Here is a 70,169-nt window from a genome sequence, read left to right on the forward strand (position 1 = left end):
CACTGGCCAGGCCTGGCTGTGTTCCTGCCTCCAGGTCAGCTTGGAAGCCAGGAACTGCCCCACTGCCTGTTTGAGCCGAGGCACCTGTGTGGTGGCAGAGCATGGGAAAGGAATAGGCACCTGCTGTTGGAGCAGCTCTCTGCCATCAGCACTTCCACTGTGCTCACTGCCACCTGTAGACAACCAGGTCCTAGAGCAGGCAGAAGGCAGTAGACAGGCTACTGAGGAGCCAGAGTCCCTCTCAGCTCAGACAGCAGGGTCCCTGGCGTGCCCAGATGACACCTGCTATCACTCCGGCTCTTTCCCGAAACCGGGAGACAAGTAAGTTTTCTAGCTTTTCTGACATTTAGCTTCCTCATCTGTGAATTGGGTATAATGTGAATTCCAATCTCATTTTGGATAAAGCCCTTTCCCATCAACGGTCTCATTTCATTCATTTCATTGTTGAGCATATATGAATATTCATTCAGTGCCAGCCCTCTGCCAGGCACCAAGCAGGCATGGCAGATACAGTCGCCAGAGAGGTAAGGTATTGGCCTTCACTGAGCTTGATTTGTTTTGGGAAAGACCCTAAACAAATGGTTCCCTAACAAATGTTAACTGCAGTAGTGATGAGTGCTACCAGTCCAGGGAGGAAGAGCACTCGTGACAAAGGGATCTGCTAACTGAGACAGTTGATCTGAAAGTTTCTTTGGAGAGTGGACGCTTGAGCTGACAGCTGAAGAAGCAGAGACATTAACTGAAGAGAGGAAGAAAAATATTCTAGAGAAAGGGATCAGAACCCTGGATCAGCAGAAGCCCATGAGGGCCTGGGAAGATATCCAGCCTTCTTTAAGTGGCTGTGTCTCCCACCCTCCTCTTGGGGTCACCCAATGTGGGCAGGACCATAGCCAATCAGCCACATGCACCCATGCACATTCCATGAATGAAGGGGCAGGAGCTAGTTCCACCTTTACAGGGCAACAGTGACCAAGTCTCAGGCATGGAGCATGGCTTTGGGGCGGCGTGAGGCACTGCCGCCACCATGCGTGCTGTGTCCTCCACCACATGGGCAATCAGAAATGGAATGCAGAGGGTCGGGAGGTGGGCTCCTGGGGATTCTTTTGCCAGGAGTGAGCCTCATAGCACTGCACTCCCTCTGGAGTGTGACTCTGATCCCCTCTGTGCCCCACAGCCACGCTAGCTGAGGTGCAAGCCCTCTAGGGGACCTGGGTCTTACTCTCACTCCCATGGTGCTGACCACACTGCCCAAGGCTGGCCACCCTCTGTGTGGGCAGAAACAGCGGCAGACAGAGGGGTAGGAAGGGAAAGAGGAGCACGTTCGGGGGCGAGAGGGACCCCCACATTCCCCTGCCCTCACTGCGTGCCTTCTCACTGCCCACACGCTTCAGCTCATCCACCTTGGTTTCTCTGCCTGTAGAATGAACGAGATGATGTCCTCCCGAGGGCAACCCTGGGGGAAGGAAGCAGAACTGGCCTAGACCTTGGCTGGCCTGAGTGAGTGACCCGAGACGAGTCACCCCCTCTTTCTGGGACTCAATAAAGCAGCGTCATTGATCCAGGGAGTAGCTCACTTTATGAAAAGATTGATTTATTTATTTGAAAGACAGAGGAAGCAGGCAGAGACATAGAGAGAGCTTCCATCCACTGGTTCACTTCCCAAATGGCTGCAACGCCCAGGGCTGTGCCAGGCCAAAACCAGGAACCCAGAACTCCATACAAGTCTCCCAAGTGAGTGGCAGAGCCCAAGTACTTAGACCATCCTCCACTGCTTTCCCAGGCACTTTAGCAGGAGGGTGGATGGGAAGTGGAGAGCCAGGAGTTAGCTGTGGGAGAGTAGCATTGCTAATGGAAGTTTTTCCTCCAGGCCACAGAGCTGGCCTCACATTGACTAATGAACACTAATAGGTTATTTACCAAGTGTATGACTAACTTAAGGACTTAGTGAGTATTCATTCACTAAGTGTCCTACAAATGTTTGAGGTCAACATGGAGGACAGATTGAGGCACAGAGAGGCTAGAAAAACGGCTAGGGAATGACAACCCTGCAGGTAGCCTCAGAGCTCACACTGTGCTATTAGCTGACACTACTACTTGTTCTCCTGTCCTCTCAGAGTTGTTAAAGTCCAGTAACCTGGCCTGGTAGAGTTGTGCCAGTTCTACCTCTTTCTTCATTTCCTCTGAATAATTTCTAAGAGTTGCAAAGAAAAAGAAAAAGAAAAATAGGGGCACCATGACACAGCAAGTTAAACCTCTGCCTGCTGCGCACGCAGGCATTCCATATAGGCACTAGTTCAAGATCTGGCTTCTCAACTTCCAACTCATCTCCTTGCTAGTGTGCCTGGAACAGCAGCGAAAGATGGCACAAGTCCTTGGACCCCTGCCCCCGTGTGGGAGACCTGGAAGAAGCTCCAGGTTCCTGGCCTTTGATCAGCTCAGCTCCGCCATTGAGGCCATTTGGAGAATGAGCCAACGGATGGAAAATTCTTTCTGTTTCTCCTATTCTAAAGATCTGCCTTTCAAATAAATCTTTAAAAAAAAAAAATAAGAGTTGGATTGTACCTTCCCCAAAGGTATGCTTGAGTCCTAATACCCAGTACCTGTGCATGTCACCTGCTTGGAACAGGGGCCTTTGTTGATGTCCTCGAGCTCACAGGAAGTAGGCAAGATCAGGGTGGGTCCTACTCCGGAGTCTTTGCAAGAGAAATGAAAGGGAGATGGAGACAAACACACACAGACCTCACGAGGCAGGCGGTAGCACACATGTGAAACAGGAACAACGCGGCGACAGGACAGGCAGGGCCCGAGGATGCCTTAAGCCCACCCTCACAGCCCCCTGGGATTCACACTCCCAACCTTTGGAATTTGGAAAAGCCACACCCCAGCTGTTCTGAGCCCTCATTAGGGGTGGCCTGTTAGGGCAGGTGCAGCTGGCAAATCCAGTGAAGAAAGGAAGTCCTGAAGCCCTTGAAGTGGCCCAGAGAGAGAGAGAGAGAGAGAGAGAGCTTTGAAAGATCCCTGCAGGTTTTGCAGCCCCTTCCTAGGCTGACGTTATTCTGAAAGAAGTCTTCATCCTGAAACGTAAGCCCGGTACCGTGCAGCAGAGGAGCAGGGCTGACCTGTGGGTCTGGAGCCTGAATGGAGGGTCTCACTGGAAGAGGGAGATAGCACACAGATCATGAACCCCAGTCAGGTTTTGGGAGCCTCGGGACAGAGGCTGTGTCTCCAGTCCTAATCCCCTACCTACAGGAATTCAGGCCCTTCAGAGCTAAAAAGTGGCTCTCAGCCCCTCTGGGTAGCAAGGTGCCAAGGGCATTGGACTTGGCAGTCTGAGGCCACTGGGTCTGAACCCTAGCTCTGCCATTTCTTGTCCTTTCAGCCCCAGTGCCCCCCCAACTCAGGGGGTGGGTAGCATGTACCCACCGTGCTGGTCAAACTTGAGGATTCAACAAGCACACGTATGCCAAAGGGATGAAGGGATACAAGAGTCGACTGCTTCCTGGGAACCTGATCCTCTCTCCTCACTGGCTGCTTGAGGGCAGTGTCCACATGGAACTGAACTGAACTTGACCTGATAACTTCAGTAGCCCACACAGTCGCCAAACTATAACCTGCATCAATGATGGTGAGTTTGCTTCTCACTGAGGCTGGTTTTACACACCCCCCAGCAGGTGTTTAGAGGTGAAGGAGCTGAATAGGAGGACATTACACAGACCCCCATCCGATCCCCTTCCTGGGAATGCCCCTACTCACTCTGCTTTGCTCCCCTACTTCTTGGCTGGACCTTCTCTTGTGACCAGCCTCAGGCCCCCGTTTATAGAAGGTGGGTGGATTTAATACTCCTCTGGCACCCCATGATGTGATTGCCTGGCGTGCCAGTCCCTGGAGTGTGGGCTTCTGCGTAGGATCACATCATCTGTCTCCACAGCAGGAAGTCCTCAGACCCCACCCAAAAAGCTCTGTTCCTGGAGACCACTGCATCCACCTCCTGTCCTTACTGCAACCCCAGACTCCAGGCAGAGAGCCCAGAAAGCGGAGAGCTTATCTTCCGTGAGTGCAAACTAGTGGGAGGTAAAGGAGGCAGGGAAGGAACACGGGGTTAGACATACCTAGGTTTTCAGATCTTCTTGCTGTGTGTCCTTGAGCATGTCACATCACCCCACGGAGCTCCTTTGTGGAATGGGACTGCGTCCACCCCCAGTGTCTGATGCAGGGTTGTGTAACGTGCGGGGCACACAGCGACAGCTCTGGCACTAAGAGAAAGGAGATCCCCAGCGTTGGCCTGCTCTGTCGCTCCTGGCCATGTGCCATGGACATGGCACTCCACCTCTGTGAAGTTCAGCTTCTCTGTAAAACTAGAGAGAAGTCCCCTCCTGTGGGTATGCTGTCCCTCCCCCAGCCTATAGCTCCAGAGATCCATCTTCCCAACCTTCGGCTCACCTTGGGCTCAAGTCCTCCCATTTCAGGGTTGCCCTCACCTTTGTCTTTCAGATCCACAAGCCCCTGACCAAGAGAAACCTCTTGCTCTCTGGGCTACTCAGACTCCACGAACTGCACCCCACAAACCTAGAAACATGCCTTAACCATGGTCAGGGGCAACAGGTGATGGCTTGGGACTCCAAACCTAGACAGACTCAGGAGCCAACAGCCTTGGCCAGTCACCTACCTGCCCAGTCCCACAGCAAACGAAGCCACTGGGTTGGCTTTATCATGGCCTCTTGCAGGGACATAGATTGACAGTGTGTATCACTTGGTTTATAAATGGTCTTGCTGGGAACAGGGAGAACACGGGTGGGTCAGCTCCCAGGCCCTGCCCAGGACTGGAGCTCCTGGAGGCAACCCCACTCCTTTCCCAGAGAGCAGCTGTCCGCAGGTCCAGCCCTTTCCATTCGTCCAGGCTGACATCAGCAGAGGCTGCTAAGTGGCCTCCTGCCTTCTTCGTGCTCCGGGGGGAGGGTAGGGAAGGACGAGAGGTGGGGAAGGCAGCACCAGCAGTGTGTGCGCACCCGGGGTGATTGTCATGGTTACGCTCTGACAAAACAAATGGCTCTGCTTCCTGCAGGCCACCTAAACAGCCATTGCAATGTGGGCATTGGTCAAGCCGGCTGTCAGGACAGCGGCTGCTGGGCAAGGGCACCGGAGCCCTGCTCTAAGCGCAGGAGGCAACCAGTGGGCTGCAGAGAGAGGGCATGCTTGCCGGAACACCTGTTGCTCCTGGGGTAAGCGCTGGGCCAGCTGGGGGAGGGGAGGGGCTGGCTGCTGCTGGGCCGTGCTGGGGTTGGGGGGCAGGGGAGCCATGTATGCCTCTGCCGAAGTGGGGGTCACAGGGTGTGAGGTGAGCACTTATTCTGATGAGGGGCGCAGGTTGCTCTGGCATTAGACGTGAAACCAGACCACATGTTGCTGCTCCAATCATCATTCTCTCTCTCTCTCTCTCTCTCTCTCTCTCTCTCTCTCTCTCTCTCTCTCTCTCCTCCCTCCCTCCCCAAGCTGGCTTCTCACCCTCGCTCCCTCCTCCTCCCGCTCCCTTGCTCTTCTCTCGGTGTGTCCATTTGTCTGTCTGTATCCATCTCTGTGTGTGGCTCTCTCTGCATCTCCTTGCCTCCACCTCTGTCTCCCTTCCTCTCTCTCTCTCTCCCTCCCTCCCTACCCATCCCCCAGCTTCCCATCCTGGCCACCTGTGTGCACGGTCTCCCAACCCCCACCCTAGTCCTCCAGCTCCCTGGGGCAGCAGGAGTTGCAGGCTGTGCCCACTCCTGGCTGCTGGACTGCCATCCAGGTGCGGCTGCACTGGCTGCTGCCAGCTACGTGGGACTGTCCCCAAAGCCGTGAGCTGAGCACCCATCCCTGGGTTCTGCAAGGTAAGGGAGGGGGTCCTAGGCAAGGTGGGGGAGGGTGCTGGCAGCGGAACAGTGCAGTGTCTGCCAACACATCAGCTCCCACTGCAAGTCCCGTCATAACATCTCCTGCGGCAGCCCCGACACTTCCACTCTGCCATTCGCTGCTTCTGCTCATTGCTTGATGCAGAAGGAGGCCGGAGGAGTGTCTCTCCCCCTTCTCTCTCTCCCCTCCCCTCTCTGCTCTAAAGAGCAACAGGCACCTGCCTGCCTCTTTTCCCATCTCTCTCTCTCTCTCTCTCTCTCTCCCTGCCTTTCCTTCCTTCCTCTACCCCTCCCCAAGACTTCTCCTCTTCTTCGGGCTCAGCTCCACTGGCTGAACCCACCTGGCCACAGGTCCAGGCAGAGGCTCAAGAAGTCCTGGATGAAGCCCAGTCACCTTTGCTCCAGGTGGAGGGCACCAGACCCCTGTGGGCAGCTAGGGTGGGTATAAGTCCAGGCACATGCATTACGTGTGAGTGTGGTAGGGGCAGGGGGCATGTATGTAGGGACCTGTGCTGGACAGGTGCAAGGGGTACAAGCATGCCATGATGAGTTGGCAAGGACATGTGTGGCCTGTGTGTGGAAAAGGATTTCCAAGTTTCAGGGCTGTGTGAAGGCGTATAGGGTCATAGGGTATGCACACACATGTGTACATGTATATGTCTGTATGAGCACGTGCTGAGGACTAATGGTTGAACTGTGCAGAGACACTCTCCAAGGCCTGCCTCCCTCGTCACCCAGCCTTGACAAGTGTGTGTCTCCAGGAATGGCATTAGGCCATTTCCAATACAACCTTACCCCAGGGAGCATCCTATGTCCTAGTGGGTGGCCTGCAGTCGCCAGACTTGCTTGTCACTGGGCAAGTCAAGGCTCCTCACATGAGGGTGACTGTCGCTCTAAGCATCCCACCCAGCCCTAGCTTTAGGAGTTGGGAGGCTCTGGTGACAATCAGCTTCCTATATGGGGCAGACAACACTCCCAAGTACTGACTCCAGCCATTGGCCGCTGGACTGGTACAGAAGTAGTCCTAGCTGGCCAAAAAGCAACAGGAGATGGGGACCTACTGAGATGACAACGTAGGAACCCAGTTAAGAAGGACTGAGACACCCACTCAGAAATACCCGACCCCCACAGCTACCTGGCCATGCTGCCCCCAGACAGCATGTCCCTCCTCTTCCTACTCATAGCACCCCTTGCCTGCTGGCCTCTCACTGCACAGTGAGCAATGTAGAGACCAGTTTTGGGGGAGGCCAGCTCTACAGGGTGAAGGGACACATTCAGGCAGGAGCAGAGGGGGCAGAGGGTCCCAGCCAGCCCAGGACCCTGGCCTTGGGCTCCCATTCAGGTTCAAGCTGTGCTGTCCACTGGGTGTCTCTTGGCGCCTCCTGCCCAAATCTCTGTGATGTCACCATCTATGGTGAACAACTGCCCTGCTGTGCAGCATTTGACTTCTCCTGGTTCACCCTGGGATGCTTTCTCCAGCCAGCCTGGAATAGGAACTTGGAAAATGCCCAAAGGCAAGTCCCTTAAGAGACTGAGAACAGCCCCGAGAGGTCCATGGACTCTCAGTGGCTCCATGGCCCAAGAATACACAAACCTTTTACCTTACAACCCCCTTTCAAGTGTACGCAACTACCCATGGAGCCTCACCAGGACAATTTTCCCACTCAGGGGCTCCCCAGCAGAGGGGCAGATGTATGACCCTTGTCGGGTTCCTAGATTCCTCAGGGAGAATGTATGTGAGGACAGGGGAGTTTCATGTGCAGCCAGGAAGGCTTCCTAAAGGAGGTGATGTTGGAGAAGAGGTTGGAAGAAGGAAACAACAGTTGGATGCTACTCTTTGGACAAAGAATTCCATGCACAGCCAGGGTGTGAACCGAGGGGGAGTTGGGAGGGACAAGAGGGTGTGGTCAGCCATTGCCCAGTGTGTCCACTGGCATGGGTGAACAAGCTAAGGTGAATGTAGGGAAATGCTGGTTGCTTGGAGCGACTCTCCACCAGGTGCTGTGCTAGGTGCTGGCTCTCTGTCCTCAAGGAGCTGGCTGCCTCCTGCAGGAACCAGACTATGATCTTATGGACCATGGGAGTGTCTGAGATCTATATGTAAGGCAAGAGCGGGGTGGGGTGGCTTAGGCCTTCAGGGTCTGGGGCTGAGGCGCAGGCTCACGGTGCAGCTTTGGCAGAGGAAGAGGCCTGGGACTCAACTTCAGAGGCTTTTGCCTCCACTTCCCACCCTCATCCTGGCCTGAGAGGGAGCCTGCAACACTGGCCAAGCTGAGGCAGCCAGATGGGGGTACAGGGACCAGCACTTGTTATCTTCTCTGCCTGGGTCACAGGTCCCTCACACACACACACACACACAGAAAGAGAGCACAGAGGAGGAAGTTGCTTTTCTGGTTGTACAGGGAGCTGGATTTAAGGTTGCCTCACAAGCAATTGAACCTTTTCATCAGAAACACAGCTACTGAGTCCCTGGATGCCCTTCCCAGCAATGCTAGAAGAGGAATTCGGATAGGTCTATGGAGGGCCATGATGAGAGCAGGATGCAGCTTGCATCCCAGGGGCCTCAGAGGGACAATCGGGAGAGGATTCATGGAGCCAGTGGAAGTTGAAATGGTCCAGCAAGATTGGGAGGTGGGGGCACAGTTCAGAGATGGGTGGAGTCAGGACAAGCACCAGCAGGTAGCTGCAGTGGGACTCATGGGGAGTATAGGAAGCAGTGGATGCACCAGCCAGTCTGCAGTCCAGCGCAGGAGGGACGGGTGATACAGGTCAATGTGCGAAGGCGGGATGAGGACTTCAACAAAACCTGGGAAAGCTCTGGATGACTGTGGCCAGCTCAGGGCCTGAGGATGATGAGCCAACTGGAGGAGCTGTGGGTTCACCTCTTGAATTCTCCTGGGATCCAAGGCATCTGAAAAGATTCCATGCTCCAGTGAGAAAAACTTAGCTCAGAACCAAGTCAACACTTGCAGGTCCTACTCATGTCCTTGGCCCTGGATGCTTGGCCAGGCAGCCTTTATAGCTTCAGCTCCAGAGACAGTCCAGGGCACCAGGCTGGGGCTGGCAGCCAAAGTCGGTGATTTCCCAACAACCCAGTACGGGGTCCTGGGTGGGAGCAGCTGAAGATTCGGGCTGGGTCTCCCTGGTTTACCATTGGGTCCTGTTGCCTTGGATTACACTTTGAAGGAGCTACAGGAGGCTATAGATCTTTGAAAGGTCACCACAATGGAGAAGCATGGAAACATCCATGACTAAGAGTAGTGGTCCCTATAGTGGTCCCTACATGCACACCTGTTGGTGCTCAAGGGCTGTGTCCATCCCCGCCCATCATTCCTCATCCCCGCTGTCAGTTGCTCCATGGTGGCAGAGGAGGTCCGGCAGCGACCTGACCCTTCCCCAAGCCAGAGATCTACCAGGGCATTAGAAATTTCAGGAAAGCTGTGGGACCAAATGGAGTCCACCAGAAGGGGTGCAGGAGGGTCTTCTAATCTGCCCTCTGTAGTCACCAATGAGCCAGGGTGTGGCAGTTAGATCAGCCAAGGACAGGTGAAGAGAAAACTGAGAGTGACAGACTCATGACATCAAACGTCAGCTCGTTATGCTAAATAAAATAAATGCTATCATTGCTAATGCAGCATCTTATTTTTCAGAAACATTTGCTCCCCCAATGTAATCAATCCTTAGGGCAGCACATGGCCGCAATTCCACTCAGATTCTGATATAGCATAAGATTCTATTTTTCTATTTTTAGTTCTGTTTCTACAAAGAAAATCCCAGTTGAAAACGTCATTTACCATTGCCGGTGAAGCACAGCAAGTCACCTTCCTCTATAGGGTATGGGCTGTGGGGCACACTGCCCATCACTCCTCACCCCACCTCTGGACTATGACTTCTGTCCCTAGAGTCGTCATCTTCACTCAGAGACCCAGTGGTCAGTGCCAGGGGAGACCAGGCCTAGCTGCCACAGAAGACAGTCACGTGTTCATTCCTGTTTGTACTTCACATGACGCTGGTGCCTTCGTGATCACTGGGGAACAGCGTGTGACCCAGCACACACGCCCACCCAGGCAGGACACACGTCACTTCCACACATCTCAGGACTCAACCAGGACACCTGCCCCGAGGCCCACAGTGGGCAGGAACTCCATGTTCACCAAGTGCCCAGGGAAGACCATACGCAGATTCATATGAACCAAAGCCTTCAGCAGTCCTGTAACAGGAAAATGGGGAGGGGAAGGATCTCAGGCCTTCCTCCAACCATGAGCAGGTGGCTCTGACCAACCAATCAAAACACCTCATAGCAAGCAGCCCAAAGGCTCAGGAAAGAGGCTACTGCAAATCCTCATGCCACTTCCCCTCCAAGCCTCAGCCTTCAGATCTTTAAAATGGGGATACTAATCTTTGTTGTGGCCCTAGTCATCAAGCTCGGATCCACTTGTGGATGCAAACGTGCTTTGATGATGAGTCACCCTGGGTATGCAGTAGAACTGTGTGACTATCAGGTCTGTGACTTGGGGTGAACTTGGAGGTGTAAATTGGTCCCCAGGGCTACAAGCTCCTTCACTAGTTTCAATTGCATCATTTTCCTTCTTTTGACCCTTGAAGACTCTTCTAAAGTATCCTGCTTCTTTTTTATGAATATTCTATTTATTTTTATTTAAAGCATAGATTTACACAGAGGAGTAACAGAGGAAAGAGATTTTTCATCTGCTGGTTCATTCCCCGAAAGGCCACAATGGCCGGAGCTAAGCTGATCCAAAGCCAGGAACCAGGAGCTTCCTGCAGGTCTTCCACATGGGTACAGGAGCCCAAGGACTTGAGCCATACTCTGCCGTAATCAGGGAACTGGATCAGAAGTGAAGCAACCGAAACACAAACCAGCATCCAACTGGGATGCCAGCACTGTAGGCAGAGGTTTAGGCTACTGTGCCATGGCACCAGCCCCTAATATATCCTGTATGCGTGTGAGGTGCTGTGTATATGACTATGTGTTTACATGCATGGCTACATGTGTGTTGCTTGTTTCAATGTGCTTGAAAACGGAACAAGAACTAAGAACATTAGTGCTGACCCCTAGGACTTGCAGGGCCAACACAGACCCTGAACTACCCTGCCCCAACAGCTGTGCTGTGTGCAGCGATGACAGGCCTGGGTATGGCAGTATGGCTGACAGCAGAGGCCCAGGCTAGAGTTAACCCATGGGGTGGGTAGCAGAGGGTGGGACTCTGTGATGAGGATCCTTGCCACTCCGGTGCCTCCTGTGTGCCATGAGAGAGGACAGAAGTGTCAGGGAGCAGCTTCCCAGCCAGTCCCAACCCCAGCAGAAGCAATGGGCTTATTCAACCAACACCCATGCTGGGCACCTGGGATGGCTGGAAGGGGCAGAGTTAAAGGCTGTGGATGGCCATGGCCACCGGACAAAATGCCCAGATGCAGCCTGAGCTGGTGGTTACTGGTGAGCTGGGAGAGCCAGTCAGAAAGAAACAGAGGATGGCAGGAGGTGGCACCTAGAGGACCAGACCTCGACCCCACCTCTTTGCCCGCTCATAGTACAGGAAGCTCAATAGCACAGACACCCCTAGGGAGAAATAATGAAAAAGGGAAAGGACAGGCTAGTTTCAAGGAAAGATATTCACTCCCTGTCATCTCAGCAGGAGAGAAACTGGGGGAGGGGCAGAGGGCCAGTTCCCTGCAAGCCTCAGGGCAGGAGGGGAGCGGGAGGGTGCCCAGGGCTGTCGGTGCGATTCCCCAATGGCCCTGGCGTGGCCTGAGCTCCTCAGCAGACAAGGCAGAAAGCAGGCTAGAGATTCCTATGAGGCCTGAACACCCAAAGAGAATGCACCTGGGTTACAGGGATACACTGACAGGGATTGGGGTGCAGTACCCTCCTCCAGCACACCCCTGGAAGGGGTATAAACAGAACCTATATAAGGTTCCATCTTCCCCAGAGACACGGAGGCACATTTCTGGGGACCCTCTGTGAACAGAAACTCAGACACTGGAAGGTCAATGAGTCCCCAAGGAACAGGATCTGTGCACCTGCTGGCCAACCCTGGCGATTCATTCTTACAACACCGTGCCCTAAGTTCATACAGCAAGCATCATTCCAGAAGCCCTCATGGATCCAGGGGTTTTACATTTGGAGGCCCCTCCCTGTCCTGTCTCCAGCAGGTTCACTCACAGCCTCTTAGCGGGAAGTCCCAGGCACCTTGGCTTCTGCCTCCCATGGACTGACTGTCCCAGACACCCACTCTGGCAGGACTCCAGGTCTCCCAGGCACAGACACCAAGGAGTGTTGAGCTGGGCACGTTCTGTCCTAGACATGCCCCAAGCCCCTCCTCTCAAGGACACTCCAGCCCTCAGCAGGGCAGTGGAGGGGCAGGGGAGAATCCCATGGGCTTTGAGTTGACCTGGAATTCTATGCTCTCACAGCATAGCCAAGGCCTGGAGCCACCCTGGACCCTTCCCATCCCATTTGGCTGTTTCCTGATTCATTCACTTATTCAACAGATACGGTCCACAATGGTCATCCACTCAGCTCACTGCTGAGTGCCAGCTGTGGGTCACATATGGGCAGAGAGATGTAGTTTTTGCCTCTAGTTCTAGGCGCCCACAGCTCCTGGTTGGGGAGGGTGGGTGGGAATAGGACACCAGGCCTGAGGGTGGAGTCTTGTCCATCTGTTCACTGCTGCAGCCCAGGTCTAGTTCAGTGTCCAACAAGTAGGAGTTTCTCTCTATACATCAAATGGACACCCAGGACCTGGTTAATGGGACAGGAAATACAAGAGGCAATGACCCTGCCAGTGGGGGACCCCAAGAAGGCTTCCTGGGGGTGGTGACATGTAAGTTGGGTCTTGGTGTCCTCTGGCAGAGGAGATCATGCTGGGAGTGGCACTCCTAGCAGCACCAGGAGAAAATCTGCAGCTGGAGAAACAAGGCCTGTTAGGGAAGTCTTGGTGGACTGGAGCCTGGGGTTAGCGAGCCTGGGGAGGGCTCAGAAGTGTGGGGTTGTTACCCAGCATGGAAGGATGTGGGCCTGAGGAGGGAGGTTGAGAAGACAGAGACCAGAATGTGAGAACCCCAGAATTCTGGAAGCTTAGAACAATCACATCAGGATCCTGGGAACCCAACTCCGAGCCACTTCGGCGGCAGCGTGGGTGCTGTCTGCAGGTGAGGCTTCCCGGAGGGGCTGGAGATGAGGAGGAGGAGAAGGACCCCCAGGTCAAGGTCAGTGAACAAAGTGCCTAGTCCAGGGCCTGCACCTAGCCCTGGGCCTGGCTGAGCCCACTCTGCGAGGGAGCCTGAGCTAGGCAGGGGGCACGGTCCGGGCTAGGGTAAGAGCCTCCAGACTAACTCCCCTGACAAAGGAGCGCAGCTGCCAAGTGGCGTCAGGGATGACCCTGAACTGGAGTGCTGGGGAAGCAAACTTCAACACTAAGGTCTGAGCCACAGTCGGGGCGTTGCTGAGTGGGGCGTGTGGGCACAAGCCGCAGGACCTCTCAGCTCTGTGGGCACGGAGGAAGCAAGGGCACAGGAGGTTCAGGAACTTGCTCAAGGTCATGCCATGTGTAAGGGACAGAGCAAGTGCTCACATGGAAGTGACCCTCAGCAACTCTCAACCAAGACAGGACTCTAGAGAGCTGGCAGCTGGCCACCATCCCCTGGCAAGTTTCTGCCTTCCCAATATTTTTGGAAAGCAAGTGTACACAAGAGATCTTCACCCTAACCCCAGAGGTGCCAAGGCAGGAAATGGCCCCATTCCATGAGGGCTGAAGGCATGGGACCCCAAGACTCTCCCACATTCCATTCCCTTTCCTGCACTAGGCACAGGGAAGCAGCTAGGAATGGAGGGAACAGACTCAGAGGCAGGTCCAGTGTCCACCCAGCAGGCCACCCAGCCACTGTGTAAGCTGAGTTGACTTTTCTGCACCTCAGTTTTCCTGCCTGGAAAGTGGGGCAAGCATAAGCGTGAGCAATGTCTGTATGGCTCTCAGAGCAGTTGGCATGCCCTCCTCTCAGCTGGGCCTGGGGCAGGAAGCTGGGACTCAGAGGAGACAGCCAAGGCTCCTCCAGGGTGGCAGCCCTGAGGGCAGCCAGGCTGACACACAGCGTGGTCCCAGCACCTGGGGAGCTGGCATGATCTGAGCATCTGAGCATGATCTGAGGAGTGGCAAGGAAGGCTTCCCGGAGGAAGTGACAGTAATGCTGAGCCTTAACTGATGAGCAGGACTGGAAGTCAGCAGAGGTAGTGATCATCCCAGGAAAAGGGTCCAGGGTGGGAAGGAACCTGGCTTGGTCGGGACATGGGGAGGAGGTCCCTGGGCCTCCAGAGAAGTGTATCCACAGGATGTGACACTAGTGAGAAACAAAGACCCTGGAATACCAAACGAGGTGTTGGACTTGCCCTTTGGAATGAAACCCAAGAGCGGTCATTAAACTCAGGGAGCAATGGAAGCTCGCAGGGGGAGACAGTCATGGAGGGGGACCAGAAGGGAAGATGCTGGCTGGTCCAGGGGCCAGAGAAGCTGGTGCAGGCAATGAGGGTAGAAGAGGGAGGGGGACTTCAAGAGAGCACGGGCAAGGCCCAGGGCAGAGCTCATTGTGGGAGGTGGTACAGCCTCACAAGGAAGCACACTTGGATTCTGTCCCCAGCCCCAACACCCTCTGGCTGCATGACCTTCAACAAGCACCCTTGACTCTGAGCCTTGGCAGTTGTGATCCTTAATCAGAGATGACAGGAGCACCTGTTTCTATGGGTGTTCTGTGCCTGGCTCTGTTCTGCGGATGGATCCAGGCACAGAAGACTGAGCAACTGCGTATCTCAGAAGGAGAGAGGAAAACCAAGGGAAGGAACCAGGGTGTGCTAGGAGGCTGCAATTCTGAGATCATGGGGGATGGAGCAGTCACCAGGAGGGCTGAAGTTCAAGGTGTGAGAGCAGAAACGGAAGCTGAGCTTGGGAAGGAAGCAGCAGCCACTGGCATGCAGGGTTGAGGCAGTGTGTTCTGGGGATGCACAAGTCACCCAGGACAGGGGCAGCACTTGGGGGATGGAGGATGCCTGGAGCCTGATGCTGAGTACTTGCCAAGAGTAGGGCATCATCAGGATCTGGGCAACAATAAAGTCTCCAAGGGCAGACGGAACCAGAGGCAGCAGCACCGGAAGGACAAGGACAGCACAGGAGGATGTGGAAGGTCACACACACGCGCGTGCACACACACACACAGAGGCACAGGGGAGCCGCTGACTGTGAGGCAGGGACTCAAGAAGGCACCTGGGAGGTTGGGAGAGGTGGCAAGGACCTGAATTGGTGGAGTCCAGCGCCTGAGAGCTCCCCCTGTGCATGGAGGATCTCCCACAAAACAGGTGGGACCTCCACGCAGGCAGGAAAAGCAGATCTGGAGCCCCAATGAACACACATGAGCCTCACAGACTTGGCCTCAATGGCCTCTGTGAGAAGCTGGCCCAAGCCTTGTAGCCAGAGAACTGACCTCCCTCCCTTGGCTGCACCAACGTAAACCATGCAAAAGCCAGCCCAGCATTGTGATGCATCCGGTCAGACCAGAACCCACGATCATGCTTCCAGGTTCTTGGGCTCTGTCCATGAGAACAAACCAGGCTCTGGCCCCGTCCTCACAGGCAATAGGCAGGTGATGTGCAGGAAACTCAGGACTTTCTGGTTCCCATGCAGGTGTTGCTGGCTAAGGAGAAAGTCCAGATGGAACAGGATGGAGGCATGAGACTGAACGAGGAGGAATGGGCTACCAGGAGGCCCCCATGAGCAAAGAAGGGAGGGGGTGAGAGACCAAGCCATGTGCACCCCCAGGGGAAAAGCATTCCCAGGAGTGGGAACAGCCAGTGCGAGGGGGCTGAGGCAGGAGAAGGCCCCAAGTGAGGTCTCCACAGAGAGGAGGCCAGCAGGAGGCCCCAGTGGATTGATTACAGGGTTCTCCTCCCCAAGGCTCTCCTCCCCAAGGTTCTCCTCCCCAGTGGATTACGGGTTTCTCCTCTCCAGAAAAGAGACAGGAGAGTGGGGTGGCAGCAGCTGAGGTGACATGGAAGGGTTGGGTGGTAAGACTGCAGCTTTGTTGTCTGCCTCTCCAGCAACAGCCACACTCACCCCTGCTTTGTCCCCACTGCCTGGTGGCCGGCGTGTCCTTGGGACACGCTGACATCCCTCCATCTCACTCCATAAATATTTATTGCACTGTGCATAAATATAAATATGTCCTGGCCGGAAGGGCAGCAGTCACTGGGGCTGATCACTTCATGGCCATCCATGCAGAGCTGCACTTGGTCTGACAGCCAACCAGGCACAGAGTTAGTGTCCACGACAGGACAGGAGCTCGGAAGTCACTAAGAACCACAATCCACCCCAGGCCTCCCTGCCTCTCCATGTGCCTCCCAGCAAAGGGGATGGGCCCCACTTTGTAACTCAGGACACCCTCGTTAGAGCCCCCCTCTTCAGCACTTCCCAATGCCCCCACCCGGGGCTCCCCAGCTCCTCACACCCTCCTCTCCTCAGCCTCCTTTCAGCCTCTTTCTCTGCCCTCTCCAGCTGTTCCCCAGGGTCAGCATCCCCCAAAGTGAAAGGCCCCGGCAGAGACAGGTGTGTGCCAGGCCGGAGAAGGAGAGGAAGAGGGAAACCCGGAGAACCCCCTCTACTCAGACACACGCAATCTGCTCCTCCCACAATGGGCACCTCCTCAGCACTTGCACACCAGCCTGGAGCGCCCTGGTGATAGCTTGCCTGTCCTGAGACCCACTCCGGGCCCAGGGTCAGCATGGAGCTTGCTGTAATCCATATCTCTCGGGGAGCCAGACCTGGGTTCCCCACCTGTCCTCCAGGCCCCCAAACTCAAGTTCACAGCTAAGCTCACCTCTTCCGAGGCCTCAGCATCCCCATCAACAGGCAGCTCTGTTTCCAGGAGATTAAATGAGATGCCACGTGGGCCCATTGTGCTTATTCAATCACTTCCAGCTGCTGCTGCTGTTACCCTCCCTGTCCCAGCCTCTCTCTGCTGCCCACCTATTCCCTCACCAAGGCTGGCTGGTGTCTGATTCTCCTAACACAACAGACGCACTCGGGCTCTGGGATACAGCAGGTGCTTCCCAGTGCTGGCTGAATCTAATTCTTGCTGTCAGACCTCACTTGGCCAACCCCACTCCCTGATCGCAGATCATGGGGGACAACTGGGTTGGACGAGATGCTCCTGGCCAAACATGCCAAGCTGGCTCCCAATCTACCACTCCCCTCACAGTACTGGTTCATGAACCTCAAGGTGGTTCATGGTACCTCATTCTGTGTTCTCTAGCCAGCATTCTGGATGGGAATAAGCTAGGATGGTGAGCAGGTGAGTAGGAAGGAGAGTGGGCCTCAGGAATCATGGTTCCTCCAGAAATGAACTCTACCATCTTGTTCTGCCCCCACTGGGAGGAGCCAAGTCTTGCGCTGCCGCTGGGCCAGAGAATTCCCAAGAGGAGATGGCTGAGAACCCAGACACCTCTTCTTTTTGGAGAGGATTCTCCTTTTTTTGGTTATATTTTTATTTTGAATTTTTGAATTTTGTGGTACAATTTCACATACACTGTGATTATCCCAAAAAACTCCCACCTCCTGACAGATTTTTCCCCATATTGCCACAACAGTATAGTCCCTCACAAGGAGTCACAATTCCATCATTCTCTTGTTTAAGTGTGCCCAACATTGCTGGTACAAACAATGTCAGACACTCCAGCATCCCATTGTCTACATTTCCAACAGTTTCATTGGGAGTCCACCTTTTGTTTGGAAGCAGGAATGCCTGTTGCATTGTACCCCCACATCTGGATATGGAAGACCCCAGTACTCATCACTATACATTTCCATAAATGAGAAGCCATGAAACAAGGTCAACAACTGGTATGAATTAGAACAACAGCCACCACCACCACCACCACCACCACAAATTACAGCACCATGAAAAAACACGCCACTGGGTAACCAATACATGAGTGACAAAAAGGAACACGAAAGTCTCTTGGGAAAAAAGATGCCACTGTGTAATCCATGAGCCAGCGATGAATTCGACAAGAGAAAAGAAAGTATTTGTAGTAAATGAAACTGAAATCAAAAACATCAAAACACTTGGGATGCAGCCAAGAAAATACCAGTATGGATCGGGTTATTGAAATTACACATTGCATGATGGTTTCCTTATATTAGATTGTTCTTTTGTGATTGATTCATGTCACTGAGCATAATGGTCTCTAGTTGGGACCACCTAGTTGCAAATGGCATCATTTCATTCTTTTTAATAGCTGAAAAATATTCCATGGAGTAGATGTACCACAGTCTCTTTAACCACTCTTCTTTAGATGCACATCTGGATTGCTTCCACGTCTTTGCTATTGTGGATTGTGCTGCTGCAAATATAGAATTACAGATGCCCTTCTCATATGCAGATTTCACTTCTATTGGGTATATTCCTAGGAGCGGGATAGCTGGGTCATATGGCAGATTTATTTGCAATTCTCCAAGCAATCTCCATACTGATTTCCACAGTGGTTGTACTAGCCTACCTTCCCGCCAGCAGTGAAGGAGGGTACCTTTCTCCCCACATCCACGCCAGCAGGTGTTGTTAGTTGAGTTCTGAATGTAGGCCAGTCTCACTGGAGTTAGGTGGTACCTCAACGTGGTTTTCATTTGTACCTCTGATGGCTAGGGAGCCTGAGCATCTTTTAATATGTCTGTTAGCCGTTTGAATCTGTTCTTTTGAAAAATGTCTGTTCATTTCCTTTGCCCATTTTGACACAGGGTTGTTTTTTTGTTGTTGTTTTGTTTTTTGTTTGTTTGTTGTTGTTTCTGGGTTTTTGTTGTTTTTGTTTTGTTTTGCTTTGCTTTGCTTTGTTTTTTTACTCTCCCTGGGTTTCTAAAGTTCTTTGTAAATACTGAATATTAGCCCCCTATCACTTGTGTAGTGCGCAAAAATTTTCTCCCATTCTGTTGGTTGCTTCTTCATTTTGTTAATTGTTTCCTTTGCTGTACAGAAGTTTTTTAGTTTGATGTGGTCCCATTTGTTCATTTTGGCTTTGATTGCCTTGCTTTTGGCATTTTTTTTCTAAGAAGTCTTTCCTTGTTCCTATATTTTGGAGAGTGCTTCCTATGTTTTCCTTTAATAGTTTAATGGTTTCTGGGTGTAGATTTAGGTTCTTGATCCATTTAGAGCTGATTTTTATATACTGTGACAGGTGTGGGTCTTGTTTCTTTATTCTGCAAGCTTCTATCCAGTTCAGACGTCTCTTCTTGGCTCTTATGTCAGCTGTAAGTCTCCCTGATGGGAGATAAGCTATCTAGCAGCTATCTGAGTCCAAGCCACCAGGGAAAGCATAGTTTTAAAGATGATGCTGGCCTGGCAGGTGCAGGGAGCACCTGAAAAATCTTAGCTGGGGACAGGAGGAGGAGGATCAAGAGGAGAAGATTCCCTTTCTTGAGAAGGAGGGAGTAGTGAACACTCATCTAACAGCCTTATATCCAAGTGGCCCGAGGGAACCCGCATGTGGAAGCTCACACATGGCAGAGAGAACCCCATGGCCAACTTGTACTCTACACTCTTAATGGCTTCCTCTTCCTGTGGTTCCTGGTAAGGGTCTCAGATCCTGACAGCATCAATCATGACAGTCACCTGAGGGTTCTTTGGCGCTGCAGGCTGCAGGCTGCAGGGAACAGAACCACTGGTGCTTAGACTCCAAAGGCACGAGGGGGTGTAGAAGGAGCCATGGCCCATCAGCACCTGGATGAGGTGTACTCTCTTTAAGGGATGGCCAACACCACAAGAATAACCTTGCACCATACAGCACAATGCAGCAGCCTGGAGGGATGATGACATTCGGCAAGAAAAGAGCTTGGCTCTGTGAGACCGGGGCCAGGGGACACCAGCACAGAGGCCTGACACATGTGCAAGAAGTCACTATCTGACCGAGGGACCGGAGGCTGGACTGTCCTGGAAGAGTGTGGAGCACCAAGTCCCAGCCAGCAGAACATAGCTAAAGAATGGATGCTGTGTGCTTGGGGCCCACTGCCAGGTTGGCTGTGGAGACCAGAAAGGCCTAAGCCACACTGGGCTCTAGGCCCCCACAAGGGTTTTATCTGTCCAGAAAGCCACTGGTGAGAGACAGGTTGGTGGGAGTGGCGGGGATCTGTTGTACCTATGCTTCATTGCACCAATGCTGGCCCCAGGCTGGAGAATGGACTCCACGGGGGCTGCCATTGGCGGCTGCAGCTTGGGCTGAGATGGCAGTGATGTGGGGCAGGGACACCTGCATAGGCAAGGGCATTCTTAATCCAGGGAGAAATCTTTAGTGATGGGTGGGGCAAGAAAGAGCTCAAAGAGTGACTGGCCTGTACATTGGGTGCTCCCCCACAGGGCTGTCCTCACAGGGATGTCTCTCTGCTCCTCCCCACCATCATAACCCAGGCGCCCACTGAGAAGGGTCGGCTTGGCAAGCTGATTCCTTGTCCTTGCTTGGCAGAACACAGCCTTGAGGCTTGGGGACTGGGATAGTCAGAGCCACAGACCCCCAACTTCTATCTCAGCATGGTCTGGGGTAGGAGGAGGATTCCTGCTTGGATGGGAAACTGTGTGGGCTTTAGTCCCAAGCTGCGAATGAACCCCAGCACATCACAAGTCTCCCAACCTCAGTTTCTCCACCTGGAAAGTGGGAAGAGACTGGCCGCTCCTCTTCTGGTGGTTGGGAATTTTCATAAGATCACTTTCTGGGAAGCTTCAATGAAGGGAATGATGTTGTGATTGCTCCGGAAGAGGGGGGTGGTTCAGAAAATGGGGGAATGGGGTTGGGGAGAGATGGGGGAACTCTCTGCAGGCCCCACCTTTCCTCTCTCTTGCAGGCTCTAAAGGCCGAGTAGCCGGAGGCATGCCCGGCCTGTTGAACCTCCTCACGGGAGCAGCCCTGCCCCTCACCGCGTCCGATGTCACCTCCTTCGTCAGTGGCTACGCCCTAGGCCTGACCGCCTCCCTCACTTATGGCAACCTGGAACCTCAACCCTTCCAAGGTAGCACCCCAGTGGGGATGGAGGTGGGACGTGCCCTTCTCTGTGCTGACACTGGCAAGTCAGAGAGCTCTCAGAACCTTTGGCTCCCCATCTATAAAATGGGACTCCATTTCTGCCCCACGTGCCTCACAGCTAACAGCAGGGAGGGGCAGGATTCAAACTGGCATGGTTTGGGTACAGCCCCAGCCAAGTGTTCCAACTCTCCAGCCTCCCCACATGTCCAGAGAGCCTCATGGCAGGACAGGCACTGTGACTCGGGAGAAAATAGGCGTGCCCAGCCCAAGGCAAGGCTTTGGCTCCTGTGACCTTGAGGAAGCCTCTGTCCTTCGCAAGGTCAGGATACTCCTCTCTACTGGAATGCTGGGTGGGGGGTGGGGGCGGGGCAGGTGAGGTAATGCAGCAGGGAGGTGGTACGGATAGCAGGCAGCTGCGACTGAGCCATCAATGCAGGGATCAGGCTCTCAGATGGACAGATGGACAGGCGGCTGCCAAGAGGCATCAGTGAATCAGATGCCCTGCTTCCCCGAGAGTGGTCGGCAGGGTGCTATGGGGGCTGGGGGTTGGTGGCAGCCAGGGTCTCCTGCTCCCCTGCAGAGATGGGGCCTCTGGGACACACTGGGACACACATCTTCACTTCTCCGCATGTAGCTCTTACATTCCTATCTTAGAGACGAGCCAATGAGGCTTTGAGAAGTTAAACTGCTCGCACAAGGCCACCTGGACTGGAAACGAGGCAAGTCTTGGACTTGAGCCCTTGTCTACCTCCTCCACAGCCCCAGCTCCCAGTGCTACTGGTGGCAAACTGGTGCCTGTGGTGGAATTGCCACACAGGTGTGTTCTGTTAGGCTTGCAAAACAGATCCACTTTCTCTTTCTTTCTCTCTCTCTCTCTCTCTCTCTCTCTCTCAGCAAATCAGAGGTCCTGGGCACACCATACCTGCCAAGTAAGAGCTGGCTGGAGATGAACAGACCCTACACACACTGTTCCCCTCCCAACCTCCCCACTCCAACCAGAGCTTTGGTCCCAGTCCCCTGCTGGACAGGTCTAGGTCTCAGGGTCCTTTCCTGAAACAGGTGTCTGGGATGGGGCTAGACACCCCAACACAGGGCCCCACCCCTACAGGTCTCTTCGTGTACCCACTGGATGAACACACGACTGTGATAGGCTTCGAGGCTGCCATTGCCGACCGGGTCGTCACGGTACAGATCAAGGACAAAGCCAAGTTGGAGAGTGGCCAGTTCGAAACCTCCCGGGTGCGAGCAGCAACTGTCACAGGTAAGGACACACCAAGGGGGCTCTAGCCTGGGGCACATTGCAAGGGTATCCAGGGCATACGCTAGAGAGAATGTGCTGGTCTCAAGTCAAGACTCCAGAACCAGCATCCTGTGTTTCCTAAGGCTCAGAAGTAACTTGGCTTTGGACTAAGTAGGCTTTGTGGAAGACATTATTATTCAACTGATAACACATCTAATGTGTCACTGTTTACCTACTTGAATGCATCCCGAAGTATGGGGAAAGTACAATAATGAACTAAGTAGGCTGTAATCAAATAAATGATTCTGTCCACCAGTGCGCCCAACCAGGCCAGCTTACAGAGAACACTTACATCATTGTAAGCACTCAAAACCTGGACACTGGGTCTGCCACCAAGGAAAGTGGAACTCAGAGAGGGAGAGTGTCTGGCTCAAGACCACACAGCATGATCCTGGCAGAGCTAGGGAATCCTATGACATAAGACAGTCTTATCGTTGGAGCTCTGATCCTGGTGGAGTTTTTTTCACCTGATCCTAAGCTGTTTGAGAATCTAATTTTCGGTAGCACTTGCCTGAAGAAGGTGGGCAACTGGATCGGGCTATTCCAACTTTCCCCAGGCTGGAAGAGCAGATGGGCACACGCAGGGAGAGCCCTAGGAGGAGCCTGAATGGTACTGGAGGAGAGAGGGGAGGTTCGAGCAAGGGAGGCCTTGCAGAGACCTGGGTGGGTAGGTAGGAGTGGCAGGACTAGAAGGTCAGAGCCTGAGAAAAGCACGGCTCCCAGCCATTGGGGTGCTTCCGTTTGAGTCTGGGGTTGGGGGGTGAGGGTGGGAAGGTGACCCTCTGTTAGGGCTTTCCTTGGGCTACAGTGGGGAAGGCACAGCCCGTAGTCAGCCCCATGTGGGCTAGCCCACAAGTAAGTTCTCCATTGGGTGACTTGGGCTGGTAATATGCCCACACAGAGCCCCGGCTTTCCCTTCAGCATTGTGGGGCGACTCCAGGCTGCCCCACAGCAAACATGGAGGGGACCGGAGTTAACCAATGCACAGCCCCTGACGCCAGCCTGGCACTTAGGGAACATTCTGCAAGAAGGGGTTTCCATCACCCCTCACTCCTGCACACCGGGAAAGGTGGCGTTGGACGAGGATTTGGAGCGCATCCTGTTTGTGGTCAACCTGGGCACCATCGCCCCCATGGAGAATGTCATCATCTTCATTAGCACCTCCTCGGAACTTCTGACGCTGCCCAGCGGGGCCGTGAGGGTCCTGCTGCCCGCTGTCTGCGCCCCAACTGTGCCCCAGTTCTGCACCAAAATCCCAGGCTTCTCCACTCACCAAGCCCAGGGGTAAGAGGCTCTGCCCACATCAGGGCCTGAATCTGAAGTGGGCAGCATCAGTGGGGTGAGGGTGGTGGGCGCAGAATGGGGAGATGGGGAGCGGAGAGGAGGCTCTGTTCTCTGTGCCACTGCTCAGCAGTTTGCACTTCTCCTGCCCGGCCCGCAGGCAATTGAGAAATCCCCCTGAAGCGCCCCATGGTGGCACTGGTTACTTCTAGAATTTGGATAGCTTGGGATCAGCATTTTCAGGCTTTGCTTGTGAATTTGCTCAAGAGATTTTTTTTTCAATGGTTTATCTAAAACGTAGAATGATAGAGGGAGAGAGAGGAAGGGAAATTTATTTGTTGATTCACCCTCCCCCCCAAATGATTACAATTGCAGAAGCTGGGAACTCCATCTGGGTCTCTCACGTGGAAGCATGGGCTCACACACTTGGACCATCTTTCACTGCTTTCCCGGGCTCATCAGTAGGAAGCAGAATCAGAAGTGGGGCAGCTGGGATTGCAAATAGTGCTCCTACTAAATTCAGGCACCTCAGACAGTGCCTTAACTTGCTGCACCACAATGCCAATCCCAAGAGATATTTTCTGATTACCTACTATGTGCTGGAGACTGGGCTGAGCATTAAGGATAGAGAGGAAATGAAACTGGGTCCTGCCCCTTGGGAACTTGGTGGAAAAAATTATTCAACTGATAACACAACTAATGTGTCACCGTTTACCTGCTTGAATGCATCCTGGGGTATGGGGAAATACAATGAAGAAGTTTGTTGAGCTAAGAGTATAGAAGAGGGACCCAAATCAGGATCAGACCAGGGATACAGAGGTGACAACGCAGGGACCAAGGTAGCAAGCTCAGGACCGCCAGGAGGAACAGAAGCACATATGCTGTGTGGTGGCCCTGTCCTTGGCCATAGCAGAGATTCTGTTGTCACAGGGTGAGGGTGTGAGCACACAAGACCAGCACCAGGACAGCTGCTTCTCAGGATGAAAAAAGAGACAAGACACAGTCTGAGGCCCCCATTGCCGAGGTCACATCCTGTCAAAACAACGGCTCTCAGACACAGAGGGGAACAGATGGGGTAGCATAGATGAGGCTTGGGTAACAGCCAGGGCCTGCCCTGAAGGAAAGAGCTAGCCACCGCTGTCCTCTAGAGGAAGGACAGAGAGAAGAGCAGGTGCAGTGGAAAAGCCAGCACAGCTGCTGGCGGTATGAGACAGGGACTGTGACTCTAGAAGGGAAACGGGTGAAGAGCGAGCTTAGAGAGGTAGGGGGAGTCAGAAAGACCAGGGTTCTGAAAGCCAGGAGGGACACATGGCCCAGCAGGAAAGCTCTGGGCACCAGCTGGCCTCAGAACAGGGTGCACAGCTGCATGCTTGGTGCCTCTTGAGCTCCGCTACTGGCCAGCCCTTGTGCATCTGAGAGGCAGGGCCTCACTGGGACACTCAGGACTACAGCAATCCACAGGCAAGAAGCCCCAAAGTGGGTTCTGTGAGCTCACTGCTGCCCATCTAGTCACAAAATAAATAGTGATTGACACACCAGAGACAAGATTGCCTCATCGCTGTGTGCCCCACATAGAGTGATGTCAAACCAACTATGAGAACAGGTGGCACCGAGAGTTAGTGAGGCCGCAGGAGACAAGGTACTCTTGCTCACCACTGATAGGCATGGGAACTGGGGTGGCCCCTCTAGTGACAACGTCACAAGATCCCAGGAAAGTCCCCATGATCTGACACAGAGCAGTGGAGGGAGAGCAGCAAGTATCCACTGTGTCATGGAGGCCTGGCCCGGCACAGGTGCGTCTCAGAGATGGCTGTGGCTTCTGACTCCAGGCTTTCCCTGTAGCCAGGTTGAGGAGGAGAACATGGAATGTCCCAGGCCCCCTTAGCTGGAGCGCCAGGGACTCACCCCCACTCCTTGTCTTCCCACGCCCCTCCCTCACCTTTGTCTACCCTTCCCAGCAAAGACAGGCATTGTTTTGGCCCCCGGGCCCTGGACTCCTGGAATAAGCTGTGCCTGGCAACCTTGCTGGACACTAATGTGTCCAACCCCATGGAGTACGACTTCAACTTCCAGCTGGAGATCCGGGGGCCATGCTTGCTTGCAGGTGAGCAGGGGCTGCCCAGGGCAGGGGGCTCTCTGGGTCAGCAGGGCTTCAGACCCAAAACTCCCAGGGATGGACAGAGAGCGGGGGGAAGATCTGGGGAACCCCTCCCTGGACAGCCTCGAAGACTGTCCTTGGTATCCACAGGGACACAGGTGTCAAGGAACAGGGACTATTAGTCGTCTCCAAGAGGTTGCAGCAACAAGTCTGCTTCCCACACCCTACTCAGAGATTCTGGGATGTGTCCAGTTGGGGTAGGGGAGGCATTTAAAAGCATCGCCGCCCCACCCCCATGTAGTAGTTCTGCCCTGCAGCCAGGACCAAGGGTCACTGTTTTTGTGGTCTCCTCATCCCTCATGGGCCTTTGCCAGGATACCAGGACACTGGCTGTGGCTGGTGAGCACCCACGACGTGGCCTTCCAATGTGAGATACATTGTGATGCACCTGCCAATGGGTAGCCACAGATGGAGCCGAGCCGTCCGTGTCTGCACGGGACCAGGCTGGGTGCTTTGTGGGCCCTGATGGAAGAGCAGCCTCTCTAGCCTCTAGATCGTGAGGGCCATCAGACAGCATCTTCCCGGGTCTACCACATTATACATATGGGGAAACTGAGGCAGCATGTATCCCAGAGCAGGTTAGGGGCCTCTCATGTGGGCAGCATGCCAGTCAGCTCCAATCCAGACCCAATTCCTGTCTCTTCTTCCTGTCTGTGCCTCACTGGGCTGCTCAGGAGTGGAGAGTCCCACGCATGAGATTCGTGCTGACGCTGCTCCATCAGCCTGTTCGGCCAAGAGCATTATCATCACCCTGGCCAACAAGCACACCTTCGACCGGCCCGTGGAGATCCTCATCCACCCCAGTGGTACCGTGTCCCTGGCAGGGCCTGGGTTGCCTGTGGGAGGGAGGGAGGGGTTGACCCAGTGGGCCAGAGCATGTGAGCCCCCCAGCAGCTGATGGGCCCAAGACTTAAGGCTGTGGCAGAAGGGAAACTTGCTATGTGCCTCCTGGGAAATGACCCTGGCAGACAGGCCAGAAGCCCCTGGTCTCAGCTCCTGCCTGGGGCTTTTTACTTCAAATCAGCTGAGCAGAAGCTCTTTGAAACTTTGTTCTTGGAAACTCTGAAACCTCAGAGTAAGACTCTTCGTCTCTTGAAGAATTCACAGAATGCCAGGATCTAAGAAGACCGCAGAGTAGCTAGCTCAATCCCACTCCCATTTTACAGATGGATACATGGAGGCTCAGAATGAGACCCACCTAAAGCATCAGCCCCACTCCTACCTGCTCCAGGCAGCCAGCAACTCCAGCCCCTTCTTCCAATGGAGGGGTCTTACCCCTGTGTAGTTCCCAAGAGCCCTGGAGTCTCCCCTAGCCCCAGACAGTGCTAAGCACTGCTCTCATCTCTGTAGAGCCCCACATGCCTCATGTCCTGATGGAGAAAGGGGACATGACCCTGGGGGAGTTTGACAAGCACCTCAAGGGAAGGACCGACTTCATCAAAGGCACCAAAAAAGACAGCAGCGTCGAGCGTAAGGTGAGTGGATGGCAGTGAAGTAGGGCTCTCCCTCAGCCAGAGAGGAAGGAGGCTGGGCCTGGGGGAGAGACGTGACCCGCCCAAGGTCGCACTGAGGGGTGGCCGACCCTGGGCAAAAGGTGCTTCCCTCTGAGGCAGGGACACTGCAGGGCAGATGAACAGGGCACTTCCAGATGCCACAGACATCTGCTCTGCCTACCCTCCTCCTTCCAGCCCACCTCCACAGTGCCTGAACCAGGCAACATGGGCAGCAGTGGCAAAAACAGACCACCCTGTCCCCAAGGGGCAGCTGAGACCCTGCAGCTGCTGAGTGTCCCCCCAGCTCAGCTTCTGCTTTATCTTCTGGGGCCCCTTGCTCCTCCTCTTACAGATCCTCACTCACTCTCACATCCAGGACACACGCAGAGCTGGTCGGCACAGAGGAGGCTCCCACAGTCCTCATGGAGCTAAAGGAGGAAGGGACCCTGTCCAGGGAAGCAGAGGTGGAGAAGGGAGTTGGCCTAGTGACCTCCCTCCGGCACGGTCCAGAGAGCCCAGATAGCTTCATGGAGACAGCATGAATCTTTCTCTCTGCTCCCTTCTTAGAGAAGAAAACCAAGGTCCGCTGCCCAAAGAGAATCAGTAAGCTAGAGGGAAGAGAAGGCATGTCCTCAGAGTTTTCCCTGGTAACAGAGCTGAGGAATTGGAACCCACCGTGCCATTTAGCTGAAATTACCAACCCTTGCCATGAGGAGCTGGAAGGCCAACAGTGGCTAGGAAAGCATGAGTAGCTTACTGCCATCCTGTGGTTAGAGAGCCCTGTGGAAGCCCCTGACCTCCCAAGTGGCCCCTCACCCAGGTGCATCACTTGGGAGAAGAAGCTGGATAGAGCTGGTGACGCCAGGATGGCACCGAGCTCAAAGAACTGCAGCATATGGGCAGACAGGGGCAAGAGGGGCTCCCTGGCCCCAGGGCTGGCTGCTCTGCCTGTCGAGCTTTAAATCCATTAGCTCAGGGACCACAGAAGCAAATGAGAATTAATTTGCCACCTTAGATTGATTATGCAAATACACAGGATCCTCTCGAGCGCCAGGGTCTGCGCACAGCTGCTGAGCAAGATGAGTTTATTGTAACTGGGTAATGGCAGCTGGAGGAGACCCCCGGAAGCCCACCCAGGCCCTCCACCGGGTCCTCTCAGAGACAGAAACCAGGCTGCTGGAGGTGGCTGTTCTCCCTGACAGATGCAGCAGTTGCTGCCCTGGGCTCTGTCATTGCAAGCCAGCCTGGGCAACAGTCCTTGGCAGAGGGACTCTGCATGGGCGGAAAGGGCAGTGATCAAATCCACCTGGGAGGCTGTGGAAGGTTTTCCAAAAGCTGGAAGTGGAAGTAGAGATGTGTCCACAGAAGGGAATCAGTAAGCCTGCAAAAGCACACTCACTGCTGAGAAAAGCCAGAGCAGGCTCCATCCTGAGTGACTGAAGGGGGCTTCTTGCTGGTGCACCAACTCAACGGCCGCCCTCAGATGTGGCTGTGTGTACTCTGGCTTACTTAGACATCTTAAAATATCTATTTATTGATTTATTTGAGTTAGAGAGAGAGAGACAGAAAGAAAAGAGAGAGAGAGAATGAATCTTCCATCTGTGAGTTCACTTCCCATTTCCCAAATGATCACAATGGCCAGGGCTGAGTCAGACCAAAGCCAGGAACCTGGAACTCCACATGGTTGGCAAATGCCCAAGCACTTAGGCCATCTTTCATTGCTTTCCCAAGCACATAAGCAGGGAGCTCGATTGGAAGTGGAGCAGCCAGGACTCAAATTGACATTCCAATAGGGCATGTTGGGCCCAACACGAAAGCTGAATGGCTGAATCCTCACCTTGGATCCACCAGGATCCCATACGTACACCAGTTCATGTCAAGGCTGTTCCACTTCCCATCCAGCTCCTTGCCAGTGGCCTGAGAAAGCAGTGGAGGATGGCCTAAAGCCTTGGGACCCTGCACCCATGTGGGAGACCCAGAAGAAGCTCCTGGCTTCAGATTGGCTCAGCTCTGGCCATTGCAGCTGCTTGAGGAGTGAACCAGCAAACAGAGAATCTTTCTGTCTCTCTCTGTGTATATCTGCCTTTCCAATAAAAAAAAAAATCTTTAAAAAAAATTAAAAAGCAATGTGGGATGCTGGTGTTGCAGATGTTGACTTAAGCCACTCCACCATAGTACCGATCCTAATTGGCTCCACTTTAATGGGAAAACAGACTTAGAGGAGGACTTGCCCAAGAACATGTAGTTGGATGGTGGCAGATATGGGGTTCACAGCCACGTCTGTCTGCCTGTGAAGTCTGAGCTGATTATTGAAACCTGGGAAAGTCCAGCTCACAGTAGAGCCGAGGATGCTCACCCAGGACATCTGTGGATCATAGTGGGAGAGGGAATGTTGTCTTGGGAAGGGATAACGGGGACCAGCGTGAGTGCCCCAGGGATCTCCAGACCCCTGGACTGCCTGGGAGTGGGGATGTCATCTTGGGGAGGGATAAGGACCAGCTTTAGTGCCCCAGGGATCTCCAGACCCCTGGACTGCCCGAGTCAGAGAGCCTTCTTTCTCCTCCAGACAGAAATCATCCGGAAACGCCTTCACAAAGACATCCCCCACCACTCCGTGATCATGCTCAACTTCTGTCCGGATCTCCAGTCGGTGAAGCCGAACCTGAGGAAGAGCCATGGGGAGTTCATCTTCCTGGTGGACAGGAGTGGCAGCATGAGCGGCACCAACATCCTCCGTGTCAAGGTGGGCACCTGCTCCCAGGCCCCTTCCACCAGCCCTGTGCTCTCCCAATCCGCCTCCTTCAGCCCCTACACTCAATTACTCCATAAATGGAATGCTGCGAGTGGAAGCAGAGCTGTCTCCCTTGCATCAATGGTGGGGTCCCCAACAGCTGTCCTCTCACTCCCCAAACCTCAATTGTGTGTATGCAGTGGCTAAAACATGTCGCCAGATGCTGGATGGAGAGGGGCACAGGGAGGAGACGGGAGAAGCCAATATCTGGGGGCGGGAGGGGGGGAATGTGGTGGTCAGACACTGTGCTGGTCACTTAAAGCACAGCTTGTGATTGCAAATCTAGATAATATCCCTCTACGATTAGTCCTACTGTCACTTTCTCCAACTGGGAGATTACCCCAGGTCACACAGCTGGTGTGATCAAAGATAACATCCACATATTCATGACAGTTCTCACCACCCCACACCAAAAAGCAAGCATTGAACACAGCCCCTGCCACCAAGAAATACATAAAATGTAACAGAAAAGAGTTGACTCCTCTTTTTTTCTGAAATGCTTACCTTATGCCAAGCCCTGTGTTTGGCCCTCTGGGGAGGCAGCAGGTCACAAACACAGGAGCTACCCTGCAGGGGCTCCCAGTCAAGCAAGGGACTCAAGTCAGCCAGCCTGGTCTCCCTGCTAAGAAGAGCTTTGAGAGAAAGTGAGACAGAGTGTGGTGGGCCCTGTCCCCTTCCCGCCAGAAGCGGCTCCTCCTCCTGTTTGTCTTGATTATGGCGCTACCCAATGGTCCCTTGTGGTTTTTGTTGTACATATAGATTGTGAACTCAATAAGAGAAAGAAGGGCTAGATCTTTCTTATCCTTCTGTCCTCATGGAACCTAGCCCTGTGTTTATGCGAGCAAACCCCAGCCTGCTTGTTGAACTGAGTAGAAGCTCATACTTCAGAGAACAAGAGGTGGGAAGACAAGAAGGGAGTAGGGCTCTGCTGTCACCTGGAATGTCATCCACCCCCTGGCACAAGCTCTTGTTTCCAGGGCAACAGACTCAGCAAGGAAAGGTGGGGTTACTGGGTAGAGTATGAGGCCAGCCACCTCTGGAGTCTTCCTAGATCTGAGTTTTGCCTTGAAGTACTACAGAGGACGCCTACGTAAGACCTCTGGAATGTGTGCAGCTGGCTGGGGCTTTCTCCCTCCCCTAACTCCACATCAACAGCAAGAAACAGAGTGTGGAGCTGTCCAGGGTGCTGTGGTCCTGAAGCACTCTCCAGGCCTGTCTTCCATCTGTCTCCCATTGAACAAGCAGTAGGAACATTATGCTTACGAGAGTCCCTCCCTGATGCTAGAGTCACAAACCTGTACCACCCCTAGGGAACACTTCATCCATAAAAAAACAGAGTGCCCAAGAGGCTAAATTCTCCTCCCATTACCACAGGGCTGCTGAGACTCAGCCTCTTGCATCTTGCCTCAATGCTCATCTCCCCTTGCCTTGCTTGTGGGGAATTATACACACTTTTCCACTAGATCAGTTTCCTCTATGATTATGTCATTTCTGCTGTATGGCATTGTGGAAAGAGAAATGCCTGGAGCTCAGTGTTGATTCTATCATTGACTTGCTGTTTGGCTTTAAACAGGATCTCCACTCTGGGCTACATATGTCCTGTCTATAAAATAAGGAAGAAGGGTTAATTCACCCCCTTTCTGCTGTCTTCCCCCAAGCCCAGGCAGACATCACTAATCAATTATGACTCTTTTTTTTTCCCTGTTGAGCCTGAACTGTTTCAATCTCTTTCTTATCCAAGTGTTCTAGGCAATAACAACCAGTTTGTAAATGTAGATGTGCTTCCTGAACTAAAGACCTTTGCTTTCTAGAATTCTCTAACAATTTTATCTGGCACTCCTTTCAGTTCTCTTTTCCTGGGAGCCTGCATTACTCTTCTCCAACTCAACTCTCTGATCTCAAGCTCACCTCCTCACAGATGGTTTTGCATTTATGCATGCCACAACACTAGGCATGAACTTTTACAGAAAGCTGAAGACTACCTAAGCCACAGACACACACATCTCCAAGGACAGTAAAGTCCCTGGGGATTGCTTGGGCCATTTATTATGGCACATTGGGTTGAAGATTTAGGAAACACTGGGCTTAGGGAGAAGGAATAGAATAGAAATCTAAACAGCGTGTGCCAACAGAGAAAGTTCAGCCAATTTAATTTCCTGCAGCTGGTCTCATTCTTCAGCTGCCACTTGCTGCCAAAACCCATGCCTTTAAAATTCTAATAGGTGTGAGCAGAGACAATCTGTGTGGATCAGCAGAGTCTCCTGCTAACAGGAACATGCGCTAGTGGCTAATGGAAAAGTAAGCAGGTATTGACTTCCTTTGTAAAGACACAGAATGTATTGACACAAGCAATGGAGAGAGGGAGACAACGTCAATGCTAATGTTTATTGTTAATGTTTGCAGAACAAGTGGGCGGGGGGAAGCGCTGTGGATCTGCCAGCTTGGGAGGCTGTAGGTGGGCTGTGGGAGTGACCAGCATCCATAGTATCTGTTTCCTCCCTAGATCTCGAAGCATAATGGTTTATCTCTGTGAAGCCAGGATGAGATTTCCCCCATCAGTAAATTCTGGGAATGGAAGGGAGGTTTTTGTTCCTGAGTTCTGTACCAAGGCAGAACAGACATGAATACAGATCTGGGAACTATGTGAGTTTTTTTTAAGATTCACTTATTTATTGAAACACAAAGTCAGAGCAAGAGGGGGCGGGGAGAGAGATCTCCCAACCATTGATTCACTCCTCCAAATAGCCATAACAGCTAGAGTTGAGCTGGACTGAAGCCAAGAACCAGGTCTCGCACATGGGTGTCAGGGGCCCAAGCACTTAGGTCATCTGCTGTTTTCCCAGGTTCATTAATAGAGAGTTGGGTCAAAAGTGGAACAGCAGGTGCTCCAACAAGTACCCATGTGGTATTGCAGATGATGGTTTTACCTGCTACGCCAGAGCAATAGCTCCAGGAGTTGTGTTTTCAGAGTCTGGGTTGTATTCTCAAGTTCTATGAACCAGGACAGCTCCTTAACCCTCCTGAGCCTCAGTTTCCTTATCTGTATAATAGGAATATTACTTTTAGTGTAGACTTTAAATGGGTTAGCAAGAATTGCCACTCATTGCATGTTTACTTTGCGCCAGAGTACCTCTCAGAGGGATGATGTAACCTACCCAAGGTCAAGTTAGTAATAATGAAAGTGGTATTTAAATCTAAATGTGCTTACCTGCAAAAGAAGTCTCCTTAACCACCATGCTGTAACCCATGGTGGAGAGATGATATCAGATAGCTGCTATCAAGGGCTTAGCACAATGTGTAGCATGCAGTGGATATTTAACATCCCAATGTATCATCACCATCAGCACCTCCCTCATCATCTTCACTTCTGCCAACACTTCTACCTTCCTCTCGCTCATTATTTTTCCCATATACATTTATCTGGGGTTCCCAGTGGTGCATAGCTTTATCAATGAAAACTCCAATGTCCCTATACTTAGGAGGCAGATGATGTGTGCTTGCTGTCTGCGTGGCAAGCCACTTCACCTCTCTGTGTCTCAATTGTCTCTTCTATAAAATAGGAATACTGGTGTGCCTGCTTCAAGGGGTTTTGCAGAGATTAATGAGGCAGGGCATAGAAAACACATTCTGTGCTAACAACAATGGTAAGCAGAAGAGACCGTCCCCAGGGATAGAGCTGAGGCAGGCCAAATCCCATGCAAAGGCCCTGGATGAGGGCCAAGAGCTGTTCCATTCACAATGTGACCTCCTCTGGCCACTTCCCTCCCTTTGACATCAATTTTGCTTTGGCAGAGGGGAACAGGTACCCCCTGCACTCAACCTCTCAGGGTGAGGGAGAGGTGAAATGGAGCTGGAGACTGGAATCGAATGGTTTTGGGAAGTTGGACCTGCTGCACTGCTGAGGAGTTTTATAATAATGGTTTTATCCAGTCTCTGTTCAACATCAGTACATTTCTCGACATGAGAAACAAGTGCTGGGTGCGGAGAGGGGGCACAAGGCCTCCATGGAAGCAACTAGACTGAGAGTGTGGGTGCTGGTGTGTGGCAGTGGCAAGGTCAGAGCCCCTGCCTGAACCCTCGAACCCCGTCTCTCACCTCCCAGGATGCCTTGCTGGTGGCACTGAAGAGCCTCATGCCAACCTGCCTCTTCAACATCATTGGGTTTGGATCCACATTTAAGACTCTCTTTCCTTCTAGCCAGACCTACAATGAGGTAAGGCAGGGGCAGCCTGGGGCACCAGGAAAGTAGTGGGTGGTGGGGAGCAGAGGAAGAGGAAAGAGGAGGTGACCCTGAGGACTGTCTCAGCCACTGCCCACCCAAGGAGCCCTGATCACAGCCAGGGCGGCCAAATGGGGTGCAGACGGGAGAGAACCATCTCTGCTGAGGTGTTTTCCTGACCTTTCCACCTCATCAGAATAAAACAGGTGTGTGTGTGTGTGTGTGTGTGTGTGTGTACAGAGAAGGGAAAGGGGAGAGGAGAGGACATGCCCTAGGCATGACACATGGACAGTCTCATGAAGACAAAGGACTCATGCAGGGTTGAGCTGAAAAGGTGAGTGGTGTAGAGAGAGGAGTGAGCAGGTGGGTGAGTGGGCATGAAGTGGGATAAGGAGAGGAGTGCTGCTACTGTTCGAAGCAGGAGGGCTGAGGCCTCAGCAGCAGGTGCAAACATCAGAGCATCCTGCCCAGATCGAAGGAGGATGAAGGGAGAGAGGGAAGCAGGAAGTGAGAACACTGGACAACTTTTTAAATAAGAACCATTTTATGGATTTTTAAAAATGCAGATGTCTTACAATTGTTAAGTTTAGATCATCAAAAAGAAATGGGTTTTTTTTAAATCTCTCATGATTACACCATCCAGGCAATAAAGACAAAACGCTGTGAGAGCTTGGTATCCATCCGTGAGGCCTTGTTCTGTTTGTGTGTGCATGAGTAGGTAGGACCAGGCCTCCACTTTGTTCAGAATCCACGTTTCTAACACCAGAATCTATATGGACCCATTTTTATACTATTAAATATTCATTGCTTACCTGAATTTTAGTAACCATCTAATATTTCACTAGAGAGAGATTTAGTTTATTTCACAAAACCCTACAGTTAGCATTTAAATTGTTTTTATCTTTTTCCGGGTAGTCAGGTTTGTATCATAGATTTTGCTCACATACTTAATCATTCCATTGAGGTGAATTCCTACTCTTACTGGTTCCAGATCTTAAGAATATTTTTTTAAGACTGACTTATTTGAAAGGCAGAGAGAGAGGGGGACAGAGAGAGAGATTTTCCATCTGCTGGTTCACGCCGCCCAAAGACCGTAATAACCAGGACTGAGCCAGGGAGAAACCAAGAGCCAGGAACTCTATCTGGGTCTCCCACATGAGTGCAGTGCAAGCACTCAGACCACCTCCCATTGCCTTCCCAAGCGCATCAGCAGGGAGCCGGAATGGAAGTGCAGCAATGACAGGAACCTCCAGCCAGCCAAGTGCGGGTCCAGAAGGGAGGAGACCTGAAGCCCACACACAAGGCGTAGTTTCCTCAAAGCGTCCCAGGAGTCGGTACCAGAACCAGGCTCAAGGTTCAAGTCCTAACAATTTCTGCTCTGGGATTCTTCCCACATCACCTGTCTCTCGGTGAAAAAGGAAACCTCGCTTGTGCTGAGATTTCAGGCTTCACATGCTGTCCTTGGCAGAGATATATAGATGTGTAAAGAAGAATCCAGAAAGGAAAAGATACAGGAACCACAAACATTTGCCTCTCAGGCATCCCTGATAGAGATGTAGCTGGACAGAACTCTACCAAAAAAGTGACCACCTGTGTTTCCTATGGGCAAAACAGCAATACAGTTGGGAGTAGCCATGCTGTGGGTCAACTCCAGTGAGGCTGCCCTCGCATCCAGGGGGAGGGGCGTTTCAGGGTCTCCATGCCACAGGTGACCCTGGGGTCAACTTCCCCCAACAGGAGAGCCTGGCCCTGGCCTGTGACAACATCCAGAGGATGCGCGCCGACATGGGTGGCACCAACATCCTTTCCCCACTCAAGTGGATCGTCCGGCAGCCGGTGCACCAGGGCCACCCACGGCTCCTCTTCCTCATCACGGACGGCGTGGTCAACAACACCGGGAAGGTGCTGGAGCTGGTGCGCAACCATGCCTTTTCCACCAGGTCAGCCCAGGCTGAGGGCTGAAGGCCTGCTTGCCCACACCCCCGCACCCCAGGTCCAAAGAGCAACCCACTCAGTGCAGGGCGGCTCTCTTCTTCATTCTCCATTTGAATCCGAGGCCAGCTCCCAGATGCTCTGTGCCTTTCCCCACCAATGCGCCAAAGCAGCCCCTCTCTTCCCCCTGCCCCCAGGTGCTATAGCTTTGGCATTGGACCCAACGTCTGCCACAGGCTGGTGAAAGGCCTGGCATGTGTGTCCAAGGGGAGTGCTGAGTTCCTGGTGGAGGGGGAGCGGCTGCAACCCAAGGTAGGTGGAAGAGCCCCCAATCTCTCCACATGCCTGGAACTTAACAGCCCCAGAGAGATCAGGCAGCAATTCAGGTGGAGCTGGGAGCTGCACCCTGGTTACAATCACTGAGGTAAGGCCACAGCTTGGGGAAACCATTGGCGCCATCCCCAGAGCCCAGGCCACCTGGTCTCTAGCCCCTCCAGCCCCAGCCACTGGACGGCCAGGAAAGAGGCATCTCAGGGAGCCCCCATATTTATGGCAAAGGAGTTGTGTTTGGAGTCATTTCTGGCACATTCCTGCTGACCAAAAGGAGTGGCTCAGAAAACTCTCAAGGACTCAGAAATAGAGGTATTTTCAGTCTACTCACCACTTCCCAAGTATTCAGCACAAACAACCATAAGAAAGTCCAGACCCTCCGGGAGGAGCCACAGACTTCCCAGGAGCGCAAAAGGGAAGACTGCAGGCCACAAGGCAGGCCCAGCACCGAGAAAGCAAAGCCAGGGCCGGCTTGGGCCAGGAGTCCTGCAGTGGAGACTTCCTGTTAGAAAATATGCCTGGCACTGTGCCTCCGCTGAGCTTACAGGCTTCCTGGAATGAGTGTGATCGGAGCTCAAAAGCTGCAGCATTGCAGCTGAAAACCATCCCCTAACAGCACTTTTTGGCAGCAACACATGTGGTCCTCCTAAGAGGGAGATTGGAGCACGTGCATCTGCAGGTGCCACACTCTCCAAGTGGCTTGTCCCCAGGCCTGTAGTCCATCTGAGGAAACAGCCTGGGTGATGCCAGCCCACAGCTGTCATTGCTTGAACGCCTACCACATGTTAGATATTTCAAAGTCCATCAGTGCATGTCATCCTAGCTCAGCGCCTCCACTTAAACAGAAGTAGCCTGGAGAAGGATAGGGGCCCACGCGTGGACACAAACCTGGGTGCTAGTCACAGCTTCCTTTTGAGCCTCAGATGTGCCCATTTGACATGGGAGGTTTAAGAAAGAGGAGAGCAACGAGTATTTCCAATTCTGATGTCAGAATTCCAGCAGGGTTTGCCCTGCCAGACCAGCCACCCAAGGCTGCTGCACCTGCTCCCCCATCGAGCCCCTACCCACATGATCCCCATAGCTCCCACCTGCCCATGTCCTGCTCATACACATTCACCCAGCCTGTGTTCTGCTCCTACTCAATAGATGATCAAATCCTTGAAGAAGGCAATGGCGCCTGTCCTGAGTGATGTGTCAGTGGAGTGGATCTTCCCGGAGACCACGGAGGTTCTGATCTCACCCGTCAGCAGCAGCTCCCTCTTCCCAGGCGAGCGGCTGGTGGGCTACGGCATCGTGTGTGATGCTTCCTTGTACATCTCCAATCCCAGATCTGTAAGTAGCCAAGAATCTCCAGGGGTCCCCGGGGGTCCAGCGCCCCTTGCCTACAAACCATCCATTGCTGTACTCATGGTTCGTGGCATCCTGGAGCCAGTCAGGACTGGGTTTGCAGTTGTGGCCAAAGTTGCCAGGCCTCGGGCATTCCATCATGGAAATGCTACTGGAGTGGGGGCCCCCAGTCTCAACGTGGGGTCCTCAGGAACCCCTGCAGCAGGACCTCTGGGGGAACTTTTTTAACATGTGGAGCTAAATCTGGATCTGTTGTCCTGAGGGCAAGGCCAAGGAATCTGCATTTAACACACACGTCGGTTCAAGAACAACCGCACTGGGGGCCCTTTCTGTAAACACTCTTGTCAGCTGAGATCTTGAGCAGGTTTGTGGCTTCAGATGTTCGCATGAATCATTCTCTTGTATTTGGTGGTAGAAGTGGAAGAAAAGCAGTGAACTTTCCAAAGGGAGGTCAGATTCACGCTAAAACACAGGAAGTGGCCTGAGACATTCTTCCCTCACCCGTCTCTGTGGGAGATCTCCAACCTCCTTGAAGATTCTCCAGCTTGTTTTTGTTTTTGAAGAAGCAAACCCAGTCTCCAAAAGGATTGGGCAGGTGTGAAATGGGTTTGGTCTATAAGTGAAAAGAATAGACACCATGCTTGATAATAGCAATCACTGAGTTTATAATTCAAGAGGCATTAAGGAGTGGTGAGAGTGTGGCCGGCTGGATAGCACACTGTCTAAATCTGGTAGCTCCTTCTTTCCTCTGCTGTGTAGGAATATGGGCTCTGTGCTAAATACATTTCCAATTTTCCAAGAGAAATTGGAATTTGATGTGAAAAGCCCAGATTTTTTTAATGTTATGGAATGTCTCAAGAACCATGAGCAGGGTCATGGTCCATGCCTTAAGACTGTTCAAGTCCAGGAAGAAGATCATCAACAAATGTTGCTGAAGCTTTTGCACAGAGGAGACCTTCCTGGAGATCTATGAGGTGCCAGATCAACAGACCCTGCAGCCACAAAAGACCCAAGTCGCTAAGCCCAGTCTCCTTTCCTTACTCATAAAGCCAGCAATTTCTTTCTGCTCACGGCAACGCTGTTGAGTAAAAATGTCCTTCAGATATTGTGGCTGCGAACCTGAGCTGCCACAGCCTTCCTGGAAAGCAGTCTAGAAATAATGAGACATTAGAAACACACGCAAAAAAATCTCCCATCTTGCAAATCCCACTGCTAGGAATCCAATACACAGAAATAAAAGCGATGCTATGGATTCAGGACCAAGAATTAATTGCAGCAATTCTTGGGGTGGTGAATGACCACAAAATGCTTGACAATAAGGGATGGAAAGAGAGGTGAGGGGTGTTAGTGTGATATTGTACAATTGAATACTAAAAGGAAAGTTTGACACGGGCAATTTCTAAGGTGTTTCAAGTCTGAAGTGTCAGATACCAACACATGTTAACAGCTCAGTACAGTTTTTATAAGACAGAAAAGTCCTCACGCAACTCTGGCACCGAAGTCAATTATATATATGTATATATGATGTATGTGTGTATATCATGTACATATATGTTTGTATTATGGAGTGTGCTAGAGACAATCTGTGACTCGTTATGTTCATTTTGATGACCTGTTTAGAGACAGGAATAGCATTTTTGACATTTTTGAAGAATGACCTCAAGGACTGAGAACACAGGTGACATAGCTAATATGGAAAGATAACTCCATTTGCCATCTCTTGAGCAGGAATTGGGCTGCATTCCCCGCGCGCATGCTCCTTGCTGCCCCGTGCGAGTCCCTCGTGGCATCTGGCCTCAGGCCCCGCCCCCTCTCTCCCCTCCCTCCAGGACAGCAAGCGGCAACGGTGCAGCACACTGCAGTCCCAGGAGTCCAGCAGCTCGGTCTTCTACCACTCTCCAGATGAGGGGCCTGGCCCGGACAGCGGCGACTGTGCAAAGAGCGTGGGGGCGCCCTTCAACCCGGAGCAGGCCAGGGACACCCGGCTGTTCAGCGGAGACTCCACCCCTCACGCAGGTGCGTCTGCTCTGCTGCTTTGTCCTTTTCGGCAGAGGTGGCATCATGATCACTGGCTTGTGCTGACTGCTCGCAGAATACTAAGCATTTTATTTTGTTTTTTAATCTCAAGGCAGGTGTCTGGCCTAGAGGCTAAGGCTCTGAGACGCCTGCCTCCCATAGGAAAGCACTTGTGGCTCCACTCCCAGTCCCAGCTTCCCTGGGGGGCAGTGATGACGGCTCGGGCAGCTGGGCCCTGCCCCATACAAGGGAGGTCTGGACTCCCAGCTCCTGCCTTCCACACGGCCCAGCCCCGGCCACTGGAGGCATTTGGGGAATAAACCAGCTATGAAAATTTTCCTCACAGCTACAAAAAAAAAAAAAAAAAAAAAAAAAAAGATAATATTAAACCCATTTCACAGATGAGGAAACAGAGACTTGGAGAATTTAAGCAATTTGACTAAGCTCATAGAACTTAGGACAGATAAAGAGTCCAGACCTACTGGATTCCAAAGCCTCTCGACAGGGTTTGTTTCCATTCAAAGAGTATTTGTGGATGACCTGCAAAGGCTAGTGCTGAGCACAAGGTGGGAAGTGGTGGGGTCCCTAACCCAGCACCAGCCCTTCAGGAGCTCGCAGCCTAGCAAGAGAGACCCACAGAAAACCCAGGGATGTGGACGGCAAGAGACCAGCACTTCTGCTGACGGGAAGCAGCACAGACTCTGAGGGAACCGCTACCTAAAGGCAGTGAGAGGGGCCGTGTGGCCCCCAGCGTGGGAAAGGCAGTAGAGGAAGGTCCAAGTCCTGGGCCCCTGTACCCATCAGGCAGGAGACCCAGACAAAGCCTGAGGTTCCAGCCTTCAGCCTGGCGCAACCATCGTAACTGGGAGAATGAACCAGCGGATGCAAGATCTCTCAGTGTCTCGCCCTCACCCACCTCTGTAACTCTTTCAAATCACTCACTCAATACAATCTTTAAAATGCGAGCAGAGAAGGGAGGCACCAGTCATAAGCAGGGGTGTGGGGTGTAACATTCAGGAAGTACATGCTACTGGCTGCTCGTCTCCTCTGCCTAGAATGCGTGGCTCCTCCCGAAGGATCAGAGAGGGCGTCACTGGGAAGATGGAGCCGAGCTGCCGCAGGCAAGGCTTCAGGACCGGGGGATGCGAACAGAAGGGAGTGGAAGTTTCCAAGCAGCAAAGAGACACACAAGTCCCCTCACCCTGATGGCTTCCCCATCCTCATCTCTACCCCCTGCCCAGGTCTGGACTCCTCCCCACGACGCAGGGCTTACAGCACCAACCAAATCCCCAACCCCAAGCCCTGCCCAAGGGCCACCACGGCCAGTGACCCCACCATGCCTGCCAGGAGATACCCACTGCGGAAAGCCAAGCTGCAGGACCTCTCTAATCAGCCCAGCTCAGATGCTGCCACTGCCACCCGTGGGCAAATCAGTGTGCAGGTACCCACATGCGGCAGGCTGGGGATGAGCCAGGGAGGACGCGGGGAGGGGCCGTGGTTCAGCCACAAGGACAGGGTCTGTGCACGGTGTCCACTATGAAGTGAGTCACACCACCTTCCTAATTACCATGCCCACTGGTTCAATTCCCAAATGGCCACAATGGCTGGGGCGGACCAGCCAAAGCCAAGAGCCAGAAACTTCATCCGGATCTCCCACAGGGAGATTGTAGGCCATCTTCCACCAATTCCCCAGGCGTATTAGCAAGGAACTGGATCAGAAACAGAGAAGCCACATCTTTAAACTGGCATCCGTATGGGACATGGCGTTGCAAGCAGAAGCTTGGCCCCCTGCACCACAACACTGGTCCCTCCATGAACTGTTTGCAGTCCCCTAGTACTGCACTGCACAGAGATAACTGTAGCCTGGTGTGCTTCCTAGGACTGAATTTCTCAAAGTAGAACTGCTGGGTCCAGGGGGTGGGACACCTTCCTTCTTACTAGAGAAAGCATTGCAAAACTTCATAGCAGGTTATTCTCCTGCCAAAGTTCACCAGATCCTCCCAGTGCACATGCTGGCTGTCATGAGACATTTAAACATGTGTCAATCTGCACGAGAGGGCAAAGTCGTAACTTGCTGTAATTTACCTTGCCCTCATTTTCTGGGCTGATTGGAGCTCCTCTACCAAGTCCTCCAAGCTGCCTTGCACTTATTACGAAGTTTACTGTTCGCTCCCACGGACTGGTAAGAGGATTCTCTTGATGATGATCTTGGTCAGGTGTGATGCGTGTGTATTTTCTGGCTATATTTGTTGTTTGTTCTAGCGCCAGGCCCACAGATGAAATCAATAAAGCAGAACAGAGCGATCATACAGAAAACCAACTTTGTGCGGAAGCAGGGACGGAGGTGGGAGGCTGATTAGTCACCGTGACTCAGGGGATAATCTGTTTTCAATAAACTGTGGACATTTGTGCCACTCAGAAAAGCAGGGGAAACCCGGCTGCTAGCTCCTCCCGCTGAGACAGATTTCATGCGAATCCAAGACCTGACTCCCCAGACAACACTAAAAGCACAGACACCAAAAAAAAAAAAAAAAATCTACATTTTTGAATGGAAAAGACCTTTGAGGCATGACAGATGGGGAAAATTGATCATTTTAACCACACATCAAAAAGCTTTATGACCAATTTTATTTTAAAAAGTGGTTTTCAACTTATTCGCGGTTTGTGTTTTTCTGTGGTTTCTGAAGCTTGGAGATCAGCCTGTGGCTGGAGATGGTTCTTGCTGGCATTTCTCGTGGGTGTCGGAGCCCAGGCCTTGTGCTGCTGGTGCTCTGGGGTTCTGGAGGTGATAGGAAGGAACACCGTACCTGTCACCTTGGCCTCTGACTCCTACTCTCGCACCCCTTTAGTCCTTGCCAAGCGCTGGCCAGGACAGGAACCAGGTCCCCAAACTCCACGGCCCTGGGGCCCGTAGGCCCTCTCTGCTGCCCCAAGCCTGCCAGCCCCTCCAGCCCTCCAACCAGGACCCTCAGGCCTGGAGTCCCCTGGGAGAGCAGGTTCCAGGCTCCAGCCAGAAGGCTGCGTCAGACCCCTGCAGTCCCAGGGAGCTAGGTAAGCACCTCCTGGGACCAAGGCCAGACTGGGGACTCAGGGGACACTCTTGGCTATAGCCCAACCTCAGTAGACAAATGGGGGACCCAGGCCTGTGTCTAGGTCCTGGCCAGCCCCTCCCTGACAACCTCAACCACTCCATTCAACCTGCCTGTGTGGCCTGGGAGGCTGCTCCCACCCCATCCTTGCTGCCCCCACCCAAGGCTCTGGGTTCCCAGGAGGTGGACCTGCCCCTCCCTTGGGGACAAGCCCATGACACCCCCAACTGGCCTAGGAAAGGGATTTCTGATCCCTGGGAGGGGGTGGGGCTAATCATGCTTTGGGGTAAATTTACCCGTGGAAGGGATGGAGCCACCACCCCCGCCCTTGCGCCCCTTCCAGGCAGGCAGCCTGTCCCCAGCTCAGCGCAGGGCCCTCTTCTCTCTTGGCCGGCAGAGCCTTCCCGTCACTCCTCCACCTTGGAGACAGAGACATCCTCGGACTGGGAGCCCCCGGCTGAGTCGGAAAAGCCGGTCAGTCCTGGGAGATCCGCCACCCCTCGCCCTGTGCTTGGCAAGGCCCTGGTCAGAGGTCTGCGTGACAGCCAGCACCTGCAATGGGAGGTGAGCTTCGAACTGGGGCCCCCTGGCCCGGCGCGAGGCAGTGGGCGCGACAACGACCTGTGGAGCGAGACCTTCCACCACCTGGCAGCCCGCGCCATCATCCGTGACTTTGAGCAGCTGGCGGAGCGCGAAGGCGAGATTGAGCAGGGTGAGCACTCCGGCCCTTGCCACTCTCGCGGTTCTACCCAGCGCCCGCTCACAGCCCGGACCACCCCCACACACACACCTGCAGACCCTGGCCCCTCCTCACAGCACCCTCAGAGCCTGCCCACTGCCCACTCCAAGATCAACTCCTCCTCTGGCTCCAAGCCCTCCATCTCCCCACAACCCCACTACACTCCAAAGTTCCACATATACCCCACCACCACCCTGGCACCTCAAGTCCTGCCTCTCACACCCCACACACACCCTGAACTAAACCCCCCACCTCCAGGCACTCTCTGGTAGGCTCCATGCCTCCTACCTCCCGCTGGGGAATCCCTGCTCTGTGCTTCCAACTCCTATCCCCTCCCCTCCCAGGGCTTGCTCAGTCCTCAGCCAGTCCCACTGTGGGTCTCTGGAGACTGAACAGTGGCAAGCCCTGACCCCCACCCCATCAGCACAAGAGCCAACCAGATGGTACAGGTCCAGATCCCCATGGCAACTGGGGGCCAGGCTCCCCAACGGGCTGTTAGACACAGCTGAAGGTCACCGGGAACACAGCTACCCCCTCAGCCCTTAGCCCTGGTGGCTTGACACCAACAACCCCACAATGGAGTGCACCTGTCCAGGTCTGGGTTCCAAAAACTGTTTCATCAGGGGTGCTGGGCGAGCCAAGCTGGGCACATGGAGCACCTTGGAGGAAGGTGTCGCATAAGGAAGGTCCTATTTTCCTACAGCATCACCCCATATTTAATACACTCTTCTTTTTCTCCATGGGCAGCTCATCTGACCAGTTCCAAAGCACCTGCCAACCCTTCTTGCCTGTTCCCCACACCCGCCCCCAGCCTGCCTGTCTTATTGGTCTCCGTTACCATGCCCTTTAATTTGACGACTTCTTTCCTGTGGTTACTTAGCGAACTGCCAGCCAAAAGCAGAGAACGCTGACCAGGTCCTGCTTTTAGCTGTTGGAGGAGTTCCTGAGTCCTAACCATGACCCTGCCTCTCCCCCGCCCCACCAGGGTCCAACCGCCGCTATCAGGTGAATGCCGTGCACACCAGCAAGGCCTGCAATGTCATCAGCAAATACACAGCCTTTGTGCCCGTGGACTTGAGCAAGAGCCGGTACCTCCCCACCGTGGTGGAATACCCCAATGCTGGTAAGGCGAGCCGCCGGCTGGGGCACTCCTGGGAGCCACATAGGCTTTCTGAGCTGCAGGAGGACAACTGTGATTTGGAAAAAAAATGGAGGGGGTGTCACAGATCTGCAGGGTAGGCTACAAGATGGGCCAAGAGGCTGAAAGGCCCTAAGCAGGAAGTCACCCCTATGAGGGGTCCCATCATGTGAATCCACCTCACCCCCTTTTCCTATCACATCAAAATGACTTTGTTGTAGTTGTCCCAACTGCAACAATGATATGCACTCATTGTAGAGGATTCTAAAATGTAACAGCATACAACAAGGAATGCAATAGAATAGAATAGAATAGAATAGAATAGAATAGAATAGAATAGAATAGAATAGAATAGAAAAAAAGACAAAACACTTGCGAGCCCGGTCACCAGGAATGCGCACCAGCTACCCCCTGGTTGTGACCATCTTTCCAGATTTCCCTCTGTGGATATATCTATAGGTAAAGCAATCAAATGTCACAGGCCCACAATTACACCAATGTGTGCCATGCTTTATAAATGTGGGTGTGAAAAATGCTCTATTAGATTCAGAGAGAATCCATGTGATCCTTTTAACAGCATAGGGGGTCTCCCTTATCATGGTAGGTCCAGGGCATTTGTGTATTTTCCAGGTTGTCTAACCCTGAGAGCTGCTCTGCCAAGTCGGTACTGCTATTACTCCCATTTGTAGGTGGGAACTGGAGGCAGAAGTAAGCTAAGTAACTCTCCTGAGGCTCCCCAGGTCCCTGGGTCAAGTCTGTTTTCTTTTCCGAGATTTATTTATCGGAAAGGCAGAGTTAGAAAGAAAAAGGAAGCAGCATGTTATGTGTGGCCCAGAACGCGAGCACTGGGCCAGAGGTTTCTAAGAGCAGAAAGGAAAAGAAGGGAGAGTCGCTATCCGGAAAGCCGTGCTGCTTCCTGAACAACACTCGGGGGCAGCCTCACCCTGTCCAGGGGAGTGTCACCCCCTCTGCCCAAGGAAGGGACCCGAGGCTCAGAATGGCCAGCGCTCGTCCCATTGGTAAAAGATGAGACTGGGTTGCAAGGCCAAAGGTCAGGGTCTCAACGGCATGATGCCTTTGCATCATTCCAGCATTGGAGCCAGAAGATTCCTGCCAGCTCTGAGAGGAGGCAATGGCCTGGCCCACCTGTGGGTCCGACTAAGTCTTCTCCCTGTCCTCCCCACAGGGGTGGGCTTGCGGATGCTCAGCTCCCGGGTCCTGACTCGACAGTGGAAAGGCGCCTCTGCAGGCTTCGGACGGTCCCAGACCACGCTCAGAGAGGACTCGGCAGCAGGCGATGGCAAATTCCATGTCCCAAGTAAGAGCTACCTGAGGCATGTGCAGAGTGTGGGCCCCGGCAGTCACCGTGCCCTCATATTCAATACTGGAGAGATCTTGCTGGGCCTGTGCTCCAGGTCCATGGGCAGGCCCAGAGCAAGGCCAGGGCTCACAGGACCTCGCGGTTCAACAGACCCACGAGTATCATGAGGAATGCAGCACCCACTGCCCCCACCCCCAGCTTTGCCCCGGCTTCTCTAAAAAGTCTGCAGGTCCTGGTAATGGGTCCCTAACTCCAGCCCCCGAGTCTGCCAGGACCCTGAACAAGGGACTGAGCAAAGCACAGAAAGCCCAGCGCACCTGTTCATGTGCCACCAGCTGCTGGTCGGGCCTTCCAACAGCTTCCTTTCAGTTCTCTCCAGGACTAGACCTTCATGTGTCCTTGAGCTTCATGTAACCTTTCACAGATTTGCAGGATGGTGTTCAACCCTCTCCCTCCTTAAGCTAGCATGTGAAGGAGCCCAGAGTTCACTGGGCCACCATCCCAGGCCCCCAGACCATGAGCACTTGTCACCTGTGGTCACAGCAGGTGTTCCCAGACCCTCATCGATTTTAAACAGAAAGTCAGAAACAGAGTTCTTCAAAAGCAAGACATCTTGCCAACTCCTCAGCCCTCTGGGACCCCAGACTCAGAGGATGCTGCTCAGCCCCCGTGTCAAGCCGAGATGCTAGGCTACAGGCTGTTCCTCTCTGCCCTTCTCCACAGCTTGGAGACCCCTCTGTTTCACTGTCCTCAGATTCACGCCTCAGGGTGTCTGATTTCCAAACCCTTACCCTCCCCCACAACTCTCCCTCCCTGAGGGAGACCACAGATCAGATCATGCGGAGAATTAGGTGGGTGGCGGCCCTTGCTCCCCTTCCCCGGGACTCCCCACAACCAGCCCGAGAGATGAGCAGAGTGAGGCTCTGAGCTGATGGTGGTAATGGAGTCAGGGCTTGAACTCTGTCCAGAGTCCCCAAGGCATCCACGACCCAGCTGCCTCCATCACTCAGTCTCTAGCCCACTCCTGAACTGGGAGTTTGGGACAACATACTGGGCTGCATTCGGCCCTGGCACAGTCAGTGGCCTCCTGACACAAAACAAGGGTTTTACTGAGCCTGCTGGTGCTGGAAGCTTCCTGCAGAACATAGTCACTCCCTCCTCCAAGCAGGTGGCCACCCCTCTTTCAGCACATGATCCCTCCCTCCTAAGTAGCCTGCCTCGTCCCTTTCTAGCCCTGGGAAGGACCATCCTAGGAACAACCCCTTTGATGACACATTTCCAACTAAAGAGCTGTGGTTGTTATCCCCATTTCACAGATGGGGAAAGTGAGGTCCAGAGGCCTCTATCAAATCAGTACCATGTGCTGGTGTCCCTGGGCCCCTCCTCAGCAAGGCTCTGCCCTGGAGACACCCCCTTTGCCTCCTGACCTGTGAGCTCCCAGGAGCCCCCAGCGGTTCCTGCTTCCCACTGGGTCTGTGGCTCAGGACCCTGGTGAGCACCTAGCCAGGCACCAAGCACTGCCCACTGTCTGTGCATCATGGTGTTTAATCCTCACAACAGCATTGTGAGACAGGCACCATGATCCCTAGCGTGCAAGTGAAACTGACAAGGAAGTGACTTTGCCGAGGCCTCACAGCTCATCAGTGGGCAGACCACAGTTCTGTGTTTGGAAGGTGGAGACGGGAATTCGGCCCATGAGAGCTGGTAGAGAGTAGGAAAGGCCGGGGTCAGCCCTTACTTGTTCTCTCCCTCCTCCATTCCAGGCAGGGAGGAGAGCCCAGGAGTGACTATCAGAGAGATGCTGTCCCCTAGCCGCGAGAAGCACATGGCCTTGGAAGGTGAGTGGCAGCTGGCCCTGTTCCTCATCCTGATTTAGAGGGTGACAGCGACCGGTCCAGGAAAGGCTTGTTCCCAACTTGAAGATGAAGGGTAAAGTGACTCACAGGAGTCTGCCTACATACAACTTGGCGACAGAGCAGGGCCTAAGCCAGGCCTCCTAATGTCCAGAGAGGGGCCACTCTGGGCCCGATCCCACTCTGCCTGGAGTCCCCCAGCAACATGCCACAGACTCACTCAGTGTCCTCACTTAGTAATACAGGGATTAACATAAACTTAGCACTGTCCCCATAAGGTCCCAGAATTAACCTGCCGAGGAAACTTGTAATCAGGGGCTCTACCCCTCCCCATGCCAACCAAGTCACAAACAGCCCAGCAACCTAGGGACTGGCTCCTGTTCCTAGTGACACAGGATGCAGGCAAGCCCTGCCCCGAGGTCTGTCCCCATCCCCACTCCCACTCCCACGAGGACAGGTCACTGTCGGGCCTCAGCTCTGATTCCTGTGGTTCTCTAGGGTCTGTGCGCAACCTGCCTCCAGATTCCCTCTCTTCCATCAAGGCCTCAGACACAGTTTTCGGATCCAGGTAAGCAGATTTCCAGCAAGGGGTATCCCACTGAGGTCCAACTTCCTGGGACTGTCCCCTTGGACAGGTACTATAAAGGCCCCACTGTAGCCAATGCTGCCTCCCAGATCTTGCCCTGCCTAACACGCCAGGTCCACCTCCGTCCCCCAATTTCCTACAGTCTTCTTCTAACCACACGTGTCCCTGGGAGGGCTGAACACCAGCACAACCGCTGGGCTGAGCAAGACATAGTATCCAAGGTGGTCGCAGGAAGACCCACCCTCACAGAGCCACCTGCAGCCGATGCTTCCCCATCCCACCCTGCCCAGCCGCCAAGGAACAGAAGGGTGGAAGACACCAGTGCTTGGACCCCTTCCTGGCCCTGACTTTCTGAGGTGTCTGGGCAGGCCCTAAGAGCAGGGCTAATCAGAGATACCTAACCGCCTCCACCACCCCCCTCCCCTGCCAGGCTGAATCTCAACAAGACGAAACTGCTGACACGGGCAGCCAAAGGCTTCCTGGGCAAGCCACTGGCCAGGACTCCCGAGGTGGCCTCAGGCAGCCGGAGCTCCGACTACATCCCCCTGGTGAGTGCACCCCCATGCAGCCCACAGGGCAGCAGGGCCTCTCTGTGAGCACCCCCTATCCGGAGGGAGGAAGCCCTTGGCCTGAGCCCAGACTGCCACAGCTACTTGCCACACCCCAGCCAGCAGGACAGAAGACATACACCTGTGTCTTCCTTGCCCTGGGCACTTGGGACTTGCTAGAAGCCACAGCTAACACCACAGCTATTCTTTGCAATCTATTGCATTTGCCTTAAAAAAAAAAAAATCTCCAGGCTGTTTGCTTTGTACGCCACACTGTCCATGTGTGTATGTGTGGCAAGCTGGCAGTGACTCCCAAGCAAGCACAACGAACAACCTAAGGGGGGGTCCATGCTGTGGTGAGCCAGTGGCACCACAAACACCCCAGCAAGAACAGGCACCAAGACCTGCAGACAAGCAGGAGAGGTGAGTCAGGCCACCAAGGGAATTGTGAATCAGCGGGTACTCAGGAAAGGAACACCCTCAAGCATTGCTGCACACCCAAGTAATAGTGTCCCCTGGGCTTCCAAGTGCATACGGCCACGTTCACTCTGGCAAGCGCTAGTCAGGCTCAGTGGTAGTGGAGGCAACGCTGAGCCAGACGCATGTGGTCCAGGCACTCATGGGGCTGAATGTCTGCAAGGACCCACACAGGGAGCCCGGCAGTTCTCATTCCAGGGAGCTGCAGGCAGGGAAGTTCAGGATTAGTGGGGGAGTGCAAGGGTGGGAGACACCAGGTCAGCTTAGAGGTGCATGGGGGAGGGGGATGGCCAAACAGAGCATCCTAAGGAAACTAATGCCTGTGGCAAGCCCGGACAGCTGAGGAATGCTGGCCAGCGGCCTGGGCAGGGGGAGGGGAAGGCTGGACAGCTAGAGCCACGAGGCTGATTGCTACAGGACAACGGCAGACCAAGGCTGTAAAGATCGCATTTATGCTAAGCAAATCTCACAGCCACTGACTTGACTCCAAAAAGCACAGACCTCTACCTTACACAGCCTGCTCTGACAGTCTGGGGGTACAGGACAGGTAGACTGGGTGAGAGTGGGGCAAAGAGGCGAGGACACCACCGAGAGCAGGCACTCGGTGCATGGCAGAGCTGCGGGGTCCGAGGAGACTTGGAAGCTGATTGGTGCTGAGACAGGAAGGGGCGGGGCGGAAGCAGCCAGGTGGCCAGTGGGGCTCTGGGAGCCACGGGGATGGAGATGCTTCCCGGGCCCAGGCAGCCTAGGTGAGTGTGGGAGGCCAGCGTGGGCTGTGTGGGTGTGAGGGCTCCAGGGACTGCCCCCTGGGAAGCCCACTGAGGGCTCCTCCACACACAGGTGTCTCTGCAGCTGGCCTCCGGAGCCTTCCTGCTCAACCAAGCCTTCTGCGAGGCCATCCAGATCCCTATGGAGAAGCTCAAATGGGCCTCGCCCTTCACCTGCCACCGCGTGTCATTCACGGCCCGCCAGGCAGAGCCCGAGGCCCGTGGCTCCCAGCCGTGCACCCCGGCACAGCACCCCGCATGCACCAGCGCCTCCCTAGATCCGTTAGCTGAGGGCCGGCCGGCCTTGGAGGCCAGGGCGGTGGTGGAGCACACAGGAAAGCTGTGGGCCACCGTGGTGGGGCTGGCCTGGCTGGAACACAGCTCTGCCTCCTACTTCATCGAATGGGAGCTGGTGGCGGCCAAAGCTGACCGGTGGCTGGAGCAGCAGGAGGTGCCCGAAGGCCGCTCTCGGGGCACACTCAGGGCCGCCGCCCGCCAGCTCTTCGTGCTTCTGCGGCACTGGGACGAGAACCTGGAGTTCAACCTGCTGTGCTACAACCCGAGCTACGTGTAGTGGTGGTGGGGCCCAGGGCGGTAGGCGCGTGACAAGGGGCCTTTGCGGCCCACAGCAGGGAACTAGGAGAAGCTGTAGCTGTTCAAAAGAGCTCTGGACTTGCAGATGGGAGGCCGGGGTTCAGTGCTCACTTTGCTACCAACTTTGCTAGCTCTGCCACCGTAGGCCAGCTCCTGCCCCCTATGTGGGCCCCAGTCTATAAAACAAGAAGGTGAGATGAATGTGTCGGACTAGACCTCTGCGCCCAGGCCTGGGGCTTCCAGCTACTGTGGGTGGTGAGAGAAGACAGAGGAGGCACCACTGGGCAGCACTGGGGATGCCCTTTCAGTCCAAGAGTGCCTGGGCAAGCCCAGTGCCTACCAATACCCAGCATGCAGGCCGGCTCCGCATGGGAGGCCCCCTCCATGAGTGCCTGGACTCTTAGCGCCATGCTGCCAGCTTTCAGATCCCCCCATACCCACGTGCAAAAATGTTCCCACCCCTCCTACCCAGCAGTCCATCTTAGTGTTGGCTTGCATGCCAGCTACAGCTTCCTGCCAGAGCAGAGTGGGTGGGCAGCACTGCTGAGAGACCCCATGAGCCCAGGTGCTAAACTCGAGCTGTGCCCTGGGCAAACCTAGCCTGAGAAAAGGGGACAGTGGAAAGACCCACAGCACCTGTGATGAGCCGCATGCAGGAACTGGGGGAGCCAACTCTATGTGCCTGTGCTGAGGCTCCAGAGAGGCAGCTGCATGAGCCTTGCATGCTGGGATAGTGGGGTCCTCCTCAGTTACAGCGCAGTATTGAGGATAGCAGCTGCCTGAGCACCAGAGAACTGGGCATGGCTGCAGTGCTCCTGGGGCAGTAGCTTGGGCATGGGGCATGATTTGCTCAGTGACATGAACAGATCTGGAAGTTCCAAAGTAGGAGTGAGTCTCCAGGGGCTTCCCTCCTGCAGCCCCACTCTCTGACCACTGTGTGGGGATCTGGCTCCCCATTGCCAGGGCCACAGTGTCCAACCAAAGAATCCCCTGGAGGTGGGTGTGGACCTTACCAGCCTGGCACCCCAGACTGAATCTGTGCCCCCTTTCTTCATGGCCTCACCTGATCAAATTCTCCTTCTGGGAATGTCCCATCACCCCGGCATGCAGCCCACATCCCTCTGTGGCCCCACCTTCTGTGTTCCCTGCACTTCAGGGAGAGCTTGATGGTCCCTGCTCATCAGACCAATTTGCAGAGACCTAGTGAGCTCTGGTGCAAGTCCCAGCCTCTGGAAGATTCTGGGAAGGTCCATTCTACAGCAGGGGCTAGGGAGAAGGGAAAGGAGACACCTGTTTCCAACATAGCCCAGTGCCCTGCATCCAACATCCTGTTGTGCTGTGAAACTTCCCGGGGGAGGGGTAAGGGAAGGGGAGGTGGCTGTACAGCCCCACTGGAAACTTAGTTAAAGCCCACAGCTGCTCAGACTGCTGGGCTCAGGGGCAAGCGCACAGCCAGGCAGGGTCCAGCCCTGTGGCCATGTACCAGCCCAGGAGAGTGCAGGATGTGGGATGTTGGCTCAAAGCCAGTGCCCACCTTGGGGAGGCCAAGGTTTTAGGGCTCTCACTTGAGGCCCCTAGGAGATGATAGGAGAGCACATCCTACCCCTGCAAGGCCCACTCTGCAGTCCAGAGTCCCAGCTTCGAGGTGAGGCTGGGCAGGGTGCATGGCTTCCACTTCCCAACCCACCACACATGGACAGCGCATCAAGTGAGGCCTAGCCCCAGTGTGAAGTTGAGAAGCGGCTTTCCCTCGTTGGCCACCCAGGAGCCAGGGCTTTCCTTCTAGGCCGACATCCCCAGGGTTCTGTGCTCCAGAGACACCATCCTCTTAGCGAACATGAATTTGCACTGATGCTGTGTGTGACCTTGAAGAAGTCATGTGTATCCCTGGGCCTCTCCCTCTGACAAGACCAGGTTTGAATGGGGGCTGTGCAGTCCCATTCCCACCCTACCACCACCAGCTGGATTCTGGGTCAGCAGGCCTCAGTATGGACAAGAGCCAGGGCTTGAGGCTGCCCAGCCCCTGCCCAATGCAGAGCCCCAGGTACCCACAGAAGCCTGCTGGGAATCATGGAGAAATCCCTGCAACACTCCTTGGCCCCTGCCCCTGTGGTGGCCACTGCAGCCCAGCTTATATTTTCTTTAAAGATTTATTTCAAAGTCAGAGTGACATGGAGAGAAGGAGAGACGGGAGAGAGATCTCTCACCTCAATGTCCAGAGCTGGGCCAGCCTGAAGCCAAAAGCCAACAGCTCCATCCGGGTCTCCCACGTGGGTGGCAGGGACCTAAGCACTTGGACCATCCTCTGCTGCTTTCCCAGGAGCGTTCAGAGTGAGTCGGATAGAAAGTGGAGCAGCCAGGACTCGAACTGTCGCTCCCAATGTGGGATCCTGGCATTGGAATGGCTACTTCACCCACGGGGCCACAACTCTGGCCCCATGCTCTGCTCGCGTTTGAGCTCCACAGTCCCCGGCCCCACATCCAGCACCAAAGCTGAAAAGGGACATTCTCCTTGATAGCAAATGCTCCGAGGACTCCGCCAGGACCTCAGATGAAAGACACCTTCAGCAGAACTGCAGCAGAGTTGAGATGGCTCGGAGCGAGCGAGCCGGCCCTCGGACCAGGAGCACCAGCATCGGTCCTGAGGGTCAGGCTCCACCACAGAGCTCAAGCTGCTTCCACGAGGTTCTCAAGCCGGAGGCATCTAGCGCCGGCTTCCGGTCTAAGGTGGACTAGTGTGGCCTACAGAACAAGCCGGTTTAAGGTGTTAAGCAGCTGGGAAGGGTCGTGACGTCCCCCTTCTCTGGCAGGAAGACTCCGGGCCCCCTGTGGTGCTCCTGACCCCACGGCCAGTGTGCAGGTGACTTGGGGCAAGCTGCTTGCCTGCCGTTTTGTGTGTGGATGAGGTCCCATTCGATCCAGTGCTGCAGGTGAGATGTGAACAAGCCACGGGCACCTGCGCTGTGGGCCAACGTATTAGAGCCACACCAGGAAAAGAAGCTGCTTTGGGGTAAAACGGTGGCTTGTCAGTGTGCACAATGCCATAACAGCGATGCGGTACACAGCCCCTGCTGGCAACTGAGGTCACTGGCCCACATCTCCCTCAGGGTGGGTCTTTGGGCAGTGGTAAGAAAAGCACCTACTGTGTGCCAGGCACTGTGGGGCATTGCAGCCAATACAGTAAGAACCATCCCTGTCCTTTGCAACTGGGTGGGATGGACCTGATGGGTCTGTCCCGTGGACTGGGTTCCCACTCGTGGACTGGTTTGCCACCCCCTTGGGTCTGCCTTGGGTGTACCTGGCCTTGGACTTGCACCATCCGGTTTCCCTGCACACCCACAGCCAGTTCCTCCTCCCCAAGCTGCCAGGCTGACCACAGAGCACAGCATACCACACAGAGAGGAGCCCCTGCTGTGAGCCTCCATGCCCAGGGACAGTTCCTGTGCCTGAGTGCCTTCCACGGACGACACCAGCTGCACAGACTGGAAGAACTGGGCCCCAGCCTCAGAAGCCTCATCTCCAGTCTGCACCCGCAACCCATCCTCTCCCTGTAGGCAAGCAGGAAGCAGCCAACCTGAGCTAGCACTCACTGGGACCGACACTTGCTGTGACCTCTTCCAGACCCGGCTTCTAGTAGAATGGATTAACAGTTGTTCCCCAAATGTTGGACAAAGCAAAGGGAGGTCCTCCTCCTCCTCCTCCTCCTCCTCCTCCTCCTCCTCCTCCTCCTCCTCCTCCTCCTCCTCCTCCTCCTCCTCCTCCTCCCTTCTAGGTGGCTCACCTGTCAGCAAAGTTTTCTGAAAGTTTCTTCTAAATCCCACCCTGGCCCCTGTTCCCCTCTCCTCTCATTTGAGGGTCACATCTCCTGGCGACCTGAGAGGCCTTCTCCTCTTCCTTGGCAGGGCCTCCCAAAAAGGGAGAGTGAAAATGGGGTTCCCCTCCATCTCTGTGCAGCCTGCTCCCCCTCCCCCGCACAGTGATGGGCCCTATTTACTGCTGTGGCTGCAACCTGTGCGACACCCCAGCCCCCTGTTAATCAGGGGTCCCAGTGCCGCCTGTCTGCCCCTGCACACTGTAACACCACTAACTACTCCCCAGACACAGACACCTTCTGCACTGGTGCCCTGGCAAGGGAGGGGGAGGGGTGCTACCCGGGGAATGGGGCATATGGTCATTGCCAGGACACCCGGAAGATCTTGTTTTAACTCCTACCAATCTAGCAGCGGCTAGAGAAGTCACCACCAACAGAAGCGCAGGCGCGTCCTTCATGCTTCCCCACACCAGTGTGGAGACAGCCAGACAAGGCCATACACAGCACTTGACAGCTAGACAGCCAGACCCAATGAGATCTGTCCCCAGGTCAAGGGCTTGGCAGCAGCATCTGGCCAGGCCCACAACCCCTAACTGCAGACTCCCTGATCCTGTGTCCACCCTGTGCCCAGCCCGCCAGCTTTAGCCTTTCAGCAGCACTGCCCCTAACCCACCCCCTGACTCCGGGCCCCTGACCACCAAATGGGATTTCCCCTGTTCATGCTGCAAACCTCCTAGGCTTGGGGCCAGCCATCTCGAGCTCCCAGCTGCTTCCAAAGCAAAGCTGACCGTGGCGACACCCGCAGGGGCACATTCCGTATGTCCTGGTGGCTCTGGCTCAAGTGCCATGGCCGGTGCTTGTCCCCACAGAGCCTCAAGTGCCTACAACATGCTGCTGTGTCCCTTTGGCTGCCACCTGTCCTGGCCCCGTGGTGCCTGTGACACCTGCTTGTCCTTGGAGTTCACAGCCAGTGGTATCGATGTTGTAGAATTTCCAGATGTCCACTGTCTGTTGTCCACCAACTCTTAGTAGCAAATCCTGCGCTGTGGCTGTGTATGTGTGTGTGAGTTCTCAAGGGAATGACTTCCCTGTACTCAGTGACTCCTGCAGCATCCTCTAGGCTTCGGGCTCATAGATCAGCTGTTGGACCAATGCTGACAAGATGATAAAGTCATCCTTGTGTCTTCTCTTCTGTTAATAAACACTTGGCTTTCACACTGATTGTTCACCAACACCTGCCTCGTTTAGTGTCCCATGTGTCTTGGTTTGGATTCCCCCAGCCTCAACTTTGTCAGCTTTCCAAGGACAGGGAGGGTGCCAGGATATGAGAGCTTCAGTTTTAGATCAAAGATGATCCTGGTCAAGCTGACCACGTTGGCCTCAGAAGCAGAGCCTGAAACACAGAATCAGTGCAGATAGTTGATCTGGAATTGTACACCTAGCAGGATGGGAGTCAAAGAGCGACATGATGGACACAGACCACGGGAGTGTTACTGAACAGCTCACCACCTCCTACCGGGCATCTGGGGACCGGCGCAGCTCCGCTCCTCAGAGCTGCCAGGGAGGGAGTGGAGGCAGACATGATCTCACAGCCACAAGTACAGCAGCTGAGCAGGCTCCTGCGGCCAGAGGAATGCTGGTAGAAGGAGAACATGATGCGACATGAGACGCGCACCCCTCTGCACCCCCCGCAGCAACAATTAAGCACCATGGGCAGGTCTTTGCAGATTTAAAGTTCCCAAATGCCATGTGCTATTCTAAGGCTTGTATATTAATAAGTAATCAGGAAGCAGCATTATTGAAAGAGTCTGAATTACAAAAGGGAACACATATTTCTTTTGTACGTTTGATGTGGTTTGAAATTAGGAAGATGAACTGTGAAATTGATTTTTTTTTTTTTGGTGGAAAAAGAGACGTGAGTGCTAGCAGTTGAGAGTCAGGCCCATGTGCATGGGAACAAGCGAAGGGGCCACAGCACCTGCCACAGTCTCTGGCCTGAGCTCGCCCCACATATCAGAATTTTCTCAGAAGCAATGAATGATCAAAACGCATTTGGGAATGGTCACCATTTTAGAGCCCACACGGCCTGGTCCCAAAATCAAACAGAAAGTTCATTTGGAGAGCCCTGTGCAGCTTGGTTCCTGGCAATCAGTCAACCCTAGGCTGTAGGTGGGAAGGGAGGAGCCCAAGGCTCAGGTGTCTGAGTCCCCTGGGTCCCCTGACCCATGGTGGCCAAGCTAAGGGGACCAAGCTACTCCAAGGCACAGGCTGCCTGACTTGCCCAGGAAACATGGGCTCCATATTCATCCTGGAAAGTGGGGGTGGGGGAGTGCCAAGTTGAATCTCAGCCTGGCTCTGCCAAGCTCTCTTGCCCTGCCGCCAAGAGCAGATGCCTCATCTTGTCCCCCTCCCCCCCGAGCATGTCCTAGGATCTGCCATGCTGACTCTTTCCTGAGGGCAACCACTTCTTTTTTTTTAAAGATTTATTTATTTTTATTACAAAGTCAGATATACAGAGAGAGGGGGAGAGACAGAGAGGAAGATCTTCCATCCAATGATTCACTCCCCAAGTGACCGCAACGGGCCAGTGCGCGCTGATCCGAAGCCAGGAACCAGGAACCTCTTCCAGGTCTCCCACGCGGGTGCAGTGTCCCAATGCATTGGGCCGTCCTCGACTGCTTTCCCAGACCACAAGCAGGGAGCTGGATGGGAAGTGGAGCTGCCGGGATTAGAACCGGCGCCCATATGAGATCCCGGGGCGTTCAAGGTGAGGACTTTAGCTGCTAGGCCACGCCGCCGGGCCCCAGGGCAACCACTTCTAAGGTCCAGCTACCCGGGTCCACGGCCTTGCAGCAAGGAAGGAAGGGACACACATCCTCCTACAATTCAGTGAGACTCTGACTCACTGGGTGCTCCAGTCAGCACTTGCTGGGAGGGCCTTCCCTTTGCCTGGAGGAAACAGGAACCCTGTATGTCCAGGATGGTGGCCATCCTAACTCAAGAGCCCCCAGTAAGATCTGGGAGACTGGCTTCAAACGCTTCCTTAGCCACTCCCAAGCTCCAAGACCCTCCAGGAACAGATAAGAGCTCTCCAAGATGCTGATGCAAGCCCCTTCTAGCCTTCCTACCTGTTTTCAGAATCCACCACCCGGGCAGGTGCAGGGACTGGGGATCCGTCTGCTGGAATTGCCTCGGCCCGCAGAAGCAGCAGTGCGGTTCTGACACCATCCAGCAGAGGGCGGTGTGGACGTACACTGCCTTCCAGGCCTTAGCCGGCTCAAAGCAGACATTTGAGGAAAGATGAGGGAGGCTTCAGAAGCTATTCCTGTCCCTGCCAGCAGCCCTTTTCTCTGCTAAAAATGAGCGCCTCGTGATGGCTCGGAAGCCCACTGAAAGCCTGTGCTGGTCACGTACTCACGCATGTGTGCAGACTCCAGGCCAGCTCACCTGGGGCTGGACAGAACATAGCAACCTGCTCCTTCCCTGTGCCGCCCAGGCCTCCTGCTGCCCCCTCCCGTTGATGTTCTCTCCATGCAAAGTCCACTTCTTTCAAGAAGCCCTCCCAGACTCCTGTCAGCAGCAGCAACGGATGGGACACACTGTTAGCAGCGCGTGCTCGTGTGTCCTGGTTGGAGGTGTCCTCCAGGACAGGGGCGTGCACCCCTCCCACCACTAATGCCACCATCCCACCAGAGGCTTTCCAGGGTCAGGGAGCGCGGCTCCACCCTCAGACTGGGGTTATCCCAAAGAGGGCTTTGTCTCTTCCCTCAGACCTTGCACCCTCAAGAAGCCACTTTTCCTTTCTTCCTTTTATTTAAAGGAAACTGTTCTTCCAGGCTCAGCAGCTGGGACTCCACACCCATAGGATGGGGAGGCTTAGGGCCCTGACCAAGGTCACTCGGGTCCCTGCCCAGCCTTCAGCCTTATTCTAGTTAGAACTACTCCAGGGTGACACCTTCAGAGGGCCACCTGGAGACGCACAGAATGGGAGATGAGACGCCTGCGGACCCGGGGCCGGCTGTAGGCAGGTGCACAGGGGTGACTCTCACTGCCTGGAGAGGTAGACTTCAGGAAGTCAGGCCAAAGAGGTGGGAGTAACAGCTAAAGGGCCACAGAGGAGCAGAACACCGGAGACAAACCTCGCTGGCGGGGACAGGCTCCTCCTACCCTCGGGCCCTGCACACTCCAACTCTGTGTCTCAGAACTCGGGAGGAGGAAATGGGGTGTGACCTCAGGAGCGGGTGCTCTAGCTTCGAGGTGGCAGTGTCCAGCATCAGGACACCCAGGGCATCGCTGCCCAGCCAGGCAGCTTCACCCCACTGACCTGAGGAAAGCTCTGAGCCCAGGCAGGAAGTGTCCTCCTCAGCCCCGAGCCCGGAGAGGATCCGAACCTCCCTGAGTCAGAGGCCTGGCCCTGGGCTGGCATCTCCACATGCTGGGCACCTTCATTCCCTTCCCAGCAGAAAAACCCACCACACCCACCAGGTGAGGGAGGACTGGAGATGTGTGTTTGGCCCCCAGGGGCGCCCTTCCCGCCCCCCTCCCCACTGAGTGGGTGGGAGGGACAGGGAGGGCAGCTGCCCGGGTTTTATAAACTGCAGTTCCCAGCCCAGAGAGGAGACCTGGGGGTCCCCCCACCGCACCCTCAGCACCAGAGGGGGGGAACTCTACAAGCGCAAAACCCAGGGAAGTCCCCACCCCAAACAAGACCTGCCTGGGAGGCACGAAGCTACGGCACAGAGGAGGCTGGACCCCCAGAAAGCCCCCGGGGGACAGAGGCCTGCCAGGGCCCTCCCCCCTCCTGGGGACCTCAGGCCTCGACCCTGCCCCGAGGCTGGCCCACCTGCACCTGCTTCTCTCCCCTGCCTGGGTCTCTTCCAGCCCTCCCCGACCCGCGCTGCGCTCCGCCCCGCCTCCAAACCCAGCCAAGCCACATCTGTCCTTAACCCACAATCCTGCCAATTAAACCGCTCGCTCCGGCTCGGCAGCGGCTGCTGACGTCGGGACAACCAGGCAAGGCGAGGCCGCCGCCTACGCGGGCCGGTTCCGGGGAGGCGGCGGCACCTCCCGAGGCTCGGTAGCCATCCGTCTGTCCTCCCACGGCCACGCGAGCCCCACGGGGCCCCGGCACCTCCCTCCACCGGGGGTGGCCCTACCTGGGCTCTCGGCACAGCCCCTCCAGTTCGGGGTCCCCCATACCCCCGGCCGAGACCCCGCCTCCCGCGCTCCCGTCCCCGTGCGCGCTCGCGGCACCCTCCGCGCGCTCCGACCTCGGTTTCCCCGCCGGGAGCGGCGCTGGCTCTGCAGCCGCGAAGGCGTCGCCGTAGGAACCGGGAGGGGGGCCCATTAAGCGCAATTAGCGGGCGCGCGTTTGGCAGCGATACCTTAATAAATGATAGGCGCACGGTATGTAAATAAATATTAGCGCGTATTACGCGGACAGGAGGCTTGGCGGGCCTCTCCTGGGCTGGGCTCCCTTGTCCTCCTCCTGCTCAGAAGCCCTCACCTCCATTCTCATCCTCCCTCCCCGGGCTCAGCACCTGGTGGCCTGGGGCACTTTCCCCAGCGGCCAGCACGCCCAGTCTGCGCCCCCAATCCAGCCTGTCTCGGTACTGCAGGCCTCCCCTGGCATGTAGAGTCCGGGCCAGGGCCCACGCTAAACACCTGCCCATCTGCCCCGGCCACAGCTGGACGTTTCTCGAGTGAGGACAGAGTCCCGGGAGCTGCTGCTGACACCCTGTCTCGCTCGCCTGGCCCCAGCCTCTTCTACGTGGACATCCGTCCCTTCTGACTATCCCAGAGCCACCATCATCCGCCGGGATTAGTTGTCGCTGCTCCTGCCCTTACCTCCATAACCCCTCATTCCCCCCAGAGCCTGCTCCATGGACAGAACGAGCTATAAAAATACAAGTCGGCCGTGTCTCTTGCAGAGGAAATGCCAGTCCTTAGAAAGGTGCCCAGGCCCCACCGGCCTCCACACCAGCCTCTCTCCGGCCCTGACCCCGTGACCCCCGTCTGCTCCAGCCATCCCCGCCTTCTCCCCTCAAACCTACCAGTCTGCTGCTTCCTCCTCAGGCTCTGGCCTTCCAGAACATTCCCCAGATGGCACCAGAGCGTGACCTGTCACCTGCTCCGAGGCTTCCTTCAGGCGCCCTATTCCACGACAGGCGCTGTGAACTTTTCTCACAAAGCAACCACTTGCCCCACACCCCTTCCTCCCGCCACCCCACCCTGTCATCTCTTTCACTATGGCCAAGTTCTTTCCCTTTTCCCACTCACCCAAGGAAGCTCTGTGGAAACATTGGCTTTGCTCTCCCCGCCAGCTCACCCTACCGTGGCGTTCCCAGTACCTAAAAGAGGGCCAGGAATATCAGAAACTTGGTGATGGCAGGAGCAAGGGAAAGGAGGGGCGTGGGAGAGGGAGACTGCCAGGAGGGCCATGCCTGGGCAAAGGCAGGCGCAGCAGGCCAGCGGGCTTGAAAGGACGCTGCTGGGCTGGCGTGGGTGAACAGCTCTGTCACCAGGCCAAGGGAATGCCAGACTGAGGGGTCTAAGATACTGCGACCCCTCCCCAACCTGAGACTGGCAGCACCAGCTCCACTTTGGTCCCAGCTGGGTGTTGGACTGGGTACTGCGGGCGGTATTGCATGGGTAGGCCCTGGTAACAGCCACAGTAATTACTGGTTGTGTGCGATTAGGGGATAATTATGCTTAATAAGTCCAAAAGTAATTACCACGCAGGCTGCTTGCTGCTTTGGAAAACAGAGGCCCCCAGTGAGCAGGAGCCGGGGAATGGAGAAGGGGGAGAGTGGGCATCATGGCCATTGGGGTGCTGGCCTACTTCTCCAGCAGATGCCCCAGTCCCACCAGAGGCTTGCTCACCTCTAGTGACGGGGTACTCGCTGTGGCCCAGGCATCCCCAAGAGTCTGCCATTCCTGGTGGCAGGAGCTTTCTCCTTCTCACATTCCCGCTCAACATCTTGGTGTGTGAGGACACGCAGGACTCGTGTGTCACTCCTGACAGCAGCGCATCACCAGAGATACCAAGCTGCACTGACTCATCAGCCCACAGCCACCTGAGCATGTGGGGCTTCCAGCAGTGGTGCAGAGCAGGGTGGGCCGCCCCTCACAGTCACCTGGTGCCAAGTGTGGCTTCCCAGGACCTTTCTGAGCCCATCCGATCCATCTTCCTAGAAATGAACCTGGAGTGGATGTTTTCAGGACACAAGGAAGTCGTTCTGAAAGGTGAGTGCCCTGCCTAGGGGCCCCTCAGTCAGATTCATTTGACACTTTATGGGACACCAGCCTGGGTCAGTTTTTCTACCTGATCTCCACACAACCCCTGCTGAGATGTGGCTAACGCAGTCCATATTTTTACACTGAGACCCACTCAGTGGAAAGAGCTTGACTAAGGTCACGTGGCTAGCAAAGGGCTTAGCCAGGATTTAAATCCAGGTCTGGCTCCAAAGCTTGTGCGTGTAACCTGCTACCACACACATCCTCACAGGCTCAAAGCAACCTGCTCTAACAGCTGGGACATTAGATAAGAGGGCGAGGCAGGATTCCAGAGTCAAATCCACCCTCCCTCCCCCAGCGTTAGAGCGTGGGGTAGCACTCATCATGGGCTAATGACGCTTTCAGACCCTATCCCACTGACATCTTTCTTGGTAGAATGTTCAATGTGATGTTTTTCCCACCGAGGCAGATTTTCTCAGGGTGCCAGAGAGAAGGAGGAAGATCTGGATGAACAAATATCACAATAGAGACTACTCGTCTATCCCTAGTGGGGTGCGATGTGGGAACAGGGACCACGTGAACATGATTAAGGTCATTTGGTTCCCCAGCCACCAGCCTGCAGCAAGGGGAGGAAGGGGTCCTTAGTAGCTGTGGGCTTCAGAGGACCACAGATGTGAAGCTAAGAGGGAACAAGCATCCCCAAGCCCCAAGAGCAGGAAAAAAAAATCTACTGCCAGGAAAATGACAGAAGTGCCAACAGCCCATAAAATCTGTGCCGTTGACATGAAGCATGCATTGTCATTTTCTCAAGGATGCCAAATCATAAATTCTTTTGCAGAAAATCTTGTCCCTGAAAAGCAATCATCTGTGAGAAAGGGCTTGGTTTGGTATACTCAGATGCTCCTCCAAGATAGTGGGGTCCCAAACCAACCCCTTGGCGGGTCTTCAGGCACCATCCCAGGAACTGTGATGCAACAGTGAAAGACCTTGAAGTCTCAAAGTGCAGAGAATGACCCCAACCACCCACCCTGGGAGATTTAGTGGCAGCACTGGCTCCAGCCAGAACTGGAGCTTATGGAGCCCTGCCCAACACCGGGTGACATTTCAGCACCAGGGACAGGGCACCCAGGATGGCTCTTTTGTCTATGCAGGGAAATTTCTCGAACACCTCCACCCTTTTAGCTTTTTTTGATGGCTAGGGAAAGAGTGGGACCTCAGCTCTTCCGTGTCCCTGCCTAGGAGGAAATGGTGTGCTCTTGTTGGCCACTGAGGCCCCCAAGTCTTGAAAGGTATGAAAAGCGAGTTGGGTTACTTGATAATGAGGGAGAGAACAGTCAGGCAGTAGAAGAGTCTTGGCCTAGAAATGGAGTGGAACCATCTTGAGTTGCCTTGATGGTGGTGCCCGCAGCAACCCACTTCCCTTCTCTGGGCCTGGCCATGCCATTTCTTGGATTCTGTGATCAGTGTGGGTGATGCTGGCATTTGACCCCCAACCTTTCTGATGAACTAGATAATACCTTCTCCCTCTAGCTCGTTCCCCATGGTTTCCAAAGAGTGAATCATCCCAAATTAGTATTTCTCAAACTGTGAGCCGCCTCCTGCCCGAAAATGAATGCCTGCCCAGAGGAGTTCTATGAACATGGAGAAGGGGGCATTCTAGCACACTGAAGCTGGAGGATTACTAAGGTAAGCAGAGCCACAGGCCTCTCAACTGCCTGGCACCCCGACTCTCCAAGGTGCTGCCATGTGCCCATAGTCCCAGGACAGTGCTCAGTGCTGCTTAAGCTTGCTCCCCTGCAACACCTAAAGGAGCAGTTAACATAACAGCAGTGTTGTCAGGTCATCCCATTTCACAGTAATCTGTGAAATAGGATGATTATCATCATTTTTACAGAAGGGGAAACTGAGGCATGGAGAGGGCTACATGCTTGTCCAAGATCACCTAGCCAGGACACTGCTGAGCTAGGGTTTAGACCCAAACTCTGTGTTTTTGCCATAGGATTGAGCAGTCCGTCCCACCTTGAGGGTCTGGAGCTAGCTGACCAGGGTGGAAAGCCTAGCTGTCTAGCATTGGACATGTTTATCCATAGTTTTTTAAATTCTTTTCCATTTTGCTTGATTTTTTACTGATGTTTAGATTCCCTGAACAAACCAAGGTAGACCTTGATGAGAGCTGGGAGGCCAGGGGAGCTCAGTGTGGTTTGATCGATTGATTTTTAATTAAGATCAGCTTTGCTGCACAGAGGCCAAAAACAGCTGCTTCTCCGGTCACCTGGTGGGAGGAGGAGAAGAGGAAGGAGCCAGAGCGGCTGCTGGGAGGCGGAGAGGGGAGGTCAATGAAAGAGCAGAAGAAGAGGGTCAGGGAGGAAGAGAGTGTGGCGCATGACTTGGACTGGAGGGCAGAGAAGAGGGCTGGAAGGAGAGAGAAGAGAAAAAGAACAGAAGAGGAGCTCTGAAGATCACCCCCTCAGCATCCGGAGTTTGGGGCTCCTCCCTCTCTGCCCTCCACCCCCAACCTTCTGCTCCCACCATGTAGAGCATCCACGAGAGGGAGCACCTCCTTCCTGCCCAGCACCAAGAAAAGGCCCTCTCCTGAGCAGAGCCTGGAAACAGGTGTTGGGACTGGCCTGCCTCGAGCCTTGGATCCCCGTGCCGGCCTGGCCTCCTCTCCAGGCTGCTGCAGGGTACATCAGGAACAGCTGGAGCCTCCACACTCAGGTTCCCTCCCTGGACTTCACAAAGGCCTGACATGGTCAGTCTCTCTCCTGCCTTCCAGCCTTCTCCGAGGAGGCCCCGTCTGCTCCAGGACCCAGCTGTGCCTCTAACATTCTGGTCTTTAAGAGGGACAAAAAGGTGAAGCATGGATCCTGGTTCTCTGCAGGGGAGTGTCAGCAGGAGCCTGAAGTGTATCATTAGTGGTGGTCGGCGCTCTCTGCACTCTGGGACCAGCCCTGGAGCATCCTGGAGGGCATTAGGGTGACGTCATCCCACAGGCCTGAGCCCAGCAGAAGCTGGAGGACTCCCACCTCTGTCCAGGTCAGCCCCCACCCCAGCCGCAGGCTTTTTGCAGCCCAACCCCTCACTCCCAGCGCTTCTGGGATGAAATTTGGGACCATTGTCACCATGGTAACATGGTACCAGTGATTGTTATTCATCATGCTCAAGGGATAGAATTATATGACCTGGAATCCAAAAACGAGAAGCAGCTAATATTGTGGGAAGAGCAATGGAGTCGGAGATAGTGCCTGGACTCAGCCAAGTTATTCCCGACAGAGCAGCTCCCACGAATTTCCTACCACTGCAGGGATTCAAGTAACACCTCTGTGAGAATGTGGGAAGCACTGAGTGGAATGATGTCCAAACTCCCAGAATCACTGCCTTCCCCCGGAACACACAGCCAAGACCCCCTACCCATCCCCTGCTTCTCCTGGGAGAGGGAGAAGACAGGGTATTGCCAAAGCTGTCCCATGGGTCTGGCTCTCATGGCTGAAGTCAGGAGCATGCCTGCCAGGCCAAAGGCAGTCAGGGTCCTCGCTGGGCCAGGCTTGACCCCCTGCCTCTTGCTAGGGTGGGCTTAGGGAACACTCTCTCCTCTTCCCATCCACCCACTCCCAAAAGCACCTGCTTTCCCCTTTCAGAAACCTCAGCTCAGGGGAAACAGCCAAAGGATGGAAAAAGGTTGAACACAGAGAAGGTGAGGGCTGAGAAACCCTGGCATCTGTTCAGAGGGCACACCTCCCAGCTAGCATGTCTCAACACCATAAGGTGGACTTAGGGGGAGTTCCCACTCAGGTGGGGATACGCTTGCGCTATCGGGACAAGCAAGGAAAACAAGTGGGATGTGCTGTGTGATGTGTGTGAAGATTGATTAATTTCAAGGAGTGAGAGAGAGAGAAAGAAAGAGAGAGAGAGGCCCATCTGCTGGTTCACTCCCCAAATGCCCACAACAGCCAGGGTTGTACCAGACTGAAGCCAGGACTCCATCTGTGTCTGCCCTATGGATGGCAGGGGTCCAAGCACTCCCAGGCACATTAACAGGTGAGAGTCTAACATCACAAGCAGCAGTTTAACTCCCTGTGCCACAAGACCAATCTCTCCATATTCTTTTTAAAGGACAAAGGTAAAGCCAGTTGGTTAGGATAAATTCTATTTTGCTTTTTTTATGCTTCTTACTTCCCAACATCTATAGAAATTCATCTTTCCTTTTTTATAATTTTTTTTTATTTGAAAGTCAGAGAGAGAACACACGCTTTGATACACTGGTTCTCTCCCCCAGATGTCCACAACGGCCAGAGCTGGGCAGTGATGAAACCCAGCGGCAAGAGCTTCATCTGAGTGACCCAAGCACTTGGGCCATCTTCTGCTTTTCCCAGGAGCATTAGCAGGAAGCTGAATCAGAAGTGGAACAGCCAGAACATGAGCCCATATAGGATGCCAGCATCACTACACTGCAATGCCAGCCCCAGCAAACCTCTTCTGAAAGCTGGGCCTTGGCACTAATATCCTCCAGACTCGAAGATTTGCTAGACTTCTCCAAGCTGTGATTTCTGCACTTAAGGATGATCATGATGCCTGTGGCCAATGGCAAATGTGAGGATGCACTGAGACAAGGTCCTGGCACCTGGCACCAGGCCTGGCACCTGGCACCAGGCCTGGCACGTCGCAGGTACACAGGAAACAGCAGGCACTGCAGCCATCAGAGGGGGTTGACTCTTGGTGCTCCCTCACCAGGTCTCCAATCCCATATGGAAAACCGACTCCTCTCCTGCCAGCCCAAGCCCCAAACCAGACCCCAACCCCCTGACTGGGGCTGAGGTAGTTGCACACAAGGCTGCTCCCACAGGCCAGGCTGCGCTGAGTACACAGAGCTGTCACCTCCCAGCCACCTGCAGGACACAGAGCATGCATCCCAGGGCTCTCAGAACCCAGCGGCTCTACAGAAAGGCTGTGGCCCCAGGGCTGAGCTGCTGCACCCGGAAGCCAGGGGGAGGAGTGCCTTTCAATGAATCAGCCCCACAGTACTGGTGACAGACACACTGTGTCTCTGATCATTCCACCCGTTTTGGCACCAAGAGGCTGGGAGAGACAGAGCAGGGCAGGCAAGAGAACAATGAATATTTTGTGAGAGCCAGAGGCAACGGAAGACCTGTGCCAGGCAGAGCGAGGCGGCAGGGAGCGGGGACAGGCTGGTGTCAGCTGCGCGGGGAGGACAGAGGGGCCCCAGGGGCACCAGCTGAGCCCTCCTCCTCCTCCCTCTGCTTTTCCAGATCCTCTGCCTTCTGTCTGCTTCCCTCCCTTCCTTTCTGCCCCTTGACCTTGTTTTTCTTTCTCCCTCCCATCCTCCTCCTTTCTTCTTCGTATTGACTCGTTTCTGTTTGTAGTTCCTTCTTTCCCCTGTTTAAAATCAAGCGATGTTCCCTGAGCTGTGCTCAATGCTGACTGTGGGAAGAGTAAACGCAGCCATGTCCACCCACCCTGAATACTAGAAGCCTCAGCCTTCTAGCACCAGGACAAGTTTCAGCAATGGAGCAGGTGTCTGGGAAGGCCTCCCCTTAGGAAGTGCCCATTGCTTAGAAGGAGGAGGCCTCTGTCTAGTGGACAAGGTAGGGAAAGCAGCGGGGCCAAGAAGACCATGTGGGGGTACAGCAGCAGAAGGGGCTGCAGCAGCTGGGGGTGAGTGTATGGCCAAGTGTGCCCCTTCCGTTACTTCTTCCAGTCCACACAGTGACAAATACTGTCCCTTTTACAGACGGGTAAACTGAGGCTCAAGGTAGCATGATGTGACTAATGACACATAGCCAGCAGGTGGTCAAACTGGAACTTGATCCCAGACTCAGATGATTCTAACAGTCATAATCTTGCCTCTTGGGGCCCGGCGGCGTGGCCTAGAGGCTAAAGTCCCCGCCTTGAACGCGCCAGGATCCCATATGGGCGCCGGTTCTAATCCCGGCAGCTCCACTTCCCATCCAGCCCCCTGCTTGTGGCCTGGGAAAGCAGTCGAGGACAGCCCAAAGCTTTGGGACCTTGCACCCGCGTGGGAGACCCGGAAGAGGTTCCTGGTTCCCGGCTTCGGATCGGTGCGCACCAGCCCGTTGCGGCTCACTTGGGGAGTGAAACATCGGATGGAAGATCTTCCCCTCTGTCTCTCCTCCTCTCTGTATATCCGGCTTTCCAATAATAATAAAAACCTTAAAAAAAAAAATCTTGCCTCTTAGCCCTGACCTAGCTCAACTCGGGCAGAGGTGCAGCCCCCCACCCACAGATAAGTTCTGCTGCTCCTACTAACAAGAGGCCTCTGTCCTGTGACAGGGAGGCTGGCAGTGCCCTGTGCTGCTGGGGCCCATGCCCAGGGTGTCCGGCAGGTCTGGCTGGGAAAAGAACCCTAGCACCTGGTTCTGGCACCTCTGGGGCCCAGCTGCTGGGCGTGGTGGGAGGACCACAGTCACCCAAGGACCCCTTCCTCCCAGCCCTGGCCTCCCAGAGTTGCATAAGAAGCAAGAAGCAGAGCCCGGCACCATAGCACAGTGGTTAAGGTCCTCGCCTTGAACGCACCGGGATCCCATATGGGCACCGGTTCTAATCCCGGCAGCCCCGCTTCCCATCCAGCTCCCTGCCTGTAGCCTGAGAAAGCAGTTGAGGACGGCCCAAAGCCTTGGGACCCTGCACCTGTATGGGAGACCCTGAAGAGCTCCTGGCTTCAGATTGACTCAGCTCCAGCCGTTGCGGTCACTTGGGGAGTGAACCATCGGACGGAAGATCTTCCTTTCTGTCTCTCCTCCTCTCTGTATATCCGCCTTTCCGATAAAAATAAATAACTCTTAAAAAAAAAAAAAAAAAAAAAAAAAGCAAGAAGCGGACTAGAGGCATTACCACCACAGGCCTGTGGGGGCAGTGCTGAGCATCATCAGCCAGGATCGGGACTTCTCAAGCCACTAACTGGTCTATAAAAGGCCAGTAATGCTCACCCCACATCTTCATAGCGGGCGCCTTCTCTGTACCAGTCCGTGGTAAGAGAAAGATGGAGGCTTAGCAGGCAGAGCCCTAGGTCCGGGTTCCAATGGTAGGCTGCCACTCAGTGAATGTGCTGACATGGCGATGGGAATGGGATACCCCAAACCCAGGAGTGGCAAGGTCCCTGTGTCGATATGAAACTATCACTGCCAGTGACTGGAAAACACCTGAGGCAGATTCACCATGGAGGGCTGCTGCAGAAAACAGCCAGCCACATAAAGGCCAAAAAGATCAACATGTGCACAAGTCCCAAGTCTGGAAAAGACTTCATATATGTGAGGCTACGGAGGTTGATGGACTGGGAGTGGGAGGGGAAGTGGCAGGAACTGAGATTGGAGCAGCAATTATGGTCAGCTCAGGGGAAGGTTCTGGAAGGCCTGTGACACACAGTGGGAAATCTGCATGAGGAGAGCTAGGGATGACCTCACGTTCTAGCTGGGACGCTGAGACTGGCAGGGTAAGTGTACCTTCGTCTCCCCCCTCCTCCCTCCCCTACGTGTTGTGGGTCTCTGTGAGGCCATCACAGCTCAGGCCTCAAGTAGAGGATACGACAAAGTGTTGAGGTTTGCTAATTGTGGAGATTTGCCCCCCGGAACCAGACCACCAAATGTGCAGGGGACCCCCCAAATCTCAGCTGTTCTCAGCTGACTGAGCACTATGCAGGAGGCAGAGCTTCCACTGAGATTGCAAACCGCCTTGCCGATTGGAGAGGTAGGAGGCGTCTTCACTACCATTTTTCTTTAGCAATTGTGGCCTAAACGTATCCGAGTACAAAGTTCTGTTAGATTCCTTTTCTAGTTAGATCTGTTCCTGCAACTCGCGTTTTCTCACATAGCCCTTCAAGCCTGGTAATCGTTCCCCTAATCCTTGTGGTCTATCATTAATATAGCTTCTATGCTATTGTTTAGTTAACTTGTAACTTTTACCAGCCTTCTTGCTTTGCAAAAAAATTAGTATAAGTTGCCCCAGAAAAATTCAATAAAGTATGCATTGATTCATCTCACCTTTGCATCCCCTGTGTCCCAAATTTCTTCTTGGCACGGATGTCACACCTCGAGTCCTAGAGGGACCCCCAAGAATAAAGTAAGGCCCAGATTCCACTGGGCCAGGCAGGATCACCTTCTCCAGCCACCTGTAGCCTGCCTGCCTCACCTGCTCCAAACTGTGAAAGCAGGGGTAGCAGGGC

At 54.3% G+C, this 70,169-nt stretch overlaps 1 protein-coding gene across 2 annotated transcripts; it reads left to right on the forward strand.

Annotated features, from left to right (window-relative positions):
* The first annotated feature begins 12,967 nt into the window (after positions 1-12,967).
* Positions 12,968-50,980, forward strand: VWA5B1 (von Willebrand factor A domain containing 5B1). Of its 2 annotated transcripts, none has more exons than XM_058660791.1 (22): positions 12,968-13,052; positions 20,768-20,932; positions 22,055-22,207; positions 23,260-23,530; positions 25,486-25,631; positions 26,360-26,491; positions 27,036-27,160; positions 29,745-29,921; positions 34,072-34,182; positions 35,926-36,128; positions 36,318-36,432; positions 37,597-37,782; positions 39,627-39,813; positions 41,055-41,254; positions 42,663-42,864; positions 43,300-43,614; positions 44,627-44,764; positions 45,966-46,097; positions 47,864-47,938; positions 48,452-48,521; positions 48,970-49,087; positions 50,405-50,980. In XM_058660791.1, exons 2-22 carry the CDS (start codon positions 20,794-20,796, stop codon positions 50,903-50,905), a joined length of 3,696 nt encoding a protein of 1,231 aa, XP_058516774.1. In that variant the 5' UTR covers positions 12,968-13,052; positions 20,768-20,793; the 3' UTR covers positions 50,906-50,980. The 2 variants fall into 2 exon arrangements, with proteins under 2 accessions (XP_058516774.1, XP_004592463.2); XM_004592406.2 differs by having other exon boundaries at positions 12,992-13,109.
* The last annotated feature ends 19,189 nt before the right edge of the window (positions 50,981-70,169 follow it).

This window comes from Ochotona princeps, chromosome 2 (assembly GCF_030435755.1).
Source record: "Ochotona princeps isolate mOchPri1 chromosome 2, mOchPri1.hap1, whole genome shotgun sequence".
Taxonomy (NCBI): domain Eukaryota; kingdom Metazoa; phylum Chordata; class Mammalia; order Lagomorpha; family Ochotonidae; genus Ochotona; species Ochotona princeps.

Coding starts and splice junctions, on each gene's coding strand:
- VWA5B1 (XM_058660791.1), top strand. CDS start 20,794: ATGCCCGGCCTGTTGAACCTCCTCACGGGAGCAGCCCTGCCCCTCACC. Junction 27,161..29,744: donor ACAGCAGCGTCGAGCGTAAG/GTGAGTGGATGG, acceptor TTTCTCCTCCAG/ACAGAAATCATCCGGAAACG. Junction 42,865..43,299: donor CTGCAGTCCCAGGGAGCTAG/GTAAGCACCTCC, acceptor CTTGGCCGGCAG/AGCCTTCCCGTCACTCCTCC.